This window comes from Lolium perenne, chromosome 4 (genome assembly GCF_019359855.2).
Source record: "Lolium perenne isolate Kyuss_39 chromosome 4, Kyuss_2.0, whole genome shotgun sequence".
NCBI classification, from domain to species: domain Eukaryota; kingdom Viridiplantae; phylum Streptophyta; class Magnoliopsida; order Poales; family Poaceae; genus Lolium; species Lolium perenne.
In genome coordinates this window covers 319,000,898-319,072,697 of record NC_067247.2, presented here as the reverse complement: position 1 = coordinate 319,072,697, position 71,800 = coordinate 319,000,898, and the positions used below count along the sequence as shown (strand labels likewise).

The 71,800-nt window shown below is 45.8% G+C and overlaps 4 protein-coding genes across 7 annotated transcripts; all 4 read right to left on the bottom strand.

Annotated features, from left to right (window-relative positions):
- Nucleotides 1-19,839: 19,839 nt before the first annotated feature.
- On the bottom strand, nt 19,840-26,269 carry LOC127296320 (uncharacterized). The gene is made up of 3 exons (XM_051326370.1): nt 25,865-26,269; nt 25,673-25,738; nt 19,840-20,331 (listed from the first exon to the last, which is right to left on the bottom strand). Exons 1-3 carry the CDS (start codon nt 26,258-26,260, stop codon nt 20,176-20,178), a joined length of 618 nt encoding a protein of 205 aa, XP_051182330.1. The 5' UTR covers nt 26,261-26,269; the 3' UTR covers nt 19,840-20,175.
- Nucleotides 26,270-27,019: 750 nt separating this feature from the next.
- On the bottom strand, nt 27,020-31,135 carry LOC127296323 (uncharacterized). Of its 4 annotated transcripts, XM_051326376.2 has the most exons (11): nt 30,874-31,135; nt 29,025-29,191; nt 28,718-28,889; nt 28,522-28,616; nt 28,294-28,440; nt 28,138-28,203; nt 27,976-28,044; nt 27,827-27,889; nt 27,544-27,732; nt 27,361-27,448; nt 27,020-27,270 (listed from the first exon to the last, which is right to left on the bottom strand). In XM_051326376.2, the coding sequence occupies exons 3-11, from the start codon at nt 28,887-28,889 to the stop codon at nt 27,251-27,253; spliced, it is 909 nt and encodes a 302-aa protein (XP_051182336.1). In that variant the 5' UTR covers nt 29,025-29,191; nt 30,874-31,135; the 3' UTR covers nt 27,020-27,250. The 4 variants fall into 4 exon arrangements, with proteins under 4 accessions (XP_051182336.1, XP_051182333.1, XP_051182335.1 ...); XM_051326373.2 differs by lacking the exon at nt 29,025-29,191 and having other exon boundaries at nt 30,874-31,133; XM_051326375.2 differs by lacking the exon at nt 30,874-31,135 and having other exon boundaries at nt 29,011-30,854.
- A 3,624-nt stretch (nt 31,136-34,759) lies between these two features.
- On the bottom strand, nt 34,760-36,180 carry LOC127296322 (putative F-box protein At1g23770). The gene has a single exon (XM_051326372.2). The coding sequence runs from the start codon at nt 36,019-36,021 to the stop codon at nt 35,011-35,013; it is 1,011 nt and encodes a 336-aa protein (XP_051182332.1). The 5' UTR covers nt 36,022-36,180; the 3' UTR covers nt 34,760-35,010.
- Nucleotides 36,181-40,359: 4,179 nt separating this feature from the next.
- LOC127296321 (F-box protein SKIP22) lies at nt 40,360-42,064 on the bottom strand. The gene has a single exon (XM_051326371.2). The coding sequence runs from the start codon at nt 42,046-42,048 to the stop codon at nt 40,510-40,512; it is 1,539 nt and encodes a 512-aa protein (XP_051182331.1). The 5' UTR covers nt 42,049-42,064; the 3' UTR covers nt 40,360-40,509.
- Nucleotides 42,065-71,800: the final 29,736 nt, after the last annotated feature.

The window sequence follows — 71,800 nt, the reverse complement described above, 5'->3', positions numbered from 1 at the left end:
TATATTTATTACTTTTTAGAATCTCAATGCAAATGTGTGCACAAGATTTATTTGACATTAATTTTTCCCGTGACATGCGCTATGATACAGTATCCACCTATGTTACTCTAATCTCCTCTCTCCTCTTTAATTAGCTGCCACATCAGCATTTTTGTGGGACCAGTGTGTATGATACTAGCTAGGAGTATGATACTAGCACTATGGCCAGCCTAATATAGGTGGATATTGTATCATAGCGCATGTCACGAGAAAAGTTAATGCCAAATAAATCTTGTGCACACATTTACATTGAGATTCTAAAAAGTAATAAATATAGCATAACTATGATACTACTTCATGATACTAACCACTATAGAGATAGTACCATACGCAAGTATCATATGCATGATACTACAACATGATACTTACCACGATGGCCAGCCTTATGAGATGTTACGAAGCCAAATCTAGGTATGTGATAGATTGTGTTTCATGCTTCTACTTTGGCTTCATACATTTATTGATCCAAAATTATAATTGTATTAGTTTATTATATTTCTTGTGTTAAAGACGTGAGGACGTGTTTGCTTGATTTGAGAAATTATCGTTGAGAGTCTCTCATGAAATATGTCAGATAATTACACAATATAATCAATAAAATTAAGGGTCGAGAGGCGAGGTCACTGCTGATTACTTTTACGGTGAGGACATCTTTTATGTTGCCATAGATTCTATTACCAGCAATTTTGTATCGCTTTAATGATCTGTCTTCAGAGATGATTTAGAACTTAGCTTGTGTTGACTCAAGAGACTCATGTAAATAAGATTACTCGTCCTAGATATTATGAGCATATGTATATACAAAATAATCTTGAGATACTGATCATTCATACGAAGAGAATAGAAGACTTTGGAGATAGTCTTGATATTTAAAAGTCACATTATGTTTCGTGCGGTAATAAGTGGCGAAGTTAGAGCATATCTAGTCGTGTCCTCCAAACGATGATTGGGCAAAGCGTCGGATCGGTCGATTGGGGGGGTCCGCCGCGTGGTACCGTGTTTGGAGCGCGAACAATCAAGTAATTTTAGCCTTTAAACACACAAATAAATTCAAATTGGGCCAATAGGTTTTGTGAATGTAAATAAAACATACAAGAAGTCCAATAACTTGATGTTAAACTTGATCAAGACGGCGACACAACTCATGGCTGGCATTTGACCCTCTACTGATGCTCTATGAGATCATTTTGCACTTCGTCATGAGCATCTAGGTCACGGATTTATGCATGCATGGCGAGAAAATCAAAAAAAATCCGTGAGCACTTCACGATGAAGAGCCACAAGAGGAACCTGGAACATAAGGATCCACATTTGCATTCATTGGAGATTTGTGCTCAATCTCGATGATCATGTTGTGCAGCATCACACATGTTTCATCACTTTCCACATTTGTATTTAGACCAGGTAAGAAAAGGATACCGAACAGTAGCAAATTGAGCTTCGAGCACACCAAATGCTTGCTCGCCACCTTTCTACAACTCTCATGGCTCAAAGCAAAATGAGACTTCATCTAACCTAGAGTCTTGAAGATTGTCTTGACAAATCTCGCCCGCCCATCTAGGATAGATGCCATCGGTCATGTAGTACCTTAGGTATATGTGTGGCCGTTGATATCATAGTTGTAAGGTGGAGTATGACCTTCAACTAATTTTGCAAAAATGGAGCATTGCATTACATTTGTGCCATTGTATGATCCCACCATGCCAAAAAAAGAATGCCGAATCCACAGGTCTTGATCTACCACAGCTTTAAGTACCACACTGCAGTATTTGTGATACCCTTTGTACAAACATTACCGAGTAAAAAATAGTTTTTATAACAAGTGCATGCAATTGATGCTTCCAAGCGTCCCAAAACACCCTCTTGTTGCTTTGTGTGTCATTATCCTAACAATCTATGCTTCTTTTGACCCTCGCAAATAGTCTTTTCCGAACTTTTTCACAACCGCCCTCCAGAATCTATACATTCATTCAATGGATGTGGACGTACTCATAAGAAGTTAGTCATCGTGTGAATCGGCAGGGGGCCTATATGCGAGCATCCTCGTGGAACTTGTGCATTTCTGAATTTATGAGAAACCAACCGTGTCACAGCAGTGGTGCTTCAGCACGAGTACTTGTTGCACTCTCTAATGCCATGAAGAATCGACATGAACACCTCCTTGCCCATCCTATAGTGTGTCCCAAAATCATAAATGTATCGTGCCTCATCAGTAAAGTAGTCCATGTAGAGCATGTTATGACCCTCCACCCTTTGTTGGGGCTTAGATTTCCTTCTCCCAAAATCGGAGCCTTCACGCCGTGGAGGTTTCTTTTGATTGACGGCTTGCATTTGTGAAGACAATTGGATCATGAGTGATCTTGAAGGTCGGTGTAGAATGCATGCTCCTTCTCCATCAATTGATGGATCGTCATCTCGTCGTCGATGTCCATGTCTACAAGTCACAACAAAAATCTTCAATCAAAAGAGAGGCGGCGACAGAGGCAAGAAGTATGAGAGCATCGCCTACCAAGAAAACGGTCGAACACATTGTGTGCATGGTAGGCCCCTGGAGTGGCCACTACACGTTCGGGGGCCGATTGGATGAACCACCGGAGGCAAAAACGACGGCTAGGTGAGGTAATTTGCTATGGAAGCAGGCGCAGGCAAAGTGCGGTGTCGAAATGGGCTATGAAATAGGCGGCGACAACGATAGGAGGGGCGGGAGTAGAGGCACGACGTGAAAGAGGGGCGGAATTAGGTGGGACGCTAACAGATGGTAGCCAGCTGGATTTTCAAACTTTGTGAGGGATGCACCTTCCGTCTGGGACAGCGAGGTTGTGCGCGTGTAGCGGGATGGCCTCAAGGGGGCGAACACTATATGGGGCCGCGCCAGTCAAAAAACACCTTTAAAACACATGGTTGGAGTTAGTTTACCATCTGATATTCTCCAAAGACGTTTACAGCATCTCCAACGGCGCGCCCCATAGTGACCCTAATAGCAATTTAGGGGTCCGATGTTGTTTTAGGCCACACCGGGCGCGCCCCAAAAGTAGACGGCCAGTTTTTTAGACCAATATAATCGACGGCAACCCCGCGCCGTCCCCTTTGTGCGGGGTGTCGAACGGGCGCATCGGCGCCTCACGCCACATTAGATGGAAGCCATTGGACCCGCGCTGACATCCGCTGAGTGAGCGGTTGCCGTAATTACCTAGCCATGTGTGTCAGAGATAAATGGCGCCACCGCCCACCTACCTTCACCTACCTCCCGCAAAGCAATAAATGCACACCACCGCCCCATGTCCGCCTCTCAGTATAAAACAGGGTGCTTGGGCACCACCTCCTCCTCACACAAACCCTAGTGACATTGTCCACCTTCTCCCCGACGCCATCCATGGAAGGTTTTATGGGTCGTGGTCGCGGACGCGACTGTCGAGGCCGCCGGGGCAGTGGCCGGGATGCAGGATCGCCACCGCCTGAACGCTCGCGGTCGCCTGACTGCTACCAGCTTGAGTTCTTCTAGTTCGTCGTCCTCATCAATGAGAAGTTCGCGCAATATCTCGATGGTCGGTGCACTTGCGGGAAGCCAACTGCGGCTTTTGTTGGTGGCCTATCGAGGTGTTGTTCGATGGTTAAGGCCATATGTTCCTCCACACTGGGTGGAAAAAGTTCACCCGCACCCACAACCTAGAGGTCGGCTACTTGGTGAACTTCAAGCTAGAAGGCGACAACGATCTCAGGGTGAAGGTGTTTGACGACACATCCTTCTGTCGGCAATAACAAAGGCAGCAATGATGAGCGGTAGGTTTCTAGATGTTTTTTCTGTGCAGCGAAAATAGCGAGGACCATAGCCCTCTAGTTTGGGTGACTGAGTATTCTTTCTTGCAGCCAAGAAGGCGAGGGCCATCAAAATCCTACTTTATTACATTTTGCAACTATGTAATATTTCAGTCTCAATTAAAATTTATTTTATTCAGTACATTTGCTTGCTTATATTTTTAGGGATTTTTATCGAGACTGTTGGTGTGTACACCTCCATAGCGCGTTGTCGACACACCTACCAGGCCTGTTTAGAAAACCTGTGGAGATGTTCTTATTTTTTTAGAAAGAAACACGCCATGAAGATGATCTTCCTCTGAGGCATCTCCCACGGAGCGACACATTTCGGACGTTCAAATTATCTGAGCGCGTTCGTTTGCGTTGTCCTGTGGACGTGAAAATGATTATTTTTGTTTGCGCGTCCGTTTGCATCTGGGGGTGGCTCCAGCGGAACCACGCATTTATTTTTTCTACTTATTTTTTTTCTCTTCTTCATCTAAACATAGTTTCAAACATTACATATTGAGAACATGGTTTTAAACAAACTAATACATATAATTGAAAACATGGTTTACACAAACTAATACATAATTTGGAACATAGTTTACACAAACTAATACATAGTTTGAACCATGGTTGATACAAATTGAAACATTGCAAAATGAGGAAAGCCGGTAGTGTTGGTTCCATATGTTCGTTGCCAAGAAAGAACACTCCCGCGCATACTCAATCACTCAAACTGAAAAATCCAGCTGGTAATGATGGCCTATTGTTCCCATCAAGGAAGAAAATACAAAAACCGCCACTACTGGCTTCAATTGGCTCGTGGTCATATTTGCTGCAAAGATAGAACACTCTAATAGTTTTAATTGTCGGTGTCCGAGCCAGACTCACCGGTGTGGTAGTGCCTGCGGTAGGCTGTGTCGTCGAACACCTTGACAATCATCTCGTTGTCCCCCTCGTAGAGGAAGGTGAGCTGGCACCCGGGCTCGAGCGCGAGATCGCGGGCGAACTTGTCCCACCTCGTGTGCAGACATCTTGCCCTGCCCGTCGAACAAGACCTCGACAGGCCACCGATAGAAGTTGCAGCTGGCCTCCCGTAGCTGCAACTGGGCCGGCTCGACACCATCGATGAACTCGGCGAACTTGTCCGAGAGCCGCTTTATGTCGAGTGGGTCGTCGTCGATGCGAAGGAGGAACTCGAAGCAGCGCTCCTCCTACGTCCTGCGAAGACGAGGAAGACGCAGGCGACGACGACCGTGGGGCCGTAGCTGCTCCACCACGATGGCTCCTGCCCGACCCCGGCGGCGCCCAGGCATGCGGCCTCGACCACCTCGCGGTCCACCAGGACCCGCCATGGACTTCCTCGCGGGCCTGGCTGCGTCGCAGGAAGAGATAGACAGCGCTACGTTGAAGCTTGTGGCGGCTAGGGTTTGTGTGGAGGAGTGGATGAGAAAGAAGAGCACGCACCCTCTATATAGGCCGGAGGCAGGCGACGGCCGCGGGACGTGTGGCGTCGCCATTACTGCGCTGGTAGAGGTGGGCGGCGGCCGCTCGGCAGGCGAGACATCGCCATTAATGTGGCAAAGACTGGCAAATCGACGCAGCGGCGCCAGTCGCTAGCGCGCCTAAGAAGACGCAGCCAGGCGGGCCCAACGAAACGTCCGCCGGACGGGAGCGTCCGCTTTGTGCGTCCGCGCAGCGTCCACAGAGATGCATCCGAGACACATAGTCCGCAGAGATCGCATTCGAGAAATATATTTAGATCAGGTTTGTATTACCACGAATGTCCGGTCATTTTGGGTCGTCCAGAGGAGGACCCGACACATTTTTCGGACTGGGGGGACGATGGTCGCTCGGAGATACCCTGAGCGTCACAAGAACAGGCCATGGCAGAAGACAGCTGTGACGTGCGTGTGTGGCTGGCGCCGTGCCAACTCACGTGCAGCACTGCAGTAGGAACATGTCGCCCCACCCTCTGACTGGATCGATCGGAAACGGCTTTTCTGCCGTCCGTCTCGCCACGGACGCGTCTCGTAGCTCGGCGTCACACGTGAGCATGGGACAAAGGTCCTCGAGAAACCACGTCCGGCTCCTTGGTTTCAGATCAGATCACAGCACCGCACCTGCGTGATTCCATAGCTCCACCGAATACCTATTTTTTAGTCGATAAATAATTTGCATTGTTGTCCTAAAAATATATACTCCGTCACTTCTTTACTTTGCCATTTGGTTTTGTCAATATACGGAAGATATCAATATTTTTATAATATCAAGTGCATATAATGTTGAAATATACTTTATGATGATTCTAATGCTATCAAATTTACATCATAGATATCAATTTTTTCTAAATAGTTGATCAAATTTTGTCAATTTTAAATTTAAATAAACCTAGAACGCAATGTAATTGTAAACAAAGGGTACATTTTCGAATAATGCTTCAACAATATTACATTTTCGGACGTGGCTTACAACACAACTACATGCTTAAGACACTAAGAAAATAAGCGACTCGACACGCGATTGCTTTTCCACGATAGTAATATTAAAATAGTATACTTTGTTATTTGTTCTTCTTCGCTTCCACTCGATACTCAATTGACCCTCTCATCATACATGTCTCTTAATGCTTAAAGATCGTCCTCCACCTCAAACTTCAAAAATCAACATCCTACAATCTGCATATAAATTATCGAGATAAAAAGCTCCACACACATGCCACTAGAGATGGTACCAAACTATCATAGGGTGCCACATATCTTACTTTGACACATGACATGTGGATCCACAAGAAAAAGCTTTCAACTTCTTAGCATGTTGCTATTGGATGCAAACCTGGTGTAATCACCAGCAAATTCACCACACCCTAAAAGGTGAACACTCGTTCATCCCCTTTGGGAGAGAGACAAACGACTCTCACGAAAGGCGTATATGCAAGACACCACACTATGCTCTCATCACGACATGGCTCAGTTTGACCTATATATCATGCAAAAGCGCGCCATCTGTGCACCATGCGTCGTTGGCCTCACACCGATAGGCTATGCAAGCAATTACATAGGCCACTACACCTTGATAATTTATATATAGCGAAAATCGATCACACTAGAAAAAACAAATCTAATAGGTATGTCCTCCTTGGGCGATGATCAAGCAAGCCCCTTGTAAATGGGAGTGTCACGCTATCGATCGACGATGTGGCCTTCTCCACATGTTCTTTGCCATCAAATCCTTCGTCAAAGCCTGTGTGTCTCCCTTGGTAGCATTACTTGCCTCGAATTGGCCTTGAGAAGTGACAAAACCTCTCCTTTTCTAACTAGATAAAGCCATTGTAGACAGGTCCCTGCTTACTCCTGTTTACTATTCTATTTGTCTATTCATATAAAAAAGTTATAACTTTACTATTTGTGAGATGTTGTAATCGTGTTACGTGTGTGTGTGTGTGTGTGTGTGTGTGTGTGTGTGTGTGTGTGTTAATTGTAATGTCGATACGATGAACATTTAGTTTAGATTTCCTGATAAATACCATGTATAGCTAACTTAGGTATTATGGAATATCTCCTAGATCAAACTGTATCAACTTCCTTGTAATTATTTCTTATATTAACATGCCCACGTCTCTACCATGAGGCATACACTTAACCCTAATTTCATATGGTATTATATCCATCTTATTTCGAAATGCATACACCCCTCTACTCGCCCATGTTATCGTCATCTAACGCAACGCCGACCGGGAAACCTTGTGGTCAACCACTGTAGGAGAAACACATGAGGTGAAATTATCTCATGTGAAAGGAAGTTGTTCTGCCAGCGATCCGATCGAGGTGCCTGCCTATTTTGGTATCTCGATGGTACAATCAAAGCACCGTCGGAGGATCTGTAGATTGGTACAGATGAATCTAGCAAGAAGGTCACCGTGATGGTGGAGAATCATGCCTACGTGATATGGAATGAGAAGGTGGAAGGACAATATGTTTCCTATAAGGGGTGAATAGGTGTTTTTAAAACTACTACGGATTTATTTTGAAAAAATGCGAAAAAATAACTATTTAGTGTTCAAGAACAAAGGCTAAATATAATAGGTTCAACTAAGTCCACAAGTAACTTAAGCTAAGCAAGATGAGCACAAGATATATTTAACAATTGATAAATAAGATATAATAACTTCAACCTCGACAACTATGATAAATAAATAAAATCGGGAATAGAGATAACCGAGACACACGTAGACGAAGATTTATCCCGATGTTCACTTACACAAAGTAAGTTAATAGCTATTGGAGATGTGTGGGTTACCACGAAAACACCCCCGAACGCCACAACACATCTTCTTCTGTGAGTCCCCTCACGAATTCTAATGGCTAGCTTGTCCTTCACTTTAGAGATGGCAACCCCAGAACTACTTTACAAGACTTATGAAGGAGAAACCCGAGCTCTTCAGTCTTCCACGAAGAGGGTTCACCCCGAAACCAACCGCCAAGTGATACATGTAAAATGTATCCACGAACGTTGGTGTTTATTATGTAAAAATCCCTAAACATTTAGCAACTTTATAATATTTATTGGGACTAACCTACTAATAGTTTTAAAAGTGCAAAAGTTCTTGTTTCACACTTTATGGTGTACAAATTGAATAATATGGAAATAAGTCTCTCATTATGGTGAAATTTAGAATTTCCTGAAATCTGTCTCTCCATAATAGTTGTTAGAGATCGTCCCGAGACCGCTCGAAGCTGAAGTGAAAAGAAAATGGTGCAGTTGAAAAAATTGTGGGGAATTTCCTTCTAATTAATTTGACATAACATAATTCCCAATTGGACTTCATATGCCCCAGGGTTCTCTTTTTACTGAAGGGCCCATAAGTAATTTCGGGATTCCGAAAGTTGTTGATGTGTTTGACTCAAACTCTTGTCGTATTTGATGGATTATGTCAAGGCACGACTTTATGGACTTGCCTAGGAAGGTTCTAGGGGTCTCCCAAGGGCCTTTGGATCAAAGGGACATCCATCATATGGCCTGGATCCAATCTCTCACACTAATGGGAAACCATATTTTTTGAGGAGGTTACCCATTGTCATGAATTTACCTCTCCCCTAGAAGCCGCCAAGCGAGGGAGAGGCCTATCCATTCTAAACCAATATCAAGGAATAAGGGGCCAAGGGGCCTCTACCCTCCTCACGAGAAACGCGGACGGCGGTGGATTGCTGTTGCCGTCCGTGGTCGCCGCCATGGCCACGTCCATAACCATCTCCTCCTCGTGTCGTATCCTCTCCATGAACAACTTCATCGAATCTAGTATTTATGGCCATGTGTGAATGAACCCATTGTAGGCGTGGGTTGCAAGGGAATTGGATGAGATCTTTTGTGTAGTGATGAATAGTCGTTAATTTTCGGAGGCTTGTTTTAGAATGATCTTTGTGATATGTTAATGCAGAATTTATGTGCTTAATGCTTGGTATTAGGGCCTGAGTCATGATATTGGCACTGAACATTTATTTTCCCATCATATATATAAGTTTGGTATTGATCTGCAAGTTGTAGTGCCAATTATTATGCGAAACTTTTGAACCCCACATGTTGAACAACATGGGGACAACAAGGGAATCATGTTTTATTTTGAGGAATTCATGTGTTCAGGGAGTGTTAATGCATTGATCAGGATGTCTTGAAAAATTCATCCTTAATTACCGTATGTTCCTTAAGTGGCTCCAGGTGAAATGGGAGGATAGAACAATAGATGGTGTTCAAGTTCTCTCGTAACATATACAACTATATATGGAACGTGCGGATGTGCATAAGCACGATATGTCTATAAATAAGCTGCCACTACTTTATGTTAATGAAAATATTATTATATGAATGATATCATCAATCCAACATCTCGCAGTCATCCCATACCAGCGTTTTGAATCACCGATTGATTGCAACAACAAAGCTCTCTTTTATTTTCAGCACTTCACGTATTGTTCTTTACTTTCTTGCACTTTACTTTCAGTTTTAAAAATCTTGAATCAAATGTGCAGTTTCAATTTATTATAGGTAATTAAAATTGACACACTAGTTATATAGAACAATTAGTTCTACCTTCATCTCCTCATGGGATCAGAGAACTCAATAATTACTGAATTGTGCTACAGCTATCCCGTGCACTTGTGGTTTAACACCAAGCCAACTAGTATCTCACCATGCAAGAGTAACAAGTTCACAGACTCTCACTCGAACAGAAAATAATGTATATCTCAACACTATGAAAATGCAAAACAAGAACACCAAGCAACATGCTCAAATTCTTCTCTCTCAGATCCCACAAAAGAAAAAAAATGTTATGCATGGAATTAGAGATGAAAATAAATTGTGGAGGTCAATTAATGACTCAAAAAAAAATATATCCGATGGGCTCCCGCACTTAGAAAAGGAATTTATTGGTGAATATTGTAGATCTAGATATCCTCTTCCAAAGCCCTCAAAAAGATGCAAGGATCATATGAGGGATGGGGAATAAATCTTATGAAGGTCAACCATTAATGGAGATCAAGTTGATGCTGAAGAACCATAGAAAAATTAGGGAAGAGGAACCATTTTATAGATAAACCCAAAAATGGGTCGTTGGAAGCAAAACTGGGCCTTCTAGTTTCAAGCCGGTCTCAGGTCCGATCAGACAAGAGAATCTCGATTGAGCGGATTTTTTTTGGATAACTCCTTAAAGTTGGGCTAGTTTGGAGCAGTGTTAGCATCAATAAACCGAACCTATAAGAGCCTCCTCTGGTGCTAGCTCCGGTGAATCAGATCCATAATCGGCCGAAGTGATATCTTTTGCATGTAGACTTCGATTTAATAAATTTACGATTTTTTTAAAAAGGTAACAACAAGCTGTATCTAATAGAGCCTAGGAAAATCAAGAAATAGAAAGAGATAAAATACCAATAATTGAGAGGTTTGAAATAAACAAAGATCTGGTAAAACCTCCAACCTCGAAGACGCTGCCAGGATTGGTGCCCTAGAGGTTCCACTATCCGACTTGTATCTGTAATGTAAGTCATACATGTATGAACAATCGCACTTGTAGCCAAATATGATCTGGATGTGGAACCTTGTGCATAATCAGTTTATGCAATGTCTGTCCTTAGTCGTATGAGGTTGTGTTGGACACACTAGCGAGACTAACGTGACAAGGCAACTAGATTCCACATGTCATATGGTATGAATATGATGAACCGCCTAGCATTGTATATGTCAAAGATCTAGACAAGCCAGACGGGCCCAAAGATCGAGTTGGTACAAGCAAGTCAATGTAACCGACTCGAGCAATCGAGTCCTTAGACCTGAGGCGATCCCACGATCCAGGTTGTGGACTTTGAATCTACCAAACGGTATCCATACCTGGTTGTTATATATGTGTTGCTTGGGCCGACTAAGAACCAGGGTGGATGTATGAAGACAGAATTTTCCCCTCCGCCTAAAGATGGCAATGGGTTTGCTCCCACTAGGGAGTGCCTTCTCATCCCCATCCCCTTTTAATAACCGGGGAGACTTTAATTTCTCCATCCCATCCCCATCCAGTTCGGGGTGGGATTGGATTTCCTATTAAGAAGCTAAATTTAAATGATGTTCTCATAATTTATGATCTTACATGTTTTACACACAAATATAAGCAAACTTTGTAATACGTACATGATAAAAATGACAATACATTAGTATCATATGTTAAATACAATTGAATATATTATACGAGACAAAAAAATTCAACATATTACATATAAAAAAAGTATGGATGGGTATATATATACGTGTATAACAGGGGATGGTGGGGAACGAGGATGGGGAAACATTTTAATCCCCATCCCCATTTTAGATAGTGTGGATTAAAGTTGCCCATACATGTCCCCTAAAAGATGAATTTCCCATAGGTTTGTGGGGAACAACGCGATATTTCCAACCCTACCTCCGCCAGGGGGAGGTATTCTTTGGACCCTCTCGTGCGATATGATCCGGAAGAATGGCCATGCGCAACTCGATTAACTGCCGATCGAGATTTTCCAACAAAGGAGTTAGTCGAATGAGATCACGTATCACGGATACGAAAAAAAGAGTTATGTGGGTGCCGACATGATGAGTAACTTGCATGCGGCTTACCAACAATATTGTGAGGCAAAGAGGCTCGGACAGAATGTCACATTTATAGTCTACTTGTAAGTTACTTGGAGTCGGCATACTTTGTTCGAAGCCAATACCAACTAGCTGTTCGGGATGTGACTCCGCTTTGACAGTGACTCCGCAAAGAGTTCTGATATCTAGAATTGCACAAGACGTATGTAGCTAGTTTTTAAGTAAAGGTATCAAACCACGGTGGATCTATTGGTAATGGTCTTTAAGCTTTATGGTTTTACCAAGATGTAACTGCAAGTTATCCTTGATCCCAAGAAAGAGTGTGTCAAAAGTGAGTGTGGTGTTGTGTTGAGAGCAAAGTACTACTAAAAGAAAGAGAGTAGAAAGTAGTAATAATAAAGAGTAAGTGATGTACTATTAATGAAACTGCAATAGAGCTAAAAGCGTTGCAGATTCACCACTAAGATTGATAGAATATAATTTGGATGTGGCATGTCTTAGTTGTATGTGTGGCCGCGATTAGAGATTAACATATAAGTGTGTTCCAGAAAGCTTGTGTCGCTATACCTCTCATAACTATAAATAGTCCTCCATAGTGAGCGGCCGGAGTACACTAGCAATGAAGGCCCCCATGGTTATGGGTCCACTCTTGGGTCTTCGTGCTCCCTCATTAATGCATAGATGATGGGTAGCCAAACTCACTATATACTCACACATCACCAAATACAAACAATGATAACTTCCTTAAAGTCTACAAGAGGAGAAATATTATCCAGTCGACGTTCACATATACTAGTATCATTGAAGAATGTTACTACATATTCATACAAATAAAACACCATAATCTTCATTTCCATTCATGGTGGTGCTAGAGTTTCTCCATCTTCCCATGAACAAATGATTATATTTCATAACACATTGGATATCAGATTTGTTGATCTAGGTGATCAAGTTGTAGATGGGTTTACTAAACCTTTCTCAAACATGTAACTAAAAAATTTAGACGCAATTTCAACTTAAATAAGTTGTGATTGACTGATTGAGTGAGGGTGTTAAGTAATGTAATCGCGTTATGTGTGTGTTTATTGTAATGCCAATACATCAAAGATCTGGCTGAGATTTCCTAATACAATACCCTGATCTATAGCTGACTTATGTATCAAGGAATATCTCCTAGGTCAAACCATATCGGCCTCCCTGTAATTGTGTGTTATATTAATACACACGAGTTCCTGCCTGGGCATAGACTTAACCCTAATTTTTCATACTCGTAAGTCAAATTTAGGATGCATTTGTTTATATGTCAGTCAAACAATACGTACTCTACTCCTACGTCTATCTTACTTTTTTTTTACTGACGTCTATGTTATAGACTTTTATTTTTGCGGATATATGTTACTTAGACTTGATGGAAACCTTAGGATTCAACCAAGCTCCAGTAACCTTGACATAGTGTAGTCCAGGGATCTTTGTTTCTTTTTAAAATATTTTGTTGTCTAAGTATGGATCTGATGAGAGATGCCCGTGTCAGTCCCACGGCTGCTTGTAAGTTGCGTTTTTTTTATATAATTATAAAATTTGAAAACCAAGTAGCAGCCGTCAGTACGTAGCTTGACCATCATGGTGTGAGATCAGTAGCACTGTCGAGCCACAATATTTTGGATTTGAACTTGAAGGAGCATATCATGGTCTACACTCCACGAGCTGCTTGAGTCTGACGTGATGTTTGTTTTTTTCATTCGTGGAAATTAATAGGTGGCGGCTTATTGTCGATGTCCATCAGAATGGAGAATGCTTGGCTCTACGTACACTACTATCGTTTAATCCTAAATAAATTACAGAGAAAACACTCTAGATCTAGATGCTAACCTAATCCGACCAGACATGAAACGCGATCCAAGCTGCAGTAATACATGGTCCCTTTTGAAAATTAAGGAGGCCAGCATGTGTTGCATGCAGCGCGCTCCTTGCCAAAATGGTAAGCAGAGCCGATCATGTGATCAACAGCTGCTACGGTCAGTCCTTGCTACGTTCGAGTGGGAGCCCACGTGCCGTACTCCTTTCACGTACGATACAAACGCATCAAGAATTCAAGATCAGGCCAAGGCCCGCTTCAACCATCCATCAACGAAACAGTACGGGCTCCATAACTCCGTTGTCTATTACGCATGCCTAATTAGTGCTGATCGGCATAGAGTCCACAGTGGCGTGACAACTGCCACCTAATTAAAGTTATTGCGGGTTTATCTCGCCTGATCAATCGATCCGACGGCCCGGTCAAGAGGTTTCGGGCGAGTACCTTCTTACTCCCTGCATACCAGCCGGTTGTTCGATGTGCGCTCTCCAATTAATCAAACGCCAGTCAACCTTAAGGAGATCTCTTCTCTTAGAGTTGAGAGATCCTTGTCGATTAACTTAGAGGATTACAATCGCTCGTCAGCGAGAAACTAGGGTTATAACTGATACACATGGATCTTTTTCTATTGACACCAGCTTGTGTAGCATATATAAACGGGGCGGCCGTGTTTGCATCGTGCCCAACGGAAGAACAAGCCCTCCTGATCTCCATAGACAGGTAGACATTCCGATTTGTTGGGAGATCGTTTGCATTACAAAAACTGGCAGCCAGCTGAGATTAGAATCGCTCTCCACGATCAATCGACGCATAATCTCTCTCCATGGCAAGTCTTGCACCACCAAGAACAGCCATAGCCGGCCTCCACCTCCACAATCAGAGGAGCATTGATGGCAGCATGTTCATACCAGATAGCTTGTCCTCTAAATCTCCAATCTGACCGCCCCAGATCCTGTTGGTTACGAACAACCAAACGGTTGCCACCAAAGACACTACATTGTGGTTTCAAAGGAAACACGTGTGGCTACTGGCTACTACAGAAAGTTCTACGTGTAGCACGAGGCTGCCAGTGGTGTTGTGGCACCACTTCTTTTCTTTTTCTTGACACCGCGTACCTCCTGCATTATTATCTGCTAGTATGTGGGACGGGCCGGCACGTCGCTCTTGTGTTCATAAAGGCAAATGAATGGTCTTGTGGCACCGCGTTTCTGCCTCGTCCACATTGCACATTGCGTATTTCGCTCTTGTTCATAATAAAGACGCATGGGTCCGCAAGTCAAAAAAAAAAAAAAGACGCATGGGTCCGGCAACACCCGGCCGGCGCCGTTGGATGGGCATCTGACGGCTAAGTGTCATTCGTCAGGGATTTGCCATGGATACGGCGATGGCAACTGATAACTGCTCGTCTGTCCTGCTGCTCATGGCATGGGTTGCAGCATACTCCAACGGGACGGGAGGGCAACCAACCAGTCGCTGCTAAGCAAGATTTCGGTCGCTGGTGACTGGTATGGTGTGTCGTGCCGTGGTCGGCAGTCGCTAGGCGGCAAACGTAATTGCAATCGTGCTAACATATGTTTGTTTGGGTTTACCTAGCTGTAGGGCCGAGGCAAAACCAAACATAGGAGTAGACTAGGTTGGACAAAAAGCTCGAACGAGCTAAACAATCGAGCAGACTATATTCATGAGTTACTCGTTAAGATCGGTAAGAAACTAATGTTAGGCCATATTATTACGTCCTTAGGCTCGGGGCCGATCAAAGTGGACCATACAAACAACAACTAAACCCATCAAGGGAAACCAACGGAGATGACCCAATAATCTGATGGAGTAGCCGCCCCTCTTCCTCGCTCAGTTATATGTGCATGTATATCTTACCATGATAATTTTAATACAGATGAGACAGATATGTATGCTTAGCTACAGTGCATGTATATTCTTAACTATCCTTAATGAGAAGCTCGCGAGCGCTCGCAAGCACATAACAAGCTGAGCCAAACAATAATTTTAGCTTGTTATTGTTAACGAGCTTAACGATTCGAGCATTAACGATCACGAGCTTAATGAGCCAAGCCTTAACGATTCGAGCATCTCATTAGTCCACCCCTTAGAGTAGAGTACTTCAGTGCCATAACTGCATCTCCACTGGGCAGACACAAAACAAACGGCGTCTGTCCATTTTAATCCGTCTAGGTAACTAGACACTAAAATTTCAGCTCAGCGGTCCAATACAAACCCATTACAATTTTTAATTTGGGCTTTAAATGCGTCAACGTGGATAGCGAGCACTTTTGCGTGCGTTCACCTCTTCCACCCCCAAGGCCCGCCAGCTTCCTCTCCCACCACCCAAAACTCTAATTTTGTCGGTACCAAACCCTTCTCTGCGATGGATACCATAGAAGTCAACCCTGCCTCCCAACTCCCACCCCGACCGTCCTCATAATCAAGCTGGAGGCGCTCGGCCAAGTTCAAGCCAGCGGCAGCGCGGCCTCTTCGATAAGCTCTGTGGCCTCCCAAGCCGCAAAGCCAGCTCTCTGGTACCCCGCCCGCTCCATATGTCGCCGGTTACACCGTGTCCTATCATGCACGCCCACAGTTGCCCTCCCGTCTCGGTGGGTTGCGATAGTCGTCGTTGGACTCCCCGTTCTACCAGGGTGGCCTCCCGACACTTGTCCTTGACCTCAACCGTACGCCTCTGGGCGGTGATTCGGGGCTAGCCTAGCAAGAAGACGTGGGAAATCCCGTCGAAGAACGTCTCATGCTCCACAAGTTGTTTGCCAGATTCCCCTCGCTACACCGGTCGACGATGTCGAGGCCTAGTTGCTCGTGGAGGAGAACGGATCATGCTCGCCGATTTGTGTTTCATGGACCTGGAACAAAGGGCATTGTTCGAGAAGCGAGCCATCACATGCCAACAGGATACCTGATCTTCCTCTCGTATCTAGCTTATTTTGTCTATTTCGCATTAAACTTGTGCCTTTTTACATATGATTCGATAGTACTGCGTGTGAACTATGGGCGCGTTTGGTTCCTGGGCTGAATTCCTGCATGCATGTACCAGCGAGATGGGAGGCATTGCGTGTCGCGAACGGGCCATGGGCCACTTTTGGAGGGTCGTTTGGTAGCCTGTGCGACCTTTTGCGCGCCGAAGAAGGAACCCAGGCCCCATCGTTTGGTTGTCCGTTTCCAGCCCATCTTGCACACAGGAAAACAAGAATCTGTTGTTTGGTTGCTCAAATCACAGTTCCATATCCTTACCACAATTCAAATAGGGTGAGATTATCATGCCATGGCATCTTACATACGATCAGAGACCACTCAGAAGAACAAGATCCTCACGATCACCACGATGAGGAAGGCGATGATGTAATCTTTCACCCGGCTGGGACGTACCTCCGGCGGTGCTCCTTGTAGAGCATGTACTTCCTCCGGCGGTAGCTGTGCTAATGACACTGCCTCATCGATGGCATGATCTTCTTGCAGCTCCTCTTCCAGGAAGCTGATTGTGCCTCCTCCAATGTTGCATATCCTCGTTAGCTGTTGTTGGAGTATTCATGACCTGATCTTGACATACTCTCCATGAGCTGTAGATTCCTCGAACCCGCCCGCGAAACACCACATACCACTAGCATGGCATAAGAAGAAGTTAGTGATCACAACAATGAAGCAATTCAGAAAAGAGCAATACAACAAGACAAGTGTTGACATCAAATCTTAAACTAACAGGGGCATGCATGATCATTCCAAAAGTTGATCAGAAGTTCATCCTACACTACCATGGTGTCGTCCTGCCACCACAACAAAAGTGGGTGTCTCATCCTAACACCGAAAAGTTCACCATCACCTGAGGGGTTAGTATATACCACCTCATCATACTTACAAAAGGGGGCCATCAAATGTTTTTCATCCTAGCTACTGCCAGAATATATATACATCATCGTCATCACCATCTCCATGCATGCATCCCTGAACCACCGCCTCAAGGGCACCACTACACCTTGCCGTGGTACTTGCCAAGGTAGTTCCTCAGCCAGAGGACGCGGTGTGGCTCGATCATACCGACGAAGCTAGATCCCTGGGCCTTGTGGTCGACGAGGTGGCTGAGGGCGGCCATCAGATCATCCTCGGCGAAGCCAAGCATGTCCATGACCGCATTGTACAGGTCAGGGTGCATGTTCGTGGGCTTGTTCGCCCTGATGGCCTGTGCGACCTCCTTCGCAGCAACAGTCATGTTGGTGAAGGCCACCAACTCGTCGTCCGCGAAGGCACCTCTTTTCCTCTTGCCGGCGGTCGGCTTCTCAGGCGCGTCGCCGGGCTTGTCAGCATCGAGGTTGACCGTGTCGGACTCCTGGGTGTCAGCATCCTCAGGTGCAGGAGATGGTGCAGGCGAGCCCAGGGGCTCACTGGGTCTCATGGCGTACTTGCTGGTGGCGAGGCCGAAGGAGAAGATGGTATGCATCTCGTTGTAGTTGGCGATGAGCCACCAGGTCAGACACATGCAGAGGGGTGACCTTGGACTCATACGTGGGCTGCGAATCGGGAACTTACGAAGGGATCTGAGAGTCACCAATGCAGACAAGCACCTGACTAAAGTCATCGCAGAAAGATTACTACATACGTGAATAGCACAAACCATACCAACAATCATCCTAAATCAGACAAGCAGTTCATTGCAACGGTGAATAGCACAAACTCTTGCAAGATCATGGCAGGTGAGCACATTTTGGACTAACCCCTGCTACAAGAACAAACCCTAGGCAAGATCATGGCAGTAGCATACGGAAATATCGAAACCTAGCTAGATCATGATAGCTCACGACAATCCGAACTAACCCCTGCTACAAGACCAAACCCTAGGCAAGATCTGACTACTCCTAACCTAGATCTAAACATCACCGCGGTACGGGGATAAGGGATGGCTTACAGTCATGGCCGAAGGTGAAGATGCGCTGGACCAGGAAGTAGGTCATATGTACTCGCCGCCGCCGCTGCCGCTGCAACCGTCGCCGACCAGAGATGCGTGCGCCTCTTACCTGCTTGCCGACGGGAGGAGGAGCTCGAAATTTAGGGGGGGGGGGGGGACAGTGGAGGAGGGGGTAGAAATAGGCCATGGGGAGCGGTGGGAGGTGACCGAATCCTTCCCGCCCCCCTTTTCGCTTTTCGCCCATGCGCGTCGCAGCTCCCGCTATCTCCATTCTCGTCTCCGCCCGTGCGCCGAAGATTCCATTTTGCATCAGCGGCGTCGAGATTTGCATGCACTGCTGGAAACTGCCGAACCGGACGTTCCTCCGGGGCCTGACCCGACACTGCTTTGAGAAGCGGTCCGTGCAAGAACGTGGCTCGGCCCAGGTAACCAAACAGGCCGAAAATTGCCGGCCCGATGCGAGCCAAGAGGGATGCAGGCAACCAAACGCACCCTATGCCGTGTTTTATTTGCAATTTTTTTTGTTTGTATGGCCTCTTTCACTCGTATATTAGCCTATTTACTGAAATTGGAAAAAGGAAATCAAACCGGCCAGTCAGGCCGTTGGGCTACCTGATCCAAATGTACACACGTGGCTGGACAACCGATTTTATGTCCACGGCCTGATTTTTTTTTTCGATAAAGAACAGACAAATTTGATGTCCAAAAAAGATTCGAGGTACCTTGACAACTACCGGACTTCCGCCACATCCATTTTGGCAGCACCTGGCCAAATGCTAGCGACAGAGATGAGGAATCTCAAACTCGAAGCAAACTGACTAAATGATCTCCACTTGTAACTTCATTATAACATCAGTGCAAGAGCAGCAACCGCAAAATCCAAATGAACACGACCAAAGCCACGAGAAAAGCAACAAAATTGGACAACCTGTTGGAGATCAAAAGACAGTTTGGCCGACACAAATCTCCCCGGCAGCATTACCAAATGAAATCCGCTCCAGAAGTGGGACTACTAACTCTGTCAAGTTCATTGCATCGCGGAACAGAAACAGATTGGATGTTCAGTGCCGCCCCATGCTTCAAATCCAAATAAAAATGATGTGCTACCCAAAAGTACTTCGAACCACCTTCCATACAACAAACATGAGCCTTTGTGTACATCGGCTAGTACAGGGGCTAGGCATAAAACCCAACTAGCCGCATGCTAGTAACATTATGCGGCACCATTTAGCTATTCTACGGCACGCCACACGAACCATGTCGAAAAGAACCGATTATTTGTATACAGCACATGGGGTTCCCTTCCATTCTGGTGCAGCTGTGCTATACAGGAACAACAATCATCAGCAGTTTGCGCAGAGCTGGGGGCATGCTATCTCAACAGTGGCCTTGGGTTATTCATGGCCCCTTTGATTCAATGAGTGTTTTTGCCGACAAGGAAATCAAATAATCAACCAGCAGTCTGTACTCTGCTCCACCGGCTGTCATCGTCCTTGAGTTGTTGAATATAGCTGTATCGGTTTTCTCTGATGTAGGTTACTCCGGACCATATTCCTCGAACGAGAAGAATGCTTATAAACACCATGCTTCCAAATGTGCAGACCACCTGCACACAGAAAATGCAAACTGAAAATTTAGTTGCGACTCGCATCAGTGCAACATGGTGCAAAGTCAGTTTCTCTTCTGACCCTCAGAGAACCTTATTCTAGCAATTCAGACACAAGCAACTTTGGTAGAGCAGCCGTGCTGATAAATGTCTCAATAACATAGTCGCATCTTGTCCCCAGAAGCAAACTTGGATGCGTAGTTCATGTATATTAAAGCTTTGAGAGGTATATGACAAGTACATGTGGAACCATATAGCTGGTCCAATAAATGCAGTAAGCAGTACCTTTTAAAAAGCTGAATGATATTACCCCTTAGGCCTTGTTTGGAAACAGTGGATTCTAGTGTTTAGCAGTGTATTACCCAACGTGTTTTGGGTAACCACCCGATCCCCTTCTCTTAACCAAGAAGCAAGAGTGTAAAAAACGCGAGACCCACCTCGCGTCTAAAAAACTGGCAACCCGACGTGTTTCCAGGGGTAAACTTGGGCTTACGCGACCAGAAACCGGGCTGCCAAACGTGACATAGAGTGTATCTTCGAGTAATTGTCTTAGCTGGTATAATACACTTGTATCTAGTTAAAAACCTGGCTGCCAAACAAGGCCTTACGAATATCTCCAAGAAAAACTGCCCATTGCCTATGAATGCAACTGCAGGGTTTTCCTAGACTTTGTTTTCTGCGGCTGCAACACTAATTGACGTATTGATTGCACGAATCAACTACCAGTGTGGCATTAACTCCACGGTAGCAGCAGGAGGTAACCAGGAATATGACATGAAAAATAGATCATGAATTCAATAGATCATGCTGGCTAACTGATATCCAGGGTATGTGTCGATTCTGCAGCCATACTTCTGGTTCTTCCTGATTTTTTCTATTCAGTTACTACAACCACAAGTGTGAGCTAGCTTGCATGCAATACAATTGTTCATGAGCACTTCAAAATACTGCAGCAGAATGTGAGAACTATACTAAGCCTGGAAAGAAACACACTTTCATGGGGGCTGCCAAATAAATGTCCATGGTACATACATAGATTGACAAGCCAAGCAGATGATGATAGCCTAGAAGGGAGAAACACACTTTCATGGGGGCTACCAAATAAATGCCCATGGTACATACATAGAATTGACAGGCCAAGCAGGTGATGATAGCCTGGAAGGGAGAACCACACTTTCATGGGGGCTACCATATAAATGTCCATGGTACATACATAGAATTGACAGGCCAAGCAGGTGATGATAGCCTGGAGGGGAGAAATAGGTTCCTCAGAGCAGACAATTCATTCATAAGCTTTGGTACACACTTTCATGGGGGGCTACCAAATAAATGCGCATGGTACATACATAAAATTGACAGACCAAGCATGTAGTGATATCATTGTGCGAGATGAATCTGCTAAGGCCATTTACGCGTCTTGGTGTGTAATGTTAATATTCCTGAGCGCTGAAGAGATTGAAGTATTTGCATGCCAGGAAGGAGAGCAGAGCCTAATTCCTACCTCAAAGGTTGACGACCACTCTAGTCTGGCCAGATCAATCCAGGAAGTAAAATAGCTATCAAAGCATATCCGTTATAAGGGAAGTTCTTTTCAGAAGTTGAGATAAATAAAATTGGACCAGAACAAGGTACCCCATGAACTAGCTCAGCAGACGTGGCGAATGGGAAGACATGATGTCTCGCTAATGGTTATCACAGGTTCCAAATTCAGCATATGAGCTTGTACAAGATAATCATATTCTATATTCTGAGTAACCAATAAGGATCTTGATTTCCCACCACAATAAATAAATCCGTTCATAAATTTGAAGTTGCAACGCCTAACTCTTCCATGAAATTTGCAATAATGGAACCACAACATTATTTTAATACCATAAAAATGTACAATTGTTTTTCAATTTGTGAAATCAACACTGTCATTTCTCCATGTTCGTTTATTCAACCCCCTCTAATACTAGTACTAGCAAGTTCAATCAAGTCTGTCAAATCATCGGCACAAACAACAATGGGCCTGATTAGGCTTACTAACAGAGGGGCCTAAATCAACAAAACAGAGTTAGGTCTAGGGATTTGATCACACAGATGTCTATCTCTACTACTACAGTGTACCAGTTCAAATTTGGATTTACCACTTCCTTCTTGTTCTCCCGCCAAAACACCTCTGGAGTGACTACCACCGTTCATTTTGCTGAATGGACCGACATCTATCGTTCATCAAGAACCACCGAGAAGAATCTAATGGCCAGCATACACTGGATTCGCTCCTGCATACGTGCGGCTCAGCGTGTGCAGAACCTACGTCTAGGCGCTATGAGATTTTTCTAGAAAGCGGTAAAATGCGGTCGATGCCTGTACCTGAGTTGCAGTCTTTGTTGGCTCTCTATTCTCCAGGATCGGCAATTTGGACTAGACTAGCAATGCATGGACACAGAAGATCCAGTAATGAAAGAGAAAGTTGAGCTCTGATAGGTTGTGCTACGTCTCAGGTTCCACCACTACCCATCCAGCTAGCAAGACTTGATGAAGGTTCCGTATGCCATAATCTTTATTGTTTTGAAGTGTCTTATAGGTAAAAATATTTCACCGCATACATATGAGATACTATATTTTTAAACTCTATGAGATCGTCTCTTTTTCACCTCATATTGGTGCTCAAGTGGCATAGTCTATTTACGAAAAAAAAACTTCAAACTAGCCCATTTAAACAGTTCACTCCACATCTTACCCCATTCATCAATATTCAAACCCCTTAAAATTAACATACTCCCTCCGTTCTGATTTAGTCTACATTATAGAAAAAATGAGACAAATTAGTGTTGCATTTATTAGTACTACTTAGATATGTGAACAACCAATCCAAGCTACATTGAAAATAACAACGTCCAATAAGGAGAGCAAAACCACCTCGTTTTTAGTGTTGTTGTAGACAAAAAGCTAGAATGTAGAGTATTTTAGAACAAATTTTGGGGCTAGAATGTAGAGTATTTTAGAACAAATTTTGGGGCTAGACCGTAGACTATTTCAGAACAGAGGGAGTATCTTCTAACATGAGAGAAACATAAAAATATTATGATACAGTCATGTAAAAAAAGTTATGTAATAAATCACCCTTTATATATTTTTGGAGTAATAAAACACTCTATCGAAAAGAAAGTTATGTAATTTTATTAAATACTGGAAATATCATCTCACTCTTTTTTTTATTTTCATTTTATTTACGAGATGACAAAGTTTATGAGATGATCCGGTTACATGAGTCGACAAGTTTAATGTTGTCAGAATAATATGGTTTATAAAAATACGACAATTTAATATAGTTTGAGGTGTTTGGATTTAACAAATATTGTAGATTTAAAGACCATGGTATCCTCGAAACTATTATTTTAGTATTGAAAAAACGGCTGGTTTATTTTTTTATAAACACCGAGAAAGGAGAAAAACTGTAGTATTGCTTGGCCGGACACTGAAATATTGTGGTATTGAAGTAGTTTAGTTTTAAACAAACTGAGATTCCAAACAGAGCTACTTAGGTTTTCTTATACCCCTGATTTCCTTTTAGTAAGAAATTCCCTACAAATGTCATGTACTGAATCAACCATACTTGAATTTGCACTTCCAACAATTGGATATGTAAGTGAATCACAGAATGGCCCATACTCAAGTTATTCACATGGATACATATTAACTTTTTAAAATCTGTTTTCTTCTATCACGTGCAAGCTCGTGCAGTTTACTAGTCAATAGTAGAAGGGAGACTAACTGTGAATGCCTAATCTGATTTTTATTCTGTTTCTGATACAAGTAGTCTAATTTTATATATGCCGCATGGGGTAATTTGAATGTTTCTCTAACAAGAGAGAACTGCTAATCTGTACAATCTACCATGAACAGAGTGAGGTCTTAGGCCATGCACTATGTGTGTTCGATTCAATGAAAAATGTGTCAGGTATTGAGTTCGCTTCAATTTTTATGCTATGTGGAATCGCTTTTTTTGGACCCACGCTGACAACATGCATGCACCTTTTTTTGCATGTAAAACAGCATCTTCCCCCTATCTCCTCTATGACATATGGGGCAGGTTTTGCTAATTCTGACAGAAGTTTGCTATGAGCCGAACCAACATATTGGTCCGCTTCTTTTTTCTGACACATTGAACCGATGCTCCACTATGTGCTGAATCGATTCAAAGGGCTCTATGGTTCGCTTTTGCACTACATAGTACATGGTCTTAGGTTCACTGATCTGACATGTCATTATACCAGCATAGATACATTTGGTGCCTAAAAAGGAAAGATAAGAGAGCATAAATAGTTCAGATCTTAGCAGTAGACCCACCAAACTGTGGCACCGACAAGAATAAGGTAGTTAGGAAAAAACTGGAAATTAAAAAATACAAGATTTAGAATGCCGGATTGTATACTGGGTTAGTATGTGACAGTACCATACTGCCTGTGGTATATCATGATCCTACTTGATGGCATGATGAATGCAGCTGGCCTGAGTTATGCATGCTTCTCCTTGGGTAAGTTCTATCAAACCATTCTGTGCTCTACATTATACTTGTAATACGAGCTGGAGCCCTTTAAATTCTTTGTATACCCTCTCCAAGTCAGGGATGCACTTCACATTGTGTATTCCTGAACTGAATCTATTTTTGGTTTTAGAAACCGAGGCAACCCCGGCGCTCAAATTTAAAACCATCCATCGCACTGAAGTGAAAATCTCACCTACACCAAACTAAATGATATTCTAGAGCTCCAGCAATGTGAACGTCTGCAGAAATAACAACATCCTAGTTGCCTGTTTTCAGATTTTTTTTATATCCACTCCAATTTCAGAAACCACTGTTACTACATGTCAGCAGTAAGCATTTTCCAAGCGGAGAGTACCCATCTTTCTATCAGTAAGTGTTAGCTGCCTTCCTTAGTGCAAGTGCCTATGCAACCGGCAACTAAGGCATCACCTACTTTTCCCCCAAGCAGCATGCCTCTTCGGAAGCACAATAAAACGCTATCCCATTCTCAGAAATAAGATAACACTATGTTTGTGAGGGAAGATTTTCTACCATGCATATGCACATGGATCCGCCGTTATTCGCCACCTAAGATATGAGCGTTTTATCAGGGTTTGACTTGTTTGATAGTATAACACAATGGTTCGACGGAATTTCTTCTTGTTTCAGAGTGCAGGTGTGCGTATTTCCAACATGGCGGATGGTGGATTGCATAGTAGAGAAGCATTTATTCTATGATAACAGAGGTAGCACATGAACCAGCGAAAGTGGCTCACAGTTTTGAAGCAATCCGTCAAAGAGTTTAGCATCTTAGGATGGATTCCTCACCTCAAGAAGCCCCTTGAGGATCCACAAGAACGTCAGAACCAGCACACCATTGACCGAGAACTTCACCTGCACGCGCATACATAGCACAACACCAGATCACGCCCAATTCTGAGAGAGATCTCCATATACCTCTAATTCAGGACAAACATACTGTAATAATAATGAAGCTGACAAGCAAGCAGCGAAACGGACCAGCTCAGGGGGGACGGAGGGCGGCAGCACGGACCTGGCTGCGCGGCGCGCGCGGCGGGAGGCCTTCCTGAAGACCGAGTGCAGGAACCGGGCCAGGAGGTCCAGGCTGCGGTCGTCCTCGTCCTCGTCCTCGCTCCCCGCCTCGTCCCCGTCTTCCTCGCTGCCGTCCCGGTAGGAAGCGGCTCCGGACAGGTCGCCGACCCAGGGTCGGGCGTCCGGGACGACGACGACGGCGTCGGGGTGGCGGCGGCGGGCGGCCCGGAGGGGACGAATCGGGGGCGAGGGGCGGAGGTGGCGGGTGAAGGGGGGCGGGGAGGGTTGGAGGTTGAGATGGTGGCGGGAGGCGGGGCCAGGGAGGAGAGGGGGGAGGTGGCAGGTGATGGTCGCCATGGCCATGAGAGGAGGCTGCTCGTGCTCAGCTTGCCACGGGAAGCTGGTTTTTCCCACTTTCCGCTTGTCATTTCCTACGTTTTCTCACATTACTTTTGGATTTTCTACTGTTTAAGCGAGTGTGTTTTTCAAATCCTTCATGCCATTTGGAACGGTAAGAATCATAAAACTGAAATTATCAGTGAGAAATAGCACATATAACAGCATTATTCTTTTTTAAGGGAAAACCAACATTAAATTGGCAATATGGATACATAGTTTGAATAATAAGAAATCAAGAGGTTCCTTGAGAATCAACATGAAGTTGGATGGTGTACCCTCAACCCATCAGAGTTTAAATCCCAGGTTTCGCATATGTGTGTCTCATAAAGGAGGAATATTAATTCAGTGGGAGTCGATATTCCTGTCTACAACAAGGCATTCTGGTGACTTTGTTAATTTTAAAATCCAACCCGCCAGCTTAGTCTTCTCTTCTAAAGGTGCTCATAGAGGTAGGGTGTGCGTGTTTGCGTTCATAGGGTTGAGTGTATCCACGTGTATGTGGACGCTTATGTTTGTACTGTGTTTTAAAAAAAAATCAGTAGGTTCCTCTGTGCCAAGCAATTGAGGATTGATCCTGCTGAATGTATAACAACACTATTCTTTATGGCATTACTTGCTTAAAATCACACGCTTGTATCATGATCGTGTTCAGAGTGAACCACAAACATGACAAGATGGAGTAAACTGACAACGTCAACCAGTACTGATAAGCACAAACGTGTGTAGATCAACTCGTCAAACGCAGTTATTATACCACTAATTCCAGGCAGAAATAGTGCACATTACACAGAACCACAAACTCTTCATCCGTTTGCTTAGTCAAACTGTACAAAAGTCACACGCACGCACGCACACATTCTTCAGAGTACATTCCTCAACGACAGCAGTTAAACTCGCTAAGCCAGAGGAGATCTACGCAACAGGGCACGTTGTAAACCGTCAGCTGCTGGCTAGCTACTCCAGTTTCATTGAGTCTGCAACATGGAAAATGTAGCACCAAAATAAGTTCAGACGACCCAACACCACCAGAGAACAAACACAACGGAGAGAAGCATGAGATTTACCGGAATTCTCTAAGCTACTGGTGCCAACGTCTGAAGGGAAAGCAACCGGGCCAATATTGCGAAGTTCCTCGTCCCAGACGACACCTCTCTGTTGGGGAAAAAAAATAATCTCTCAGCTAATTTGTGCATTTTTTTTTTGAGATATTTTGTAGATGTGTTTGTTCAAGGGTATTTGCTGCAGACCTGGGGGAATGCAGACAGCTGAGCCGTTCTCGCCATATGAACATTTGCTGGGTTTGGGATCATCCCATTCCCATATAGTTCTGGCCGTGAGAGGCCTGGCGGTGCTGCCCTGTACATACTAGGATGAACATTGCTCAGTCGCGGGCCGTATCCTGGAAACGCGGAGCGAGCGTCTTGCGGGCATAGGATCTGCATGCAGAGATGAACACAAAGGTCAGTCTGCCGGCAATGCTGACAGCAAACATATATGCGAGAGCTATTTGTTCTTCAGAGTCCATCTTACATCCTGGAGGTCGAGATCACAGTTCAGCTCGGGGCTGACTGCCGAGAGCTTCATCGAGAGGAACTGCAAAACCCAATGGGAAACAGGCACCTTCAGTCATTGTGGGGCTAGAGTGGGCTTTTGAGAAATCTATTTCAGTTAATACGAACCTCGACCTGCCGCTGCAGAGACTGCACATAGTTTATGATCTCGTCAAGCATCATGGCCTTGCCTGTTATCTGCTTTGCCATAAAATAAAAACATATTTGATAGAATAGTCAATAGCAACATTTCAGTGATAGCAATATCCCACTTGCTGATGTCGATAGTACCTTGTTGCAACCTGGGACGAGGTCCTGGAGATGCTTCATCCTCTCATTGATCTTTTCCCTCCGAAACTGCATTCAGATGGACACTAGCTGCTATGAACAAGGAAATCACAACGTGCAGTAGTTTTTAACAACTATAATGCTCGAGAGATTCATCACCCTTTCTGCAAGGCTGTGGTTATTGGTCGCCTGGCCGCGTTTCGCCCTGATATGCACGTAGTCCTCTCTGTTGCTGTCAGCATCACCTGCTTTCTCACTAGCACGATCCATGTTGACTTCTCTCTGAGAGGTTGCACCAGTTTCCTCCTGAGATGATACATAAACGATGAGACATAGTCCAGAATGCGGAAAATAAACCCAGGGAAAGAAAATCTGCAACTTCATCACCTGTGAATGCATTGACGAACTGCCCTCGCCCGAGCCCTTCCTTTTACCGCCCTTCAAACCTTTCTCCATGCTCATATTTCTACTTAGCTCGGCGCCTGGGGAGAGTTGGAAACATGTGTCAGCAGTAAGAAAGAAACTTGAGAGATGAACAGACAATTATTATTCGTCAATAAAGGAGAACTGAGGAGAAAAATACCAGTGGTGGAATTATAGAACTGAACCCCATCTTGCATCCCTACATTGTGCATAGGATAAAGGGTGTGCTCATCGAAATCCATGGCATGGTCTAGCAAAGCAAGCGGGTTAGCTCCGGCCACGAAGCTCTGCTCACCGTTGTTTCCAGGAGCAGTGCAGGGAGGGGAATACATCTGCCAGGAAACAATGATTAGTCATATGATTTCCATCGTGTTGCCAAGTGAGGATAGCTAGACGCCTAGGCAGTTCCTCCCAGGAATACATTTATTGAATGGAAGGAGCAAAGCTATCAACCTTGTGCTTGATACCTGATCTCAGAGTAATGCTGCAACCATTCTAAGGAATGGCTAGCCTTCTGAATTGCCAGCTTTGGCAAGTGAAGGGGCTTTACTTAAAGGGTGGAAATGTGGAATAGATCGAGAGCTGGCAGTCAATTTCTTGCGAGGCTCAACAAGGAACAACTAACTCTTGCAGCCTTACATAAAGATTGTCCAAAGTGAAAAGTTAAGCAAGCCCCATGCAATAGACTAACGCAAGGGCAAAGATGGAAGCCACAGTACGGGAATAGAATTGTCGGTACTGCTAACAACCGTGTACCAGCTGGATCTCATCCAGAGATCAGAATAAAGAAGAGTCCTGAATTCAGATCAACTATAGATTTACAGTTGGTACTGCCATATCAAGACCAGCCCAAGGATCAGATGCTACTGTCATCCACGTACTGCATGGGCCAGCCCAGAATAAGGTTAATGACTAATCAATGAACCAGATCCATCTATGTTTAAACCCTACCAAAACTAAAACTATGTCCCACCTCTCCATAATTTCTGAGATTCCCATACTAGTTTTCAGTTTATGGACATTTTTTGTTTGTTTGCCTCAAGTTCCTGTTTATGGACCAGTACTATATCTTAACACCTCTTGGAGACTTATGATCGTACTCACTCTGTTACAAATTAAGTTCTAGCTTTCTCCTAAGTGAAACTTTTTTACGTTGACCAAGTCTATGAAAATATGTATCAGGTATCAACATCTACAGCACTAAATTAGTTTGATTAGATTCACCATAGAATATATTTACGTAGAACTTCAGTTAATTTGGAACAGGGGAGTACCTTTTAGTACAAGAGAAAAACCGTTACTACCTCCATCAATAAATATAAGGCACATTATTATGCGTGCAGTAAACGTTCTAAAAATTTAACCACCATTGTATGCAAAAAAATATTACATTAGGTATATGCAAGAATAACATCAGTGTATTTGCCACACAAACTTTTGAACTTTGAAATAGTTTTACTCTATTTTAGGCATATTGCAAGTGAAAAGTATACTAACATCACGCACTGCAGACTGGAAAATGTCAAGCACACCTTATATTTCTAGACAGGGAAAGTACGGGTCTATGATTGAAGAATCAAATCCAAGCAACAGGTAAGACTTATAAGAGCAACATGCAAGGAAGTGCAACCTTAGATAGATCGTAGGAGAACCATGGAAGAAATATAGGGTCTATGGTCGAGGGCATTAAAAAAAAGAACTTAGCAGTGGCAAAGGTGAGGAGTTCCTCATCACCCTACAAGTGAGTACTGAGTACAGTCGCTCTCACCATCCAAATTTGATACCAGAACACAAAGAATGATGCTACGAGAAATGCAGGATTTACACATTCTGTCAACCCTTCAGACATAGTTCTCACTAGTGCACAACCCTTAAGAACGGCAATCCAAATTGAGAAGCGAAAATCCCATGAATCCATGATGCAAGGACGGCAAGGGGCCACAGACCTTGAAAGTTCCCCCCTTTCTTGGACGTGTAGATCGAGAGGGGTGTGGGGAGTCAAAAACACTAGGATGCAGCACAGAAATCACTTCAAAGGCTAATAATGTTCTTGTACTATAATTTCTCGAGAGAGATAAACAAATGCTGAATGTACTGTTGAAAAAGACAGTGAGCACTCATGGATTGAGGAAAACAACAAGCAACTCACTATCTCCAAACAAAACACTCTACCAAAAATGTACTGCCGGTATAGGAAAACTGAATAAGCAGACACCAAGCACTGCTCCAGACCCTAAATGCGAAACCACTTCCCAGTAGAGGGCATGTCACAACAGCATAGGTAGAATTTCAATGGAGGGGGAGAGAAGTAGTTACCAGCAAGCAAGGAGGTGGGAGTGAGAGGTTCGCCTGTTCCTCTTGTTTTGATCGCAGGTGCTGCAGTCACTCACCAGCCTATGGTATAATGAATAGTGTTCAACATGTAGTGGTGGCATGCGGACATGTGGTTGGCTAGGAGAGAAAAATGAAAGATAGAAGGCCACCACTGTTTCTTCCACCAGCTTCCCAGCGCCTTATTTTATGACGCCTCAGTATAAGCAATAGTAGAAGTACTACCCTTCTGTAGAAGACTAGTCGCATACTTGTATCGCCATTTGATATCCTGTCCATTTTGGCTTAGAAAGGGTCCCTGAATGTCTCCCCAACAAGCACTTGCTGTTGTGCTGTAGAATGTAACAATGGTAAACAGCAGCATACCACATGTAGATGAGAGCACCAGCAAAGCTGAAAGGGGTGGTGTCCATGTGTCCATGTAGCAGTTCATCAGTGTCCTGTCTCACTTGAAGTCATCTTGGAATCAATCTGGTGTGCATTTGTAACCACCTTTCCACTGCTGCAGTTTAAGTCGTTGAGCAGAAGCAGCAGCAGCAGATGGGGGAGCTGGTAGGGGGCTGGACGTGGAATAATACAGTCAAAAAGTGAAGGCCTGCGGCAGGGGCATCCTGCCAGGGACGTGTATTGGCAGCGAATTGGATTCTTGTTCTCACTCTCTGGAATCCTGTAGAGGCTTGTTGTCGCTTGTGCAGTACACATCCAGCTTTCATAGTACTCTTCTTCCCAAGATAACTGAAAATGTAATCGGGGAACTGAATTGGACGTCTTGCACTCCATGCACTAGTACTCCGAGTACATTAGTGCAAACTGAAGACGCAAAACAAATGTAGGCAACAAACACGATGCCACTTACTAAGGTTTTATATGTCAAGCAAGACGTCCAGATATGCATTCATATAAGCAAGGGAAGATTTAAATTAAGATTTAGAACTGAAATATAGAATCCCATTTGGGTTAAGTATTAGGGCAACCTGAAGATGCAAAACAAAAGCAAACAAAGAACTGACTAAGTTTCAGGTTATGTGGATAAAGGGGCTGAACAATGCATTATCAAGAAATGGAAGAGTAAAATTAAAGATTTTAGCACTGATACAAACTTAACTTCTCCACAAAAAGATAGCAATAAAACTCTCATTACCTCAAAGATACATCCACAAATGGTGGCACCAGAAAAAGACGGTATATAAACATGATGCATATGAAGCGCCATAGAAAAACATGATGCATATGAAGACATGGGGTGGTACTTCTCGAAAAAAAATGTGGTGGTACTTTTGTAAAGCATACACATCTAGTGCAGTTTTCTAGGCACCGTGTAACTTCAACAACACAGAAGATATTATGCCGGCAAAAAAGAAAGAGAAGTCAGAATTAAGATCAGTCATCATAGTATTGAGATCTCCTGGCAAAAACACTGCAATGCTTGCCCCAGCTGGATTTGTAAACTATTTCTTCCCATGCTCTCCCCCACAATCTTTTCAGTGCACCAAACCACAAGCAAAGAGCTCTCTCCCAGAAAGATGAAGCCTTTCTTGGGCACCGGGACAGATCTGTACGGTTGCTAATTGAATATTACTAACGGTGGCTTACAGCCCCAGTGCAAAGATAAGTGGTCAAAAAGCCAGGAGTAAATCTCATGAAAGATATTTCATGGTTTAAGAATGTACCATCAAGATATATCAGGCCAATCGTCAATAGAACATGTGTAGGCAAAGAGGAGAAGTTGCACGCCTACACCAAAAGGTTTTCTTTCTCCCTGTGGTCAATGTAAAGCTCACTTATAAAACGAGAGCAACCGTTGGTCCCGGCTCCAAGACTGCAATGGAGGAGCAGTTGCTCCATGGTTCACTCGGTCCCCCATAGGCCACAGGAAAGAACATAAATTACTGAAACATCAACTGAAAATTGCTCACAGGTAACAAGTCTATGCAAAGAAAAGAAAAAGACCAGTCTAAGAAAATTATAGAGTATCGAGTTTCATATGACTTGTACAAATAAACCATCCAGCTTTGAACTATTAGAACTTAGAAATACCTCTAAAGTTCAGACAGATAAAACAGTCTTGAGCGAAATAAAGGTTTATCAAGAATAAATCCGTGCATGATTTAGATTCAAAGTGGAGGGTTTCATCCTGATGTTAGAGATAACTGTGTTAGATCCCACAACCTCCAATATCATCAATCAAGACAAATATCTTTCCAGTTTTACCAAAAGCAATTTAAAAAATGGTATGATGGAGCTAGCTCCACCCGATACTATTAAGCTCAAACTTTCTAGATTCATTCAGGTGATGGTATCACACAGAAGGGCATCACAAAACGAAATATTACAGGTAGTTTCATAAAGATAATTCAAGACCAGTCAGTCTATGTTACAGCATAAGACCAGTCAGGTGCAATAACAGGTCATATAGTCTCTACAGAACAGAAACAAGACCTATCGTAACCACAGTTGACTTGGAAACATAGCAGCTCAGTTTCAGTGATACAAACAGCTAATTGATCAGATCAACAGAGAGTATGTACAATGAGTAGCTATTTCATACTCCCACAGCTCCTTATTAGTTGTCGCTGATTTAGTACAAAGTATGGAACAGAGGGAGCATTTGAAAAAGGTTCTATACCGTGAACAATCTTTGAAATCCATCATATTACACATAGCGATTCAATGGTCCCCAATTCCCCATTACAGCTATCAACTGTTCGTTCAGAGCTAGAAGTCCAAATTGATACCCCAAAAGCAAACCCAGATACGTTTTGGTATTATCATTTTTTAGATTAATGCTGCAGTATATATTGATTGCACTGACCTACAAATTGTCCTCTGCTGAGTTGCATGTCATTCTGTGTAATGTTGCAGCCACATGATCCGAGTTTGTGAATTCAACTACTTCAGACAAACACCATTGCCTCACAGATGTGTATTTCCTCTTATTCAATACTTCCTCCGTGCTAAAATAAGTGTCTCAGTTTTGTCTAGATGCGGATGTATATAGACCCATTTTAGTTACAGATACATCCGTATTTAGAAAAAGTTGAGACGCTTAGTTTAGAACAGATGGATAACAGTTAAAAAGAAAACAGCTTGATATTGCTACATATTTGATGTTGCTACTCAGAAGGACACTGGTAAGTCAGAACTATCCAACTTCTAAGTATTTCACACCAACGCAATGTAAGAAAATATTTCTTTCTCGCTACAAAGAAAAGTACTTCATTCTTGCTACTAAGAAAACCACCAGTGAACTTTATAAACTTCACAATGTTTCATAGTGACAATAGACACTTCCAATCTCTTCAACAGATTGTGCTGAGATAATAACATAACCATGGTCCTATTTACATATTTACTGATGAAAAAACTGGTGCAGTTGAAGAAGTGAGATAAAAACCTACCAAAGTTACTTATTAAGCTTTCTAAAACGAAAATTGATATCGAAAATTTACGAGGAATGAACTTTGTTTGAGTGAATTCTTAACTAATATTAGAGCTAAATCTATATCCTACATAATGTTTTTTAAACTTGCGCTGTGCAAGTTGCCATGCTGAGCCTCTCTGCTTTTGGAAGTCATTACTGATTGTTTTCTGTTACAATTGCTTATTTCTTGTCTCCAAGCAAAAAAATTGATTCTTGCATCTGACCCTAACCATCCTATTTACATATTTATTGATGAAAAAACTGGTGCAGTTGAAGAAGGGAGATAAAAACCTACCAAAGTTACTTATTAAGCTTTCTAAAACGAAAATTGGTGTCAAAAATTTACAAGGAGTGAACATAAGCTCTCCGAATAGTAAGTCTAAAGTTATTATCGTATACATTAGGCCAATGAAAATAGCTAGATCAATAGTATGAGAAGAGACAAGCACCTTAGAAACAGAGCATGGAACAAAACGAAGTTGGCACAAAACGTAGGACATAACAAGATATAAAAAGAAGTTTATAAGGATAAGAGCACTACACATGTGCAGCTTATAAGTATGCACAAGACAGACTATGTATCTCCCTATGAAATACTCAAGATACTAGTGAAACTCATATGATAACTTCAATCAAGGAGACCTTGAAGATGACCCCCAAAATTGCAGCTGGGTGAGATGTTCCGCCCCTGATTTCCGAAGCTACACCCAGTGAAGACGGTCCATTTCATCATCAATTGTCAAGAAGTTAGGTAGGCTAGGAGGACTGTTCCCCCAGCCATAGTCCATGTACAATCCACTGCAATCTGGAAAGCCCAAAGGATCATCAACTTCCAGGACGTAAAGTGGACTAGGAGGAAAGTTCCCCCAGCCATAGTCCATAGAACTTGTTCTGGGTCTCTTGCGCTGCCTTCTACTGTTGGCCATCTTCCGAGTCCAAGCTACCTCAAACCACTTCTTCCAATTCCTGCCCCATCTAGAACCCTCACCAAGCGTACTCAACTCCAGCACAAACTTCCTCTCCCAAAGATCATTATCTGCTGCAAGATCCTTCAGTTCCTTGCACGTGCACTGAACCTTCGCGAGATCCACCCCAGGAAGAAGCTCGAGAACCTTATCCTTCAGTTCATCCGGCAATGCCATCAAGCACGGCGGCAAGGGCAGCCCGTTCAGCTGGCACAGAGATATCATCAGCGGAAGGCACAGCTCGTCCTTCAGCACCCTCCAGAGCTCAAGAATCTCCTCCTCCTCAGCTGCACCCACTGCTTTGTTGCTGTCCAGATATAGCAGCGGCGCCAGCTTTGGCAACTCCAGGCAGAGCCGGTGCACCGCTGATTGCGCCCCGGGCACACAGGCGTATATCATCACGAAATTCGACAGCAATGAGTAGTTCAACACCACTATGTTCCCCTCTTCAGCAGCCTCGGGTAACATGGCAACGAACTCCGGTAGGGTGTATTTGGCGGTCAGTGTTGTCGAAGCACCAGAGACAGAGTTCTTGAACAATCCGAGGCGAGATCCCGGCGGGTTTGCGGCGAGGAAGCCCGCATCGACCAGAGCTGCCTGCAGGGCCACGGCTAGGCGATGGATAGCGGTACACCCTGCGCCTGACGCGTTCCCCGCTTCCATCTCCCGCTTGAGAGCGGCAATCACGAAGCTCGACGAGCTCTTGGTCGCGGCGACGGGCTCCGCATCGGGCGGATCAGATGCCATGGCCTGCAAACTAGGATCGATTGTGGGGTTCGCGGCAGCGACGAGCGAACAGGCTCCAGGTGCAGGGCTTGCGGCAGATTTGGAAGAAGACGGCAATCTGCCCGCCGGTCGAGACTGCACGGATTAGGGTTCCGGGGAAGGATTTGAGGAGCCGGTGGATCGATGATTCTGCAGAGAGCATGAAGTACAGACGTAGAGGAAGCGACCGGATGCGATGCGAGGAGGCCCGGCCCTGAAACCAAAGGGGCCCATGTGTGCTCTGTACCTACAATGGCTTGGCCCAAGAGTCCAACACAGATTTTCCTTGTTTTCTGTGTTGCGGCAGAAATTAGAGTATCTATTTTTGGGTACAAAGAAAGGATCAGGGAAGGAACCCAGCCAAACATGACGGTCAGTTTGTAAAGCTACTGAAAAAGTTGCAAAATTACTATATGAATAAAGGAAGGATTGTTTACCTCAAAAAAAAAAAAAGAACCTCCTCACAAAAAGATGTCTTATACATGTATCACGTTTTTTTTGGACGGAGGGAGTATCTTGTTTACTTGATCCATCTAATAATACCTCAAAAACACTTCTCCTATTGTACCATTCACCTAAAAAATAATAATAATACCTTTGTTCACAAATAGATGTTTTAGATTTGTCAAAACTTGAATGTATATAGACACTATTTTATGTATAGATATGTCCGAATTTAAATAAATTAGAGACATATGTTTATGGACGGAGGGAGGGAGTACATGGCACAAAATACTCCATTCAATAATTTGAAAATACCCCTTTACAAAAATATAGTTGCTAGCATAGTTTCAATATGCTCCACTCCTAGCTCGCCACCGCCTCATCATGGATACCCTCCTCCATGGTTGGCCGCCACTACAACTCCCTAATCAGCCCAGTGGAGGATCTACCTAAATATGCTAGGATGGCCCATGAGTAGTGGAATTGTCCATAGAAATATTTTATTTTGCTTCTACGGTATATAGGCTACATAGAAATACGTACCCTATATATGATCCACCACTGTTGATCTTCCACCAAGTTGCCATGATCTTGACCGCTAGGAACCACAGAGTCCATCCATGTGATCACATCAGACTCTAACTCCTTGATCCAACAATTAGGGTTTTGTCGCTTGGTATCCCACTCCGGCCACTTCCACGCGTATTGTCCTCTCGAAATTGCATCCTCCTCCACTTCCTCTCGAATTGATTCATGTCTCGAGTTAAAAAGGATTGCGATAAGTAACCCAGGGAAGAAGTAATGATATGTAGAAGGAGTTCACACGGGCATGCAAAACGGGTTTGGATGTTTAAGAGGGAAAGAGAGTGTTGATTTCCATGAGAATTACGCGTACTAATTGATAGTCCCGAATGAATGGAATAAATTTGTTTCCTTCAGTTGTGTAATAAACCGGACTAGCAAGAGTAATATAAAGATCTTGATTTACTTTTTTTGTTAATTTTTCAACGTGGTAGCGTACGAAAGGCATGTATTCTTTTAGACTCTCACATCATCTAGAGAAGGCGATAGATATAAATTGTACTTATGGAAATTGATAACTTTTGGCAAAAAATTGATTGGCTAAAGGAAGATATATGGTACTTTCTAATAGATTATATCCCTTAGGGAAAACAACTTTATCTTTCTTATTTATTTATCTCTCCTTCAACTAACAAAAATATATAACAAGACACACTATGTGCTCTTCTCCTTAATTACTTGTCACATCATGTTTTATCTAGTTTTATCTAGGTGGCATGTGCTCTCCTCCTTAATTACTTGTCACATCATCTTGTTTTGTGTAGGTGACATGCATGTTACTCTACCTGTTTCCAACTATAAGACCTTTTCGGAGCTCAATTCAAACCCTTAAAATGTCTTGTAACGTCATATATTTAGGAGCATAAGAGGCATACTACTTACTTCCTCCATTCTGAAATATTCTACATTCTATGCCTAAAATTTGTTATGAATTACTTTACATTTTAGCTTTCTAATCAACAACAATATAAAAAAGAAGCGGTCTTACTTTTTGTATTGGATGTCACCACTTCCAATGTAGCATGGATTGATTGAAGTGGTACTAATAAATGTACTACTCCCTCTGATTCGAAAAACGTATTGAGAGCCTAATACAATCATGTTTTACAGTTAGGCCCTTCTACATTTAAAAAATAAGCATAACTCCTCCTCTCGCGAGTTGGTGGTCGCCGGCAGGCTCCAACCAGACTACCGGCAGCAGGAGCTAGGGCGAGAGTGACCACCAACTTGTTTAAACATGCCTCCTCGCCTCTATTCCTATGCCACGACGATCCCCTCCCGACGCCCGCCATCACATGAATTCAAAGGTCAGCGTGCAACCCTTTGATCTGTGGGTGTGGGTGGTACTGGAGGCCAGCCTTGGACATGGGGTGTCGGAGGATGACCGCCGAAGATGGGGCTGGAGGAAGAGTACTTGTCAGAGTAGGAGGGAGTCACGAGTCTAGGGAATCTAGGGTTCACGCGGGGGCAGTGTCTCAGGGGTGGAAACAGTTGATGAGGAGGAGGATTTTGTGCAGGGGTGGTGGTACTGGGATGGGGCTAGGGGAGCGCACCAGAGGCGACGAAGCGAAGAGGCGTGTGGCCACGTGGAGCAAAGAGAGGATGAGGGATTGAGGGTAACTGTGGACTGCGTGTTGATGCAAAAGAAACCTCGAGGGCTTTTTTGCAAAATGGATTGTCCGCCACCCCGCCAATCTTTTTGGATCAGAGGGAGTACTAATCTGTCTGATTTTTTTTTCTAGAATGTGGACTAAATCGGAATGGGAGGGAGTACCAACTCCCACAATGAACAATCTTACAAAATGAGAGCAATGCTTGGTCCCCGTCTCCAAGATGGACAACATAATTACTGAAACAAATTATAATAGGCATACAGTATGGAGTCTCACACGACTTGCACAACTAAACGTTCAGCTTTGGACTGTTACAGTAGAACAGAAATACCTCCGAAGCTCAGACAAATAAACATTTTGCAGAGTGAACTGTGGGTATATCAAGAACAAATCTGCACTCTACAGCTTCAGAGTAGAGGTTTTCACAATTTTCATAGCTACAGATAACTGTGATGGATTGTTCAACCTCCAGTACCCATCAATCAAGACAACAATAAAATCTTCAATTTTACGAGGAGCAATTGAATGGCATGATAGCTAACTCCATGCGTTACTATGAAGCACCAACTTTCTAAAATCACTCAGTCACATAGCCATGCGGACGGGCATCACAAAACCAGATATTACAGGCAGTTCACAAAGACAAGACCCTTGGATGAAAAACAGGCATATATTCTATAAGAAAATGGAAATAATAATATGACAACTGTTCACTGGGAAAACATGCAGCTCAGTGATGTGATTACAAATAACTAGTTGATCATATTAACAAATAATCTTTCGTGGTCCTGAGATTTATATCTTGAACAATTTCTGAATGATATGATCTTAGGTACACATAATTGTATTAAATAAAGAATAAACAAAGACCTAACTTGCGGTAGATTCGATGGTCAGTGTTAGATAATTCATTATTTCATATATTGATTTTGAGCTAAAGGTATGGATAAGTGATCAATGCTGACATATTTTGATTGCACTGGCATAAGAATAGTTTTCCACTGAGATGCACCTCAACCTATCGCCTCGCTAAACAGTTGTTATCGTCTTATAGAATACAAGATACTCCATCCATTCCTAATTCTTGGCACAGATTCAGATGTATGTATTCACAAAATATGTCTACATACATCCAAATTTGCAACAAGAATTATGGAACGGAGGGAGTAACAGTTAAAAGTTTGACATAAGTAAATATTTCATGTTGCAACTCAAAAGGCCACCAGTAAGTCAGCAAACCTAATTTCCAATTATTGCACACCAACGTGATATCAGCAAATATTCCATTCTTGTTACGAAAACTTTCAACTCCATGTATTTGACAACTTTCTACATGCTACATATGCATCGGAACAATAGAAACTTCCAATCTCTTCAACAGATTGTTCTAAAATAATAACAAAACCAGATCCGTATTTCAAGACTTATTGATGAACTTCATTGGCACAGTTGGAGGAGAGGGGATGAAACCTAACAAGGTTATTAAGCTGTCTAAAATGAAAACTGATATCAAAAGAATGTATGGATAGTAAAATTGAGCTCTCAGTACCATAAGTCTAAAATTATTATCTTGCGCATTCAAAAATAATGACATTAGCTTGATTGATAGTCCGAGAAGAGAGCAGAAGTACCCTAGTGCTGAAGCATGTAATAACTAAAAATTACCACAATACATAGGATCTAAGATAAAAACGAAAAGGTTTTATGATGATAAGAACACTGCACATATGCATAAGGGTTCGACTTCAAATATGTACAAGATGGCACATGTACCTTCTCTTATGAAAACAGTAGTTAAGATACTATAGTGACAACCCTGTAAGAGCTTAAATTAAGGAAACCCTTGGCGATGACCCCCAAGATTGCAGTTGGGCGAGATGTTCCTCCGCTGATTTCCAAAACCACGAAGAACATTGTGATTTAGGAATGGCAGACGGTCGGAATCACCACCAATTACCGGGAAGTTAACTGGGCTTGGTGGACTGCTCCCCCAGCCATAGTCCCAAAACCTTGGACTGGTCCTCTTGTACTGCCTCTTGCTGTTGCCCACCTTCCGAGTCCAAGCTTCCCCGAACCTTTGCTTCCAACTTTTGCTCCATCTAGAAGCCTCACTAGAAGCATTCAACTCCAATTCACACTTTCTCTTCCAAAGATTATCATCACCTGCTAGCTCCTTCAATTCCTTGCATGTGCACTCAACCCTTGCAAGACCGACCCCAGGAACAAGCTCCAATACCTTAGCCTTCAGTTCATCCGGCAATGCCATCAAGCACGGCGGCAAGGACAGCCCGTTGAGCTGGCACAAAGATATCATCAGTGGGAGACACAGCTCATCGTTCAGCACCCTCCAAAGCTCAAGAATCTCCTTCTCCTCCATTGAGCCCATTCCATTGCCATCCAGATATAGCAGCGGCGCCAGCTTTGGCAACTCCAGGCAGAGCCGGCGCACCTCTGATTGTGCCCCGGGCACACAGGCATATATCATCACGAAATTCGACATCAGTGAGCAGTTGAGCACCACTATCTTCCCCTCTTCAGCCTCAGGTAATGTGGCAACAAGCTCCGGTAGAGTGTACTTCACAGTCAGCATTGCCGAAGCGCCCCAGGCCCAGTCCTTCGGCAATTCGAGGCGAGACCCCAGCGGATTCGCGGCAAGGAAGCCAGCATCGATCAGAGCTGCGTGCAGGGCCACGACTAGGCGATGGATAGCGGTACCCTCTGCGCCTGACGTGTCGTTTGCCTCCAGCTCCCGCTTGAGTGCGCCAATCACGAAGCTCGACGAGCTCTTGGTCGCGGCGACGGCCTCCGCCATCTCCACATCCGGCGGGTCAGATGCCACGGGCAAACTAGGCTCCACTTGCAGGGTCCGCGGCAGCGGCGAACGAACAGGCTCCACGTGCAGGGCTTGCGGCACTGAGGAGGATCCCGCAGCCTCCGCAGCAGATCTGGAACCGGCAGCGACCTGCCCGCGGGTCGAGACTGTATGATCCGGATTAGGGTTCCCGGGGAGGGCTTGAGGAGGCGGTGGCTGAGATAGCTGTGCGGAGAGCGTGAAGTAGAGGAGGTCACCGGAGGCGAGGCCGAGGGCGGCGAGGGCGGCGGCGGGGTCGGGGGAGATGAGCTCGTGCGAGCGGTTGAGGGAGAGGCGGATGGAGTCGGCGGGGACGGGCTGCGCCGCGGAGAGCTTGGCGGCGAGGAAGTCCCTCACGGCGGAGAGCGTGGCCGTGTCCGGCAGCTGCACGCGGTGCGTCTCCGCGACGCCGCCGCCGCGCGCGTCCATGGATCGCAATCGGAGCTTCATGGTGGGGAATTTTTGCGGTTCTGGATCAGCACGGCGGCTTGTGAGGGAAGGCGCATGTGTAGTTGACATTGCACCGCTTTGATACGGGCCTGATTGAAACAGGCTCGAGTAACTGAGCCTCAGCCCTGTAGGGCTTTCCTTGGGCCACATGTCGCCCATCAGTGCGCCTCGGAGCTCTGCCCCGAAGTTGGGCCTAAACTCGAGCTCCAGGCCCAAACTCGGGCTGCACTATCAGGGCTGCAACGCTTGGGCGAGCCCTGAAGTTGGGCTTAAATTTTTATTATTTTCCGATAAAAAAAATATATTAGGGTACGACTAAAAAAAGACCGACCTTTCTAAAGGGAAAAGTCCTCCCGCACTTTCAACGTGCTGACGACGCGTGGCACCCTACGCGTGGCACCCGCGAGCGAACCATCCGTGGCCTAGCGAGTATGACGAACCACCTCGGGCAAGTACAATAAGCGCGTTCTATTTCCTGGATGTAGGTATCAACAGCATATGCATGCATGCATTTGATCGGCACAAACAACTAGTATGCATCTAGCTAGCCCATAAGATAAATCCGGTGATTAGCTAGCTAGACTAGTCCGCGTGCATCAAATGCCTAGGTCCAAGTATATTTCTATGAAACTTGAGTACAATTATATACGAGTAATCCGATTACATCGAAGTATAAGTGCAGTTTCATATAACACATAACTACAGTTACATGCAATACACGAGTACAGTTGTGTATAACACACGAGTACAGTTGAACACACGGGCGACTACAAGTACAGTCACACACACGAGCAGGTACAGTCGCGCACATGAGCAGGTACAGTCGCGGACACGAGGAAGTACATGTATAGAAGTACAGTCACGCACATGAGCAGACACAGTCCCGCAAACAAGGAAATACATGTATAGAAGTACAGTCGCGCACACGAGCAGGTACTGGTACAGAAGTACAGTCGCACACACGAGTGAGTACTGTACAAAAGCACAGGTACAGTAGCGCACACGAGTAAGTACAGTTACTGAGTAAAGGGAAAAACTGCATCAAATACACTAAAAATAGAAATACTTATGAGTTGAACCACGATTACAGTTAGGTACATAACACGAGTACAATCATACTAGTATTGGAAGTACGGAAAAAAGTATTATGAAACCTATCAACATGGGATCTAGTTTTGAAAAATCTCGACACAAGGATCTCAAAAGTGAAAACGGATCGTAATTTGGACTTAGGTTTCTCAAGATATTTCATTTTGAAAAAACGAATCTAGAAAATAAAGGGAAAGTATGATACAATGCATCCATCTTTGCCTTCTCTCTCCTCCCTCATCCCCACCTTGCTTCCCCTTGCGACACGTGGCGAGCATGGAGACCACTTTCCAGAGATTTTTTGGCACCACAGCACGCCACTTGTCACGTGTGGAGCGAGTTGTCTTCCCTTCGCGAAGGCCCGAACTTTTTTAAGGATTTCGAATATATTAATATGTAGAGATACCAATTACATCCAGCCTCTGCAACAACGCAACACCCTAATGGTAGTACTGATGCACAAATAACAAAAAAATTTAAGAAAATTAAAAGCCCCACTACGGTATTCCAGCCCTAGCAGCACTAATACATCCACAACCAAGACAACACGTGAACTCCAGGCTCTCCAAAAGCGACGCCTCCAAGAAGAGAACGGTGCACAAGTGTCGTTTTCAGTGACAACGACACTTGTTCCTAATAATTTTGTTGAACATTGTGAAATGCAAAAGTATAAGGATCCAAAGTATAGGGAAGTGTTCCATACCTTTCTTAAGAGGGAATTGATATTTAATATTTCCTTCTTTCATATCAATAATAGCACCAACGGTTCGAAGAAAGGGTCTTCCCAAGACAATAGGACAAGATGCATTGCATTGAATATCCAAAACAACAAAATCAACGGGGACAAGGTTATTGTTAACCGTAATGTGAACATTGTCAATCCTCCCCAAAGGTTTCTTTATAGAATTATCAGTAAGATTAACATCCAAATAACAATATTTCAACGGTGGCAAGTCAAGCATATCATAAAGTTTCTTAGGCATAACAGAAATACTTGCACCTAGATCACATAAAGCATTACAATCAAAATCATTGACCTTCATTTTAATGATGGGTTCCCAACCATCTTCCAACTTCCTAGGAATAGAAGCTTCAAGTTTTCATTCCTCTTCTCTAGCTTTAATGAGAGCATTTGTAATATGTTTTGTAAAGGCCAAGTTTATAGCACTAGCATTAGAATTTCTAGCAAGTTTTTGCAAGAACCTAATAACTTCAGAAATATGACAATTATCAAAATCAAAACCATTATGATCTAAAGCAATGGGACCATTGTCCCCAACACTTTGAAAAATTTCAGCACTTTTATCACAAACAGTTTCAGCAGTTTCAGGCAATTTTGCATGCTTTGTAGTAGAAGTAGAAACATTGCCAACACCAATTATTTTACCATTGATAGTAGGAGGTTTAGCAACATGTGAAGCATCAACATTACTAGTGGTGGTAATAGTCTAAACTTTAGCTATATTATTCTCTTTAGCAAGTTTTTCTTCTCTTTCCCACCTAGCATGCAATTCAGCCATCATTCTAATATTGTCATTAATTCGAACTTGGATAGTGTTTGTTGTAGCAAATGACTTAATATCTTTATCTTCATTAGGCATAACTTTCAGTTTTAAAAGATCAACATCAACAGCAAGACTATCAACCTTAGAAGCAAGAACATCAATTTGACCAAGCTTTTCCTCAACAAATTTGTTAAAAGCAGTTTGTGTACTAATAAATTCTTTAAGCATGACTTCAAGACCATAGGGTACACTCCTACTATTGTTGTAAGAATTACCATAACCACTACCACTATTAGAAGGATATGGCCTATAGTTGTTGTTACCAAAATTATTCCTATAAGCATTGTTGTTAAAATTATTATTTTTAATGAAGTTCACATCAACATGTTCTTCTTGAGGAACCAATGAAGCTAAAGGAACATTATTAGGATCAACATGAGATTTACCATTAACAAGCATAGACATAATAACATCAATCTTATCACTCAAGGAGGAGGTTTCTTCAACAGAATTTACCTTCTTACCTTGAGGAGTCCTTTCAGTGTGCCATTCAGAGTAGTTGATCATCATATCATCAAGAAGTTTTGTTGCAGCATGATACGTCTCCAACGTATCGATAATTTCTTATGTTCCATGCCACATTATTGATGATATCTACATGTTTTATGCATACTTTATGTCATATTTATGCGTTTTCCGGAACTAACCTATTGACGAGATGCCGAAGGGCCAGTTGCTGTTTTCTGCTGTTTTTGGTTTCAGAAATCCTAGTAAGGAAATATTCTCGGAATCGGACGAAATCAACGCCCAACATCTTAGAATTCCCGGAAGCATCCAGAACACCCGAGAGTCGCCAGAGGGGAGCCCTGGTGGGCCCAGGAGGTAGGCCGGCGCGGCCCAGGCCCTGTCCGCGCCGCCCTATCATCTCACCGCCTCTTTGACCCTCTGACGCCGCCTCTTCGCCTATTTAAGCCCCCTCGACCTAAAACCTCGAGACGGAAAAGCCACGGTACGAGAAACCTTCCAGAGCCGCCGCCATCGCGAAGCCAAGATCTGGGGGACAGGAGTCTCTGTTCCGGCACGCCGCCGGGACGGGGAAGTGCCCCCGGAAGGCTTCTCCATCGACACCACCGCCATCTTCATCAACGCTGCTGTCTCCCATGAGGAGGGAGTAGTTCTCCATCGAGGCTCGGGGCTGTACCGGTAGCTATGTGGTTAATCTCTCTCCTATGTACTTCAATACAATGATCTCATAAGCTGCCTTACATGATTGAGATTCATATGAGTTTTGTATCACAATTCATCTATGTGCTACTCTAGTGATGTTATTAAAGTATTCTATTCCTCCTGCATGATGTAATGTGGACAGTGTGTGCATCATGTAGTACTTGGCGTAGTTTATGATTGTGATCTCTTGTAGATTATGAAGTTAACTATTACTATGATGGTATTGATGTGATCTATTTGGTTATGTTGATCTATCTTGCACTCTAAGGTTATTTAAACATGAATATCGAATATTGTGGAGCTTGTTAACTCCGGCATTGAGGGTTCGTGTAATCCTACACAATCAGTGGTGTTCATCATCCAACAAGAGGGTGTAGAGTCTAGCATCTATCTATTTATTTATGTGATCAATGTTGAGAGTGTCCACTAGTGAAAGTATGATCCCTAGGCCTTGTTCCTAAATACTGCTATCGCTGCTTGTTTACTATTCTACTGCATCTGTACTGTCCGCAATATTACCACCATCAACCACACGCCAGTCCTGGACAGCAAAACACTTTTCTGGTGCCGTTGCTACTGCTCATATTTATTCATACCACCTGTATTTCACTATCTCTTCGCCGAACTAGTGCACCTATTAGGTGTGTTGGGGACACAAGAGACTTCTTGCTTTGTGGTTGCAGGGTTGCATGAGAGGGATATCTTTGACCTCTTCCTCCCTGAGATCGATAAACCTTGGGTGATCCACTTAAGGGAAACTTGCTGCTGTTCTACAAACCTCTGCTCTTGGAGGCCCAACACTGTCTACAAGAATAGAAGCTCCCGTAGACATCAAGCACTTTTCTGGCGCCGTTGCCGGGGAGGAAAGGTAAAAGGCACTAATACTCCTGTCCCAGGTAAAGTACTTTTCTGGCGCCGTTGCCGGGGAGGAAAGGTAAAAGGCACTCAGACTCTGGTTCCAGGTAACAGTACTTTTCTGGCGCCATTGTGTGTGTGCTCGAAGCTATTTCCTTTAGATCCTGCAATTGCATCTTTTTGTTTCTTGTTTACACTAGTTAGGCATAATGGAAAACAACAAAAATATGAGAGATCTTTATGAACTTTATCTTGAATTAGGACATGATGTGTTTGAAGAGAGAATTAAAAAACCCATGGAACTTTATATGCATGCTAATGGGAATGTTATTAATATGAATGCTTTGAACACTATTGTTGCTAATGATATGGAAAATTCTAAGCTTGGGGAAGCTGGTTTTGATAAGCATGATCTTTTTAGTCCCCCAAGCATTGAGGAGAAAATTTACTTTGATGATACTTTGCCTCCTATTTATGATGATTATAATGATAGTAGTCTTTTAGTACCGCCTGTTATGGAGGATAAATTTGATTATGATTACAATATGCCTCCTATATTTGATGATGAGAATAATAATGATAGCTACTTTGTTGAATTTGCTCCCACTATTACTAATAAAATTGATCATGCTTATGTTGGGAGTAGTAATAATTTTATGCATGAGACTCATGATAAGAATGCTTTATGTGATAGTTATATTGTTGAGTTTGCTCATGATGCTACTGAAAGTTATTATGAGAGAGGAAAATATGGTTGTAGAAATTTTCATGTTACTAAAAAACCTCTCTATGTGCTGAAATTTTTGAAGCTACACTTGTTTTATCTTCCTATGCTTGTCACTTTGCTCTTCTTGAACTTGTTTATTTGCAAGATTCCTATGCATAGGAAGCATGTTAGGCTTAAATTTGTTTTGAATTTGCCTCTTGATGCTCTCTTTTTTGCTTCAAATACTATTTCTTGCGAGTGCATCATTAAAACTGCTAAGCCCATCTTAATGGCTATAAAGAAAGAACTTCTTGGGAGATAACCCATATATTTATTTTGCTACAGTACTTTTGTTTTATATTTGAGTCTTGGAAGTCGTTACTACTGTAGCAACCTCTCCTTATCTTAGTTTTGTGTTTTGTTGTGCCAAGTAAAGTCGTTGATAGTAAGGTTCATACTAGATTTGGATTACTGCGCAGAAACAGATTTCTATCTGTCACGAATCTGGGCTGAATTCTCTGTAGGTAACTCAGAAAATTATTCCAATTTACGTGAGTGATCCTCAGATATGTACGCAACTTTCATTTAATTTGAGCAAGTCTGGTGCCTCAATAAAATTCGTCTTTACGAACTGTTCTGTTTTGACAGATTCTGCCTTTTATTTCGCATTGCCTGTTTTGATATGTTCGATGGATATTTCGATTCCATTGACTTTCAGTAGCTTTGTGCAATGTCCAGAAGTGTTAAGAATGAATGTGTCACCTCTGAACATGTGAATTTTTAATTATGCACTAACCCTCTAATGAGTTTGTTTCGAGTTTGGTGTGGAGGAAGTTTTCAAGGGTCAAGAGAGAAGGATGATATACTACGATCAAGAAGAGTGAAAGCTCTAAGCTTGGGGATGCCCCGGTGGTTCACCCCTGCATATATCAAGAAGACTCAAGCATCTAAGCTTGGGGATGCCCAAGGCATCCCCTTCTTCATCGACAAATTATCAGGTTCCTTCTCTTGAAACTATATTTTTATTCCATCACATCTTATGTGCTTTGCTTGGAGCGTCGGTTTGTTTTTGTTTTTTTGTTTTGTTTGAATAAAATGGATCCTAGCATTCTTTGTGTGGGAGAGAGACACGCTCCGCTGTTGCATATGGACAAGTATGTCCTTGGGCTTTACTCATAATATTCATGGCGAAGTTTCTTCTTCGTTAAATTGTTATATGGTTGGAATTGGAAAATGATACATGTAGTAATTTGCTAAAATGTCTTGGATAATGTGATACTTGGCAATTGTTGTGCTCATGTTTAAGCTCTTGCATCATATACTTTGCACCCATTAATGAAGAAATACATAGAGCATGCTAAAATTTGGTTTGCATATTTGGTCTCTCTAAAGTCTAGATAATTTCTAGTATTGAGTTTGAACAACAAGGAAGACGGTGTAGAGTCTTATAATGCTTACAATATGTCTTTTATGTGAGTTTTGCTGCACCGGTTCATCCTTGTGTTTGTTTCAAATAGCCTTGCTAGCCTAAACCTTGTATCGAGAGGGAATACTTCTCATGCATCCAAAATACTTGAGCCAACCACTATGCCATTTGTGTCCACCATACCTACCTACTACATGGTATTTCTCCGCCATTCCAAAGTAAATTGCTTGAGTGCTACCTTTAAATTTCTATCATCTACCTTTGCAATATATAGCTCATGGGACAAATAGCCTAAAAACTATTGTGGTATTGAATATGTACTTATGCACTTTATCTCTTATTAAGTTGCTTGTTGTGCGATAACCATGTTCCTGGGGACGCCATCAACTACTCTTTGTTGAATATCATGTGAGTTGCTATGCATGTTCGTCTTGTCTGAAGTAAGGGAGATTTACCACTAAAATGGTTAGAGCATTGCATAATGTTAGAGAAGAACATTGGGCCGCTAACTAAAGCCATGATCCATGGTGGAAGTTTCAGTTTTGGACAAATATCCTCAATCTCATATGAGAAAATTAATTGTTGCTACATGCTTATGCATAAAAGAGGAGTCCATTATCTGTTGTCTATGTTGTCCCGGTATGGATGTCTAAGTTGAGAATAATCAATAGCGAGAAATCCAATGCGAGCTTTCTCCTTAGACCTTTGTACAAAGTGCATAGAGGTACCCCTTTGTGACACTTGGTTAAAACATGTGCATTGCGATAATCCCGGTAATCCAAGCTAATTAGGACAAGGTGCGGGCACTATTAGTATACTATGCATGAGGCTTGCAACTTGTAAGATATAATTTACATAACACATATGCTTTATTACTACCGTTGAAAAAATTGTTTCTTGTTTTCAAAATCAAAGCTCTAGCACAAATATAGCAATCGATGCTTTCCTCTTTGAAGGACCATTCTTTTACTTTTATGTTGAGTCAGTTCACCTATCTCTCTCCACCTCAAGAAGCAAACACTTGTGTGAACTGTGCATTGATTCCTACATACTTGCATATTGCACTTGTTATATTACTCTATGTTGACAATATCCATGAGATATACATGTTATAAGTTGAAAGCAACCGCTGAAACTTCATCTTCCTTTATGTTGCTTCAATACCTTTACTTTGAATTATTGCTTTATGAGTTAACTCTTATGCAAGACTTATTGATGCTTGTCTTGAAGTACTATTCATGAAAAGTCTTTGCTATATGATTCAGTTGTTTACTCATGTCATTTACATTGTTTTGATCGCTGCATTCATTACATGTGTTTACAATAGTATGATCAAGGTTATGATGGCATGTCACTCCAGAAATTATCTTTGTTATCGTTTACCTGCTCGGGACGAGCAGAAACTAAGCTTGGGGATGCTGATATGTCTCCGACGTATCGATAATTTCTTATGTTACATGCCACATTATTGATGATATCTACATATTTTATGCATACTTTATGTCATATTTATGCGTTTTCCGGAACTAACCTATTGACGAGATGCCGAAGGGCCAGTTGGTATTTTCTGCTGTTTTTGGTTTCAGAAATCCTAGTAAGGAAATATTCTCGGAATCGGACGAAATCAACGCCCAGCATCTTAGAATCCCCGGAAGCATTCAGAACACCCGAGAGTCGCCAGAGGGGAGCCCTGGTGGGCCCAGGAGGTAGGCCGGCGCAGCCCAGGCCCTGGCCGCGCCGCCCTATCATCTCACCGCCTCTTCGACCCTCTGACGCCGCCTCTTCGCCTATTTAAGCCCCCTCGACCTAAAACCTCGAGACGGAAAAGCCACGGTACGAGAAACCTTCCAGAGCCGCCGCCATCGCGAAGCCAAGATCTGGGGGACAGGAGTCTCTGTTCCGGCACGCCGCCGGGACGGGGAAGTGCCCCCGAAAAGCTTCTCCATCGACACCACCGCCATCTTCATCAACGCTGCTGTCTCCCATGAGGAGGGAGTAGTTCTCCATCGAGGCTCGGGGCTGTACCGGTAGCTATGTGGTTAATCTCTCTCCTATGTACTTCAATACAATGATCTCATAAGCTGCCTTACATGATTGAGATTCATATGAGTTTTGTATCACAATTCATCTATGTGCTACTCTAGTGATGTTATTAAAGTATTCTATTCCTCCTGCATGATGTAATGTGGACAGTGTGTGCATCATGTAGTACTTGGCGTAGTTTATGATTGTGATCTCTTGTAGATTATGAAGTTAACTATTACTATGATGGTATTGATGTGATCTATTTGGTTATGTTGATCTATCTTGCACTCTAAGGTTATTTAAACATGAATATCGAATATTGTGGAGCTTGTTAACTTCGGCATTGAGGGTTCGTGTAATCCTACACAATTAGTGGTGTTCATCATCCAACAAGAGGGTGTAGAGTCTAGCATCTATCTATTTATTTATGTGATCAATGTTGAGAGTGTCCACTAGTGAAAGTATGATCCCTAGGCCTTGTTCCTAAATACTGCTATCGCTGCTTGTTTACTGTTCTACTGCATCTGTACTGTCCGCAATATTACCACCATCAACCACACGCCAGTCCTGGACAGCAAAGCACTTTTCTGGTGCCGTTGTTACTGCTCATATTTATTCATACCACCTGTATTTCACCATCTCTTCGCCGAACTAGTGCACCTATTAGGTGTGTTGGGGACACAAGAGACTTCTTGCTTTGTGGTTGCAGGGTTGCATGAGAGGGATATCTTTGACCTCTTCCTCCCTGAGATCGATAAACCTTGGGTGATCCACTTAAGGGAAACTTGCTGCTGTTCTACAAACCTCTGCTCTTGGAGGCCCAACACTGTCTACAAGAATAGAAACTCCCGTAGACATCACATCACCCAAAGTGATGGACATAAAAGTACCTCCAGCAGCTGAATCCAATAGGTTCCTTGAAGAAAATTTAATCCTGCATAAAAGGTTTGGATGATCATCCAAGTAGTTAGTCCATGGGTGGGGAAATTCTTTACCAAAGATTTCATTCTCTCCCATGCTTGGGCAACATGTTCATTATCCAATTTCTTAAAATTCATAATGCTACTTCTCAAAGATATAATTTTAGCAGGAGGATAATATCTTCCAATGAAAGCATCTTTACATTTAGTCCATGAATCAATACTATTTTTAGGAAAAGATAGCAACCAATCTTTAGCTCTTTCTCTTAAGGAGAAAGGAAACAATTTCAGTCTTATAATATCCCCATATACATCCTTATACTTTTGCATTTCACAATGTGACAACTTGTCACCCGATCCAAAGATCTTAGGTTTTCACCCTAAAGATAGTCCTCACTCAATTCTTTCAGCAAGGTCATTGCTAGGCACAACCAATTAAGGTCGGACCTTGGATTTTCACCCTCAAAGGTAAGACTTTGAACTTCATGTCTGTTGTCGCCCCCACTTGCATAATGTTGCTACAGAACCCAGAACACCAAGAAAATCTCTCAACAACACAGAGACTCGAACCTCCATTGCTAGTCCTCCAATCCGCCCTTCACGATATTCCCCGCCTTTGATTCACCATGGACCATAATGTCATCTGATGGAGAAACAGAACATAGCTTCGCTCCGCTCCCTCAAGAACCAAATGATCGGAATACAAGCATGGGTGCGCACGACCAAATACCACCCGATCCAGCGAACTCCACGCATTAGGTGCATTGTTACATTTGCTGCCGGAGCCTTCCGGAACTCATCACTCAGGCCATATCTAGACGGATAGGCCTCAGAGACGTCTTCATCTTCGCAAAGGAGAGACCCTAGGACCGCCACCATTATTCAGGTCGGGCCCCAACACCACCGACCATCCCAGGCCGACGAGGCAAAGCGGCGACACCAAGCGAATGGGCACCGCCTTGCAGCCGACCGAACCTCCACCGACGACAACTAGGATGGGCATGCCTTCCTCGCACCTCGCTGCCGGGACTCGGTGATAGATCCTTAGACCCACCCCCATCCTTAGGCCGAACATCTTCGACGAAGAAGAAGGCCGCCTCCACCATCGAACCCAGGGTTGCTGCCCCAGGCATCTTCGTTCTGCGGGAGAATCCCAGGAGAACCACCTCGCACCAACGGGAGACGGGGATGCACTAGGTGCTGCGGCACAGATCGAGGATCTGGTCGCCGCCGCCAGCGTCGAGGAGGAACATGTACGCCACCACCTAGCGCAACAAGAGGAGATCCGCCGCCGCCACGCCCCGCGGGCTTTTCCCGGCGGCGCCACCGGCGGCGGCGGGAGGTTGGGTTAGGGTTGGGGGAGGTTGGGGGGTACCTGACTTGAGCAATTAGCCAGAATGTCTTGTATTTGGTAATATTGGCTCTACAATTTGCTATGAATGAATATAAAATTGTGAATAATTTGTGTACTATTCGATCTACCGCAGGGTATTTAATGGATACGAGTACTAGTATGGGTATGGGTAAGTTTTTATGCCCGTGAATACAGGTATGAGTAGAATATTGTATCTAGTAACAATATGGTATGGGTATGATATTGCTTTATCCTACGTACATACCTTACCATTGCTATCCTTATTGTGAAACACATGGTATCCCGTATGTCTATCGGATGTGTATATAGCGAGAATATAAAATTAGCAGCTTAACTGCGAGATCTATGCTTGTCTGAAGATCTCTTGGTAAGCCCCTTTCAATGTACTGGAGCCATATCTCTCTCTTAATGATCTATGCCATAGCTTGAGATTGATGCCCAGCAGTGGCTAAACCGCGGATCCCCTCCCATCTCCTTCTACCTTCTATATGCCCTCTATCTCTTTGATTTCTTGCCGCATGATGTCGGTCAGTAAGTTACGAGCTGGACCGGCAACGAGTATGGATATGCCCCCAGTTCATGAGTATTTTCTTATAAATAAAATATAATTAGGTTTCAACAAAAATTAGATGAATGATCTTAATATGTTAGCCACATTTTGAAAGGAGACTAGGTTTATCTCTTTGTTTAAGTCCAACGGTTATGAAAAAGTATGCGAGAGTGATGATCGATTAATCAGATTTTTTACCGGACTCCTCCCGACGATCAAGGAAAAACAAATGTGATATTTCAGTGTTTTTCACCTTCATTTTTTGTTGTTGTATTTGTCTGCTGCGATTTTACAGGGTTGCTTGCATCAGCGATTGGGGGCGTGATGTTGAGCTACTGAATGGAGAAGAGGGGCTCAGTATTCACCACCACGTTGCGCCATCCTTTCTAGATGTTATTCGCCAACCCTCAACATCCGAAGGTCAGTCCCCCACTAAATAGTTTTCTCTGAACTTTCTGAAGTCTATGTTGTTACTATTTTTCTAGATTGTTATGCGTAAATTACAGAGGTGGAAATGACTTCGATCAGTTTTTTATTTGGTGATGACTTTTCTTCCAGGGTGGTGGAGTCAGTGCTTGTGATCATGTGTCTCTACTATATACCATGGAGCAAGAGAGAGGAACCACCAGCTCACATACTAAGAATGCTAAAATCTTGCTAAAACATAGGAGTTTATGTTTCTCCAATATCTTTTTTTGCTAACCCTATATATTTGAATTAAACCGTAAATCAGGTGGAAATCCGGACATGAGTGATACATCCTAATGAGAACTGCCAAGAATAATAAGATTCTTAATATAATATGCTATTGTTGAGATAGGGATATAGTTTCTTGTCCAGGTAAATGCTTATCTCATACTAATAATTGTAAACTACTTGCTAACAATGTGTATTTCTATTGCAAACTTGCACTGCGACCAAAACAAGGTGTAATTCACTTTTATGTGATTAATATGTGTTACAATGACTTCCTTAAGGAAGTAAACTGGTTTGTTTGCACACATCACACCATGTTTGATAAATTCAATATAGAGACAGCCATTATATATGTGGTTATTATGTCAGTCAATAAAGGTACCCCGTGAAAAATAAAAATAAAAGCATTCATTAACTTTCATAATGTCATCTGATCAGTGAAACTAGAGAAGCACTTTGCTCTATAAATGAAGTTTATTCACGTAATTGTTTTTCTACTCCAAGAACATATGTTTTCTTTCAGTTAGGTTCATGCAATTTTTTGATTTGTGTGTTTGCTTGCGGTTTATATTGTCGCACATATAGACATCCGAGAAATCTTAGATGTCAGTCGAGTTGAGGAGCTCAAGAGGCCAGTAAAAACATATGGTTGCAGCTTTATAATCTTTTGTAACACGAACGATAGGTAATTTATCATCGTGAGGTCACTGCGAGGTGCCCAAGAAACTTTCGGAACTATTCAAGTACAAAATGAATATGTCGGCATGCAACTTGAAGATATGTATAGTCGGTGCACATATTTTGCTTTAACTTCCTAAACCGTGGGTGATAGTTTTCTATAACGCTGAAAGATAAATATGCATATTCCAGGGTACTCGTGTGGTTCAAGTTAACCATATATATACCCGGCACAATTATTTGATGTGAGATACATGGACTAAATGCTGAATTGATTTACATGGGCTACAAAAGCATTACAGCATGACACCATTATTATTCTTTTACTAAATATTTTAAGTATTATTCTTTACCGCAGATAATGTGATGTTCAACGAGGAGACATGATTGGTACGCACTGTTTGTTCTTCTTGAACACGTAATTTCAAAAAATAATTAGTTCAGATACATAATTTTGCAATGCAGATCTAAAATCAAACTTGATGCCTTTATTCCTTTATGTATTTCTATGTTGTTGGTATTTGCATTTAAAGGAAAAAATGACGGTGCATAGCAAAGTTGGTTTTATTATTATTATTATGAACAAAAAAATCTTACGCTCTGCGCTTGTGATATATAGATGGATTAATTGAGATTACTATTTCCCGGTTTGACAATTGTTTAGACGTTTCACGGACAACAAGCCATGACAACTGATAGGGTTTAATTGAGATACAATTCCATAGTTGTAATGTAGCGTGAACTTGATCGATCTAAGTGTAGACAATCTTTTTTTTTTGTTGATCTCCTGAGTGCTTTTGACGTTCCTCAGATTTTTAAATCTCCTAGTGCTCAAAATTTGAAAAAGTTGAATGTTAGCATTAAGTTTTGTTGGTGATCACGAGAAGTTTGCATATATATGACCCTGTTTGGTCCAGCTGTGGACCGTACTATATTTTGAACATACTGTCATACTACATTGAAGCTTAAAACAAATACCATGCGGTTGAAAAGAACCAAAGGTCATATAGAGAAAGAAAAAGGAAGGGCTTTGTGCTTATCGTTGGTGAGAGAGAAGCACGAGGACGAAGCCACGTTCGTTGAGACGAAGTTGGAAACGGGCTTTATTCTCGAGCTATTGATCAGTAGAATATTGTGTATATTTATGTTTTTTTTATTTCATAGCAATGCATGGACACCTAGCTTGAGAATGATATAAGTAGATGAACTTTTACTTTCTATGCATATGAAAATTTAACTATAGCTTTTTATCAAATTGCATCTTAAAAAAGGATAATTTTATCATTTCTAGAATATTATATTTCTCTATGTTTCTATATGGGCGACTTTTTAGATGTATAACATATGCAGAAATAAAAAATATTTTAAAATCGTAGCAACACGTGGATAATAAAGTAGGAGTACTTATCATTATGGATCAATGAAACAAATTGAATGTGATTTTTGTGAATCCGATGTGTGGTTTGTGATGTTTTGGTAAAGGCAGAATCCATAAATACATATATTTCTTTCAGTTTGTATATTTTTTTTCAAATGAATTTCCTCATCCGGGGTAGTGATCCTCGTGGTCGACTTGCAAGTTGGACCACCGCGCAGTTGATCCAACAGCCAACAGCGAGGCGTCGACTGTAGCGGGGTAAAACGTCCGCCGGCCTGCATGCCCGCATACATGCAGGAGTCCCCGATAGAGAAAGATCTAGGTCGAGAGCGCCGCGTGTTTTTCAAAGCCGGAACACGCCGGCCGAGGTGCACGGAGCATGCAGGCGGGCGCAGGTACGCCGCTAGCGCAAATACCGCCGTCCGCCGGCGAGGCGCGCGCAAGGCGACACGGCCTGTCTGCTAACCGCGAGCAGGCTCCCCTGCCTGCCACCCCGCCCGAGCAAGCGCACAACACGGCGACGCCAAAACATCACGGATTCTCAAAAAAAAAAAACATCACGGTCCCGGAGCGCGCTCGCAGTCGCCGACCCCACCGGACCCGCTCGCCGTACCGTACGCACGAGACCACCAGACCCCGCCGGCCGTCGCCACTGTGTCCTGCTCCTGCACCGCCACACTGCCGCGCCCGACGCCCCGGCCGGCCGGTTCGGCGGGACACGCACATGGGAGGGATGGAGCGGCCGGTAGCTACGACGAGCATCGATCTCGCAGCTTGGCACCGATCGCGCGGGGGATCACGCACGGTGGATACGCTGTCTCGTGCGGAGAGGCAACGCAGGGGGAGGAGCCCGCGCGCGCGAATGCATGCGGGGCACTGTGCGGGCATCGCATTTTCGGTTAGCTGCCAATGTAGTGGAGTCAAAGGTAGGCGTCGCTTCCGGTTCCCTGTGCCGGGAAACGCTGGACGCGACAGCGACAAAGGGCACTGCACGTACGACGTCTACGAGTGCTCCATCTAAAGCAGAGCATGCAGGTAAGCCATCTCCAATTTCGTCCGCCGTAACCGAAAATGCGTCTGGCATCATCTTTATGGGGCAACGCAAAGTGATCGGCCATCCGCGGAGACGCAAACTTGGCTCAAATATGCGCCTCGGATGCGTCTTTGCGGATGCTGTGCGGACGCGCAAAGTGTCCGCTCATGTCTGACGAACGTTTCGTTGGGCCCGCCTGGCAGTGACCCTGCATCGATGCGTCTTCTCAAACGCGCCAGCGACCGCGCCGCTGCGTCGCTTCGGCAGCCTGCGCCACGTTAATGACGATGCCTCGGCTGCCGAGAGGCCGCAGCCCACCTCCGCCAACCACGTTAATGGCGACGCCACGCATCCCGCGGACATGCCTCCGGCCTATATAAAGGGGGCGCACGTTCTTCTCCATCATCCACTCCTCTAAAGAAACCCTAGCCGCCACAAAGCTCGACCGTAGCGCGCGCCTAGGTGTTCATGCGACGCAGCCAGGCCCGCGAGAAAGTCCATGGCCGGTCCTGGTGGTCGGTGAGGCGGTCTAGGCCGCGGCCCTGGGCGCCCCCATGGCCGGGGCAAGGGCCGCTGTGGTGGAGCAGCTACGGCCCCATGCTCGCCGTCGCCTGCGTCCTCCTCGTCCTCGCAGGAGGAGCGCTGCTTCGAGTTCCTCCTCCGCATCGACGACGACCCACTCGGCATCAAGCGGCTCCCGGACAAGTTCACCGAGTTCGTCGATGGCGTCGAGCCGGTGCATTTGCAGCTACGGGAGGCCAGCTGCAACTTCCGCCGCATGACCGTGGAGGTCTTGTTCGACGGGCAGGGCAAGATGTACCTGCACATGGGGTGGGACAAGTTCGCCCGCGACCTTGAGCTCGAGCGCGGCTGCCAGCTCACCTTCCTCTACGTGGGTGATGGCGTGATGATCGTCAAGGTGTTCGACGGCACGGTGTGCCGCATGCACTACCACACCGGCGAATCCGGCTCGGATACCGTTAGCTAGAACTTATAGTGTTCTTTCTTTGCATCGCATCTGGCTACGGGCCAGACGAAGCCAGTAGTGGAGGTTTCTAGATGTTCGTCCTCGGTAGAACCAACAAGGGCACCATCTCCCGCTGGATTTTCCAGTTTGGGTGTCTAAGTGTGCCCTCGAATGGTCTTTCTTGGTAGCAAACATACGGAAATCAACACAATTGGTTTACTCATTTTGCAATGTTTTATTTGTGTCCACCATGGTTCAAACTATGTATTAGTTTGTGTAAACCATGTTCCCAATTATGTATTAGTTTGTGTAAAACCATGTTTCAATATATAATATTTGGAACTATGTTTAAATGGAGTAGAGAAAAAATAAGAAAAAAATAAATGCGTCGACCCGCTGGAGCAGCCCCCAGACGCAAACGGACGCGCGGACAAACACGGTCATTTTATCGTCCGCGACGCGACGCAAACGGACGCTCGTGGACATTAAAATGCGTCGCGCCGCCGGAGATTCCCTAAGGGCGACACATTTTAGCGTCCGGAAATGTCCGCGCGCGTCCGTTTACGTCGGCCGAAATGGTCGAAATCGACCGCGCGTCCGTTTGCATCAGGGGTGGCTCGAGCGGCATGACGCATTTTTTGGCCGAAACATTTTTTTAAACATGAAGAGATAATTTACATAGTTTAAACATGCAAAAAAACCTTAACGCCTACTGCTGCTCATCGTCGCTATCGAGCACGATGAGCTCCGGTATCACCCATGGCCAGTTGCCATCCGGGGGAGCGTACGCCGGGCGCGCCGACGGTGCTGGAGGTGGAGGCGCCCAGGGCTATGGCTGTGGCGGCGGTGGAGGCGCCCAGGGATGCGGCTGTGGCGGCGGTGGAGCCCCCCAGGGATGCGGTTGTGGCGGCGGTGGAGGCGCTCAGGGATGTGGCTGTGGAGGAGGAGCCCAAGGGTTGTACGGTGGTGGTTGTGGCGCGGCCGAGTCCTGAAGCGCCTGTCGAAGGGCTTCATCCTCTGACAGCCCCGACGGCATGACGCCGGTGGCGTAGCATGGCAGCGGCGGCTGAACAGGCGGGTCGTTCTCGGAGACGAGGACGCCGAGGTTTGCCATCTCGTCGTCCGTCATGTTCTCCGGGAACCCGAAATTGCGGCCCTCCGCCATGGCCTGCTGCCATTCGTGGAAGACAGCTGCGACGTAGTCATCGCTGTCATCCTTGACCTCCTCGTTATGGTACGCGAGCGCCTCCATGTAGTCATCCTCGACGTCGTACGCGTCGTAGGCGTCGTCGTCGTGGTCATCGTCGTCGTTGTACTGCGCGCGCGTCGGCGGCTGTTGACGACGCGTCGGCGCCTCCTGTCTTCGTGGATGAGTCGGCGGTGGACGCGTGAAGGGAAAATCCCTGTCGCCCATAAAGCCTGCCCTCCTCCTCCTATCCATCTCGGTCGACAGATAGGTACGCCAACTTTCGGAGTCGATGGCGTACGCTGGATCGGCGCGGAGGTCCGGCGGCAGGTACCGCCTCCTTCGCTGGATCTCCGCGGTTCGATCAGGCTCGCGCGCAGGGACTGGAGGGATGGGCACCCGGCGGCAGTTGAGCCGCCAGCCGCCAGGCAGTTGCAGGCCTGATCAGGCCTCGCACGACATCCATATTATGTGCATCAGCCTTCCCAGCGTGACAGGCAGCGGCACCCTCTGCGTCCCCTTCTCGTTGCCGCTGCCGTAGGCCTCGAAGTCGTTCTTCTTCCCCATGGTGCTGCGGCGGTGGTGGTGCGAGTGGAGGTGTGGGTGAAGGAGGAACGCTGCCGGTGGACTTTTAAGGGCGGCCGCGCGCGGGATACGATGCCATTGAAGGCGGCGTAGAAGCCCAGCCGCCGCCCGCCAGTGCGCGCACATAACAGGCAGCCACGGAAGCGAGCGCTGACCGCCGAAGCGATGCCCTCGGTGCAGACTCGCTGCCAGGCGGACCCGGTGAAGACGCGAGCAGACACTTTGCGCGTCCGCGCAGCTTCCGTGGAAACACAAACCTACCGCAAATATGCGGCAGATTTGCGTCTCTGCGGATGGCCCGGTCACTTTGCGTCGCGCCGCTGAAATGGTGCCAAACACATTTTTGATCAAAACGGACGTAAATGGTGCCAGACACATTTTAGGTATCCATATTCCAGGAGGAGGACGACGATGGCATTTTTTTAGATAATAGGCAAAGATTTGCCTGACTTTAAATTAATAAAGCCAGCAAGGTAGCAAGGTTTAGATACATACTGCTGGGCATTACAGCTTCGCCAACGCACACATAGGCATAGAGTTTCTAAACAAGATTCACGGAGACAGACAAAGCCACATCATAAGAAGGAGAGGTCTTCATGCATTCCAGGCCGTCCCAGGCACCCCACCATGGCACGGGCTACTCCATCATGACATCGCTGGCCTGAGAGACGCGTACAGCTCCCTTAGCTCGCGCACCATCCAGTTTAAGCCCTCCTTTTCTCTTGACTTGCATTTTAGGCTCCATAGCTGCAAAAAAATGATGATTTTGTAAACGATTTCAGCTGGGTTAGCAATAATTTTCTTTTCAATAGCAAGTTTATTGCGCACATTCCACAACGCCCAAGACTGAGCAAGAAAAAGGATCCACAACAACTTTCTGGGGTAACCCGAGAAGCTAGACAAGATATCATGGAACTGGGCAAAGTTAGCGGGGCGCCAGTTGCACCCGAGCAGCTGGCGCGTGACTGACCACGCGAAGATCGCCAAAGAACAGGAGAAGAAGATATGGCTAACATCCTCCGGCGCACCACACAGGGCACATAGGCCGTTTGATGGACCATGTCGAGTAAGGATCTGCAGTGCCGAGGGCAGCTTATCCAGGGCTAACTGCCAGGAGAAGATTTTGATTTTTAGCGGCACCGAGGCTTCCCACAGGTCTTTGAAATGAGCCACCGTCGTGCCCTTCGACAGCATAGCATACATGGATCTCACTGAGAATGATCCGTTTTGTTCCAGGTGCCAAGAGATCTTGTCTTGACCCGTGGTGAGAATCACCGCAGCCAAACTTCTTTGAAGATCTTCCCACTGCCGCACACCCTCCGGATCAAGAGAACGGCGAAAACGGACTTGCAGATTGTCTTGAAACAACGCATCAGCGACCGAAATATCTTGATTGTCACAGATGGCAAATAACATAGGGAAGGACTCCAGTAGGGGGCCCCTTCCCCACCACCAGTCCTTCCAGAAGCTGGTTCTATTGCCGTTCCGCACCTTGTGCTTTGCGCCTACCTTAAAAAGGTTCTTGATTTTGTGAAGACTTTTCCAGAAGGGGGAGCCTCCATGACCTGATCCCACAAACAAGTCGGAGGCGTCCACATACTTAGCACGGATGATGCGAGCCCAGATCGTGTCCTCTTCCTGGTACAGTCTCCAAATCCACTTTAACATCAGTGCCACATTCATCTTTTGGGTATTAAGTAACCCTAGCCCTCCATATTCCTTGGGTCTACATACAGTTGGCCAGTTCACCAGGTGGTACTTCCTCTTCGGTCCCGCTCCTTCCCAAAAGAACTTAGAACGATGAGAGTCAAACCTCGCATGAATCCCATCATGGAGGAGGAACAGGCCCATCGCAAACATCGGGAGATTGTCTAGGCATGCATTAGAAAGGATAAGTCGTCCCCCTGACGACATCAGCCTTCCCAACCAAGGTTCGATTTTAATGGCGAGTTTCCGCACAAGAAAGAGCCACTGCTCTAGGGTTAGCTTCCTGTCAGAGATAGGGAGGCCCAGATAAATGAAGGGGAAGGAGCCAAGTTTGCAGTTAAGCTTGTTAGCAATTGAAGTCCGCTCTTCGAACCGCTGACCCAGCACAAACACCTCGCTTTTGTGATAGTTGATCTTGAGCCCCGACATATCCTCAAAGCACATCAGCAGAAATTTAAGGTTGGCAATGTCCTCATCCGAACCTTGAATGAGGATTAGCGTGTCGTCTGCATACTGAAGATGGGAGACGCCCCCGGGCAACAGGTGTGGAACCAGACCGTGAATGTGTCCGGCCTTGGAAGCCGCGGAAAGAATACCAGACAGGGCCTCACCAATGAAGTTGAAAAGCAGCGGTGAAAGGGGGTCTCCCTGGCGAACCCCTCTCTTATTTCTGAAAAACGGCCCCACTGCACCGTTGATAGAGATAGCAGTTTGTCCCCCTGAGACAAGTTGTAAAATCCTATGGATGTATCCTTCATCAAAACCTTTGCAACGAAGAACTTCCCCCAAGAAGTCCCAGTTCACTCTGTCGTATGCCTTTTCGAAGTCCAACTTGAGAAGCACCCCATTATGCTTTCTCTGTCTCAAATCGTGAATGATTTCTAGCAGCGTCAACGGACCGTCGAGGATATTTCTTCCTTTGACAAAGGCAGTTTGATTGGGAGAGAGGATCCTATGCGCGATCGGATCCAACCTAGAAGCGTAAGCCTTGGAAACGATCTTAAAGATTACATTGATCAGTGCAATTGGTCTGTATTGTGTGATTTGATCCGCGCCGGGCACTTTCGGAATAAGCGAAAGAATTCCAAAGTTGAGCCTAGAAATGTCAATGCGCCCCAGCACAAAGTCATTGAGGATGTGCAAAATACCCAGCTTGACCTGCGGCCAGAATCTCTTGAAGAAGACAACAGGGAAACCGTCCGGGCCCGGGGCGGTATCTGTCTTCATGTCCTTAACGATGGCATCAAGCTCATTCTCAGAGAATGTGAGAGCCAGATTCACATTCTCCTCCTCTGAGACCCGACTGTACCTATCCCAGGTATCTGGCGCCAACCCGCACATCCTTGTGGCAGACGAGCCAAGCTGGCATCTGTAGAAGTCATAAACATGCTGTTGGATGAGCTTCGGGTCCGTGACCGTCCCGCTGTCCGTGACTAACGCTGAAATATTGCATTTCCTTCTTCTGCCGTTGGCAACTGCGTGAAAATAGGCTGTGTTTGCATCTCCCTGCAGAGCCCACCTGACCCTGCCTCGCTGCCTCCAGTGTTCCTCTTCCATCTTATATATATGCAGCAGTTGCTCCTCGAGGTGATATCTAGATGCCCATGCGTCTTCGTCCAAACCAGAGGAGTCAGCCAGCACATCAAGCTGAGCAATCTGAGTGAGGAGCGCGTTCTTTGTGGCCTTGGTGTCCCTACCAAGGTTCTGATTCCATCCCCTCAAGTACTGTCTTAGGCCCGACGACATGAATGACCACCAGTCGATGATGTCTCGGCCGCCCACCTTGGACATCAGCCTGGCCCATGTAAACTGGACAAGTGGGACAAAATCGGGGCGCTCAAACCAGCTGGACTCGAAGAAGAATCGATTAGAGCGAACGGGGAAGCCCTCCCCGGTGTCAAAAACGAGAGGTGTGTGATCAGAGCCAAGGCAGGTCTCGGCCGCAAGAGAGCAAAGAGGGAAAATGGCTTCAAAGGATGCAGAGACAAAGACTCGGTCCAGAGCAGAGCGGACAGGATTAATCTGACGGTTAGACCAAGTGAAACGCGCCCCAGTGCGCAGGATTTCTCTTAGGGCCCAAGAAGCAATGCTGTCGTTGAAGAGATCAATAAGGGTCCAGTTGACATTATCGTTGTTCTTATCTTCCGCCGCTCTGATAAGGTTGAAGTCCCCACCCATGAGGACCGGCAATTCACAGTTGGCGATTTTGGCCGTAATCTCGGCCAGGAACCCTCTAGAACGAGCATGGTCTGCAGGGCCGTAGATACCTATGACTTCAAGCTTTTTCTTGGTAGCACGATGCAGAATAGATAGGCTAAGGAAGAATTGACCCTTGTCCATTCTCCCCACTTCAAACATACTGTCCCTAACTCCCAACAGCATGCCTCCCGAGTGGCCATTCGCTGGGAGCCATGACCAGAAGAATTTCTCTCCCACCTCAAGGCTGGCAAGCTCGGCGTCCGTGAAGTCTTGTTTAATAGTTTCTTGCAGAAGGACCAGATCAATACGGTGAAGTCTGAGGTAATCTTTGAGCAGGGTTCGCCTCCCTCTGCGGCCGAACCCCCTGATATTCCAGAAGAGGGCCCTCATTGGGAAACCATGCTAAGCGCCCGTGCTCGGTGGGTTAACGGCCGGTGCCCAACCGGGGTAGGTCTACGCGCGATCTTTCGCTTCTTGGGAGCAAGCTTCTTTGTTTTGCCAGGGCCCGAGCATGGTTCCCCCTCGGAACCAGCTTCTGGGCAAGTACCTTCCTCCCTTTGGTCAGTACTTGTCCGCACTGCTTCTTCCTTGTCTTTAGCCTTTTCCTCTTCAATCTTTCGCCTAGCTGAGAGCAGTTCGGCCTGAGCACGCTCACGAGCTTGGAGAAGAGTCACCGCGTGGGCAGGCGACCCCTCCGAGGATTTAAACAGGATGCAGCTATCTCTAGCCACCTTAACAAGATGCTGAACCGACGAATCTTGGAAAGCGACAAAGGAAGAGGGAAGGTTGGAGTTACCTGGAGCAGGCGTGGCGGAGGACGGTGCAGCGGAATCCTCGATGGAGCTCTTGGACATGGAGTTCTTCTCAGCAGTGGCGCGGATGGCACGTTCCAGGACCGGGCTATCGGAAGTCCCTTTTGCTCTCACACTCTTGCGTTGTGCCTCCACCGGAGGGGCCTTGGAGCGCGGCGCGCGAGCCACAGCAGCCCCCAGGGCTGGGATTGGGGCATCCAGCAGCAGCAGTTGGCCCGAGGGAGGTGAGCCGCCCCTAGAGATGGCGGGAGCATGGTGCAGGTCCAGCGAGGAAGGAGGCGCAGGTGTCTCCACCGTGGCTTCAGCCTCCGCCGCTTCCAGCATCAGTCTTCTAGAGGGGCGATCATGGTTGCTCTTGCTCCTGCGCTTGCTGTTCCTCCTATATTCCTGATCAGACGAAACAGAGGGAGGGGTGACCCAGCCCACCTCCGCTCTATCCTCCTCGGACAGCCTCAGGGCTTTTCCAGGGGTCGGAGAGACCCTTTCTCCCGACGTCAGGTCCTCAGGGAGGTCAAGTTGGAGGAGCAAGTCACTATCAGAGGCCTCAGGAGGCTGGTGCTTGGAGGTTGTGGGAACCGTGGCCTTGATAATTTGCGCCACGAGGGGAAAGATGTTGCCTGTGGGGGTTAGATTGGAGCCGTACTGGCTGCGAGCAGAGGCAGGGATGGTGAGAAGCGCCGCGTCGTCCGCAGGAGGAGAGAAAGGCGCAGCGTTGAGCGGCACCGATTTCCGCGGGCTGCTTCCTCCCTTGCCTGGCGCAGAGGCGGCGGCTCGCTTCTCTTTCAAGTGCTTGCCCTGCCGCCCATCCCAACGGTCATCGCCTGTTTCTTCGCAGTCATCTTCACGTTCCCCGTTGTCATCGCCAGGAGGGAAGCTAGGGGGAGCCCTTGGGGGGGAGTCTTCAGCAGCAGCGGTCTCGCGAAGGATCTTGATACGGTACCTTGGAGGTTGACGAAGAGAGTAATAGAATCTGGGAGCACATCTCCTTTGCGGCAGCCAAAGGACATCCTGACCGGCGTCTCCAAATGAGAGAGGGAGTCCTCATCCACAGACATTGGGTGGCCCACCTCACGCGTTGACAGCAGCAGGCGTTCAGCAAGACGCAACGGAGGCGGCACCCCGACCAGCTTGACCCAAATCTCTTCAAGGGTCTCAGAGGCAAGCGGGTCCCCCAGTGGGACAGTAACCAGAGCTTTGATCTTGCTTGACGGCAGGGTTAGCCCGCCACCACGGATCGCAATGCGGAGGCTTTCCTTGGAAGGGAAGACGACGGCGAAGTCCGAGGCAGAGAGCTGCCGCACCTGCCAATTCCAGTTCTCATCCACGAGGTCTTTGAACTCTTCTTCCACTTCTTCTTCCGAAAGGCGCCCCCCATCCAGGATAACCGTGGCAGAGTTGGAGGCAGGGCGCTGAAGCTCTTCGTCTGGGATTTCAATGCAAAGGAAACCCTGGCGCCCTCCGCCGAAACCCGCCCAATAGGGAGCCAGCACCTTGGCGAAGGCGGCGCACATGGCAGAGAGGTGGCCAACTTTCTTACAGTTGACACAGAAGGGCTCGTCGGTGCAGTCGGCCTGGATATGCCCCTGTTTCCCACAGTTATAGCATGTTATGTGAGCCGCATCAGGGTTTGTGACAGCGGCTTCCCCTGGGCCGGTGCCATCCCCAAGAGATTGAGCAGATGTAGGTCCTTGATGTGCGCGCGGCTGGCGGAGATTCCTCCGGCCCGCGTTCTTCCCTGAATCACGGCCGCGAGGAGGAGGAGGGGGCCGGGTGTCCTGCCGTGGGCCTCCCCCCTCGGAACGCCACGACGAGGAACCCGCCCGGTCGAGGTCACGGTCACGTTGGCGCTGTTGTCGATGATGTTCCTCTTGTTCACAATCCAGCTTCTGCCGTAGATCTTGCTCGCGGTTGCGAGAGTAGCCCCCGTGGTAGTCATCAAACGGGCGCTTGCCGTAAGAGCGGTCACGGTCCATGGCTTCGAGGTGAGGGACGAGAGCGCCTGAGCAGGGGTCGCGGTGGGTAGAGAGGCGCTTGGTGGCGGAGCGGTTGCGTCTGACGTCTTGAGAGGTGGCGGGGAAGGTGAGAGTGAGATCTAGGGTTTCTGGAGGGAGCCAGAACCACTTAAGACCTGGCGGCGGAGGGGTAGGATCGTCCCCAGCGAAAACCCTAACCGCGCTGGGCCGCCCGATTCCACTGGATGCGACGTGGCGACAATCGGACGGTTCGGGCGAAGGGGTACTATGGTCCCGCTGGTCCGCAGGAGGTTGGGCTGGCCCAAACGGTCCCAACGCCCCAACAGAGCCCACGTGGGCCTCGAGCGCAGGGCCCAATCCCTGGGCCGGCCCAGGAGGCCCCTCACAGCTCCGGGCAGCACTCCCCGTGTAGCAGGCAAACCCTAGGTGGAGCGGCGGCGGCGTCTCCCTCGACTCCGGCCGCCCAGGGCACGGAGGAAGCGCCACCACAAGCTCTCCCACGCGGAACGACGGCGTTCCTGGTGCGGATCTACCAGATCCCACGGCGGGCAGCAAGCTCCGGCTCAGGCCTGGAGCGACAGGAAGCGGCGGGAAGTGGGAAGATTCCAACGGCGGCGGCGGCGTGGCTGGTGCATGGTTCCCCTCCCTTGGGGAGAAAGCCGGCGGCAACGGCGGCGGCGCCTCCCCCGCCGGATCTGGCTAGAACCTCCCTAGGTTCAGCACAGAGGAAGATGGCGATGGCGAAGTACCGTCGGCGTCCGAAGCGCAGGTGTCAGAGAGCGAGTCCTCAGCGTCGGAGCAGATGGGAGCGAGGGGGGCAAACCTGTTCCCCTTCCTCGCCGTCGACCGGCAACCCCCCTGGGTGCGACCAGATCCGCGGCGGCGGCGCTCCGGGAGGGCAAGCTCCCAGTCGCCTCCCGAGTCGCCAGAGCGTCGCGTGAGACACATTCACATCAAGAGCCTGGTGTGTACAATATCCCGACGTATACCCAGCGGCGCGCGTGAGTGCTACTAGCTGGAGTAGCTACCGTTCGAAAGGGCGGCCTACCTCTCCCTGTGATCCGTACGGGTGATGCATGCTCTAAGCTTTGAAAACTCAACTGTCCACACAGCAAAAAAATGCAATCCTGAGAGTCTAAGAGCATCTCCAGCCGCGTCCCCCAAAGCGCGCCGGATTGAGCGTTTGGGGGACGTATTTCGATGGTGTCGTGTTTGGGGGACGTCGCTCCCCAGTCGCGTCCCCCAAACGCCGCCCCCAAAATTTAAATAGATAGAATAAAACTCTTTACTAATATTTAAATCGGTTCAACATAAACAAAATACATATAAAACTTTGAAAAACATAATTAAATTACATATAAATTATTTTAAACTACTACTTCTTCTTCTTCGATGATGGCCCTGCCTCGTCGTCGTCATCACGGTGGCGCTTCCTGCTCGTCACCTCTTCCGAAGAGGCGGTGTCGGCCGACGCGTCGGAGTCCTCCTCGTTGTCGCCGGTGCTCGCCGGCTGCGCCTTGGCCTTGGCGGTATTGGCCTTCGCATCCGCCTCCGCCTTCGCACGGGCCACCGCCGCCTCCTCTGACCCTTGTTCCTTCGCGTCATCCTCCACGCCCAGCCATTCCTCTGCGCCGTCAAGTGGCGGGAGGGAATCGTCGCCGCTGCTAGGCGTCGGAGCTTTGTCCCACCAATGGCGCCATCCAGCAGGCTTTCCCTCGCTGGAGGTGTCGGACAGGAGCTCGGAGATGTAGCTCATCGTCGCTGGAGGTGTCGGATGCGGCCGGTGAAGATCCAAAAGCGCCGACGTACGGGTCTTATTATTGAGCGCGGGACGGCGGCGCAGAAGTCGAAAAGAGCAGCGGTTGCTCTTCCGAGGAGTCCCGACTCCATTCCGGTGGTTGCCGCGTCGTCGACGCGGTTGCCAATGCAACGGTTCCGCTTCCCGGGAACTGCACCGTCGCTACGTAGGCGGCGGCTAAGCTTCCGTGCCGCTGACGCATCGGCCCCGCCACTCCCCGCCTCTCATTTCGTTGTGTCCGGCGTGCCCGGTGCGTCCCCTGTGGGACGGGGACGGGCTCGGGGCGCCGGACACCGAATGGGGGCGCGCCGGACAAAAATGGGCTTTGGGGGATGCGGCTGGAACGCATTTTTTGTCCGGCGCGCCCCAAATCCCTTTGGGGGACGGTTTGGGGGACGCGGCTGGAGATGCTCTAAGGAGAAATATTCAAGTGTATACGTGGATTGGATGAAACCCTAGTTAAACTCTCTCTTTTGAAATAGGCTTTTGTTCCGATTTATAAATAAAGCAACATCATCCATACAGAGTTCACAACCCACAAGTGCAAGAAACGAAAAACATAACGTTTGCTGGGGCAACAAGATCACATGCCCAACAGAAAAGAAACACTAGGGATACATACAACCCTCCAACTAGGGCACCTCAACCACTGGAAGGCGTAGATAAACGACGAGCCGCTAGAAGATCCTCCAACATGCCGTCCAGCCGGTCCCGGTCCCGCTGTCTACACAACGGGTACCACCGCTGCAAAAAAGCCAAGAATTTGAAGATGGAGTCAGATGCGCGTCGCGGGAGGATATGCTCAATCATCATCTTGTTGCGCACATTCCAAAGGGTCCAAGACATAGCAGCGAACATTAACTAGAATAGGCGCCTCCTACTCCCAGTACGGTTCGCCTGGACTTCTAGGAACTCTCCGAGGTCCAGGGCCTACCAGTCAGGCCCTAGCGCCTCATGTAGAAAGCTCCACATAAGTCGAGCTGCGGGACAAGAAAACATAATATGCCACGTGTCTTCAAGGACCTCGCAAAGCGGGCATCAGCCATTGCATGGCCCATTCTGCTTGGCTACCTCCACCCCGAAGGAAGGCGGTCCCGAAGGAGTTGTCACACAAAGATTTTAATCTTGAGAGGGAGCGGGGCTTTCCACAAGTAGGAAGCCCAACTAAGGTCTAGCCCTCGAAAGAGGGCCTTGTAGGCCGACCTAACAGAGAACATACTCGGCGGAGACAAGCTCCAATGAGCGTTGTCCAGACCGCCAGGGAGGGCCCCTGGTAGACGGGCTAGGAGGGACTCCCACCCAAGGGTCTCCGCGTTGGGATGTCAATGGGTACCCATGACCCGCGTACCCGCCGGGTAAAAACCCAATAAGAGTACGGGTATGGGATAAATTATTACCCATGAATTTGTAAATGTAAAAATATCATACCCATCGGATAGAGCGGGTACGGGTATGGGATGGTAGAACCCATACCCATACCCATTTTCCCATCTAAATTTAACTAGTGGGTCATTTGAATATTCTAAACTACTTAATTTCCCCCTAGTCACGCCTCACGTTGCTAGGCTTAACCTCACGCTTTTCGATCTCACAATCTTTGGTAGGTTAGTGAGGATTAGATCCCTATTTAGGATCGGTTCACCTTCTGTCATATTTTTTGATCAATTTAATGTGTTGTAAGCACGGGTATTTTTTTACCCGCGGGTACCCATTTACCCCGTCGGGTGACGGGTATGGGAAAAAACTTGTACCCATTGTGAGTATGGGTACGGGTGAAGGGTAAGATTTAAGGCGACGGGTACGGGTATAAGATGGCTCTACTCGTACCCATACCATGTGGGTGCCATCCCTACTCCGCGGGAGTGAGGCCTGGCGGAAGGGGACCAACCACCGTCCACCACAACCTCCGCCACCAACACGGTCGTATCCACACATATGGCAAACAACTATGGAAAGGATGTCCTAAGGGGTCCCCCATCAAGCCAAGAGTGAAGCCAGAACGAAGTCCCTCTATCATCCCCTATGGTGAGGGATAGTCCAGCTCGGATACCCTGCTTGATCTCCTGGAGGGATCTCCAAAACTGAGATCCCTCCCGGCGCTCACAGGCGAGGAGCGGCCGACCCCTCAGGTACTTGGCCTTCACCAGCTGGATCCATAAACCCACGTCGTCCCTAAGAATCCTCCAAACCCATTTTAGCATCAAGGCGACATTTATGTGTCTCGAGGATAAGACTAATATGTCCCCATGTTCAAATGGGGGCGCATACATCCACCCACTTGACCATATGGTACTTCGGATGCCTCATACGTTCTTGCCAGAAGAAGCGGGAAAGCTCCTTATCAAAAGCCCCATGAACCCCTCAGGGAGTAGGTACATCCCCATGGTGTACATCGGAAGGCTAGACAGGCAGGAGTCAATGAGGACTGTCTTACTACCTTTGGACGTTAACCTACCACACCAAGGTTCCGCCTTAGACTTCACTCGACCCACCAATGGGTCGAGGTCCCTAATAATGATCCTGGAGTCCCTAATAGGGATCCACATGTAGTTCATAGGGAAGGTAGTGAAAGGACACGGATGTCGCCTAGAGGGGGGGTGAATAGGCGATGTAAACTTTTACGAGATGGGCTTAATAAATGCGGGATAAACTAGCGTTTACTTTGTCAAGCCCAAAGCCTATATACTATGGTTCACCTATGTGCACCAACAACTTATTCTAAGCAATACAAGCAACTATGTGATAGCAAAATATATAACTTCAAGCACGATGGCAATCACAAAGTAAAGTGCATAAGTAAAGAGCTCGGGTATAGAGATAACCGAGGCACGCGGGAGACGAAGATTTATCCCGAAGTTCACACTCTTGCGAGTGCTAATTTCCGTTGGAGAGGTGCGGTGGCTTAGTTCTCCCGAACGCCACAAGAGGCTCACCTTGAGGTGTGGTTGATCGATGCACACCAACGCCACAAAGGCCTCACCCCAAGATGCGGTACTCACACCACACACCGAACGTCACGAAGGCGCCTCACCTTATTCTCCGGTGACCCTCGCCACAAAGGCCTAGGTCACGGTTCCACTAAGGGATTTCCTTCGAGGCAGAAACCGGGCCTTACACAAATATTGGGGCAC

What these genes read in the sequence shown, in the direction of transcription:
- LOC127296321 (XM_051326371.2), bottom strand. Translation starts at nt 42,048, where the DNA reads ATGTCAACTACACATGCGCCTTCCCTCACAAGCCGCCGTGCTGATCCA.
- LOC127296320 (XM_051326370.1), bottom strand. Translation starts at nt 26,260, where the DNA reads ATGGCCATGGCGACCATCACCTGCCACCTCCCCCCTCTCCTCCCTGGC. An exon ending in CCTCCGTCCCCCCTGAGCTG is followed by an intron (nt 25,739 to 25,864) that starts GTCCGTTTCGCT and finishes ATGCGCGTGCAG; the next exon opens with GTGAAGTTCTCGGTCAATGG. An exon ending in TCCTCAAGGGGCTTCTTGAG is followed by an intron (nt 20,332 to 25,672) that starts GTGAGGAATCCA and finishes TTCTGTGTGCAG; the next exon opens with GTGGTCTGCACATTTGGAAG.
- LOC127296322 (XM_051326372.2), bottom strand. Translation starts at nt 36,021, where the DNA reads ATGGCATCTGATCCGCCCGATGCGGAGCCCGTCGCCGCGACCAAGAGC.
- LOC127296323 (XM_051326376.2), bottom strand. Translation starts at nt 28,889, where the DNA reads ATGTATTCCCCTCCCTGCACTGCTCCTGGAAACAACGGTGAGCAGAGC. An exon ending in GTTCGTCAATGCATTCACAG is followed by an intron (nt 28,441 to 28,521) that starts GTGATGAAGTTG and finishes GTATCATCTCAG; the next exon opens with GAGGAAACTGGTGCAACCTC. An exon ending in TCGTCCCAGGTTGCAACAAG is followed by an intron (nt 28,045 to 28,137) that starts GTACTATCGACA and finishes ATGGCAAAGCAG; the next exon opens with ATAACAGGCAAGGCCATGAT.